The sequence below is a fragment of the Cupressus sempervirens genome, chromosome 4 (genome assembly GCF_028749045.1).
Source record: "Cupressus sempervirens isolate cs-2001-9-10 chromosome 4, ASM2874904v1, whole genome shotgun sequence".
Taxonomy (NCBI): Eukaryota; Viridiplantae; Streptophyta; class Pinopsida; order Cupressales; family Cupressaceae; genus Cupressus; species Cupressus sempervirens.
This window is the reverse complement of record NC_143121.1, coordinates 152,895,881-152,967,969: the sequence shown is the minus strand read 5'-3', so window position 1 is coordinate 152,967,969 and position 72,089 is coordinate 152,895,881. Positions and strand designations below refer to the sequence as shown.

Here is a 72,089-nt window from a genome sequence, read left to right as displayed (position 1 = left end):
ATCGCTGCTGGAATTCATACTCACATTTTCTCATATTTTTACATACATCTTGCATTCTTAGTTTACACTCATCTAGCTTAATAATGCATACATTTTTAGTTTAATGTCTTTTATTTCTTAGATTAATTGCTTGTACTTCATATAGGTTACTCGCACATTCATATAGCTTAAATTGTGTTCAGATCCTTCGTTCTTACAGGGTCTGGTTGCTTAAACACCTCAAATCTGAGGATATCTGACAAGCAATTCCCTTTAGATAGAAGTCAATAGGTCGCTTTGCAGGCTGATTTTCGGATGAACAATCCAATGTTCATTTCAGGATGAATCTGCATACAATGACCATGTTGAAGTGTGTGTGTTAGCAGAGGCCACATATTCATGCATAGTAACCTTTTGAGTTCAAGATAGAAGTATCATTGAATGATCTGAGATAGTCCATGGAAAAACCTTTAGGGAGGTGTGTTGGAGAATGTCGCATCCTAAAGAGTTTAGAGCCCTGTCAAGCCTAACTTGAATCATTTGTTTCCTTATTCTGGTATTAGACTGGGTAAAAGCAAAGCCTTGGAGTTGAATATCAATAAGATCATTTATTCTAAAACATCCTCCAAGTCCTACATGCTATCCAAAAAGTCCTCGAATCCCCTCAATTTTTTAGAAGGGTACAATGGGGTATTGAAGTCTCCTATACATAAATATTTTCCTTGTCTCATGGAATCTGCCACTATAGTTAGCTCATTAGAATTGACTATTTATCATACTTGTTAATTTGTGTCTTCATTTGTTATATTGTTGTTCATGTTATTATATTTTTAACCATATTAGTTACTTTTTTCTATTACTTCACATTGGTAATGAATACAAAAAATCATTACTTTATTAAAATGCATTTTAGTATTTTTTCAATATTTTATCAAAATAAACACAAAATTAGGTAAAATTATATAAAGTATATAACAAACAAAAAAATCTATTATGAAACTAAATAATTGTAATAAGAAACATGTACTTTTAATTTTTTAAAGTCTTATTAGTTAATTTAAAAATATTCCAAACATATATTAAATATGTGCATTGCAATTAATGATAATAATTATAGTGTTTTTTATTAAGAATAAAATTAGTTTTTACAAGAGATCCAAAACCCAAAAAGTCTTACAAAGTGACTTAAACAAGATAGTCCCAAAATTAAAAAGTCTCTACTACTTTAGACCCACCCACAAACCAAACTGACAGTATTTGGAAAAAAACCAACAACAAAGAACCAACTCTAACTAAAACCAAGCTAACAAAGAAGAACATAAAAAATGATAAAATGCACAGTTGAAAGAAACTAAACTAACTCTTACACCTTATCTTTCAGCTCATGTTGAATAGCTTTAGTTTTTTCAATGATCAATTTAATATTATTTTATTCAATCTATGAACCTTTCTTCTTCTTCTTCTTCTTAGTGTTGGAGCAGGTGTTATGTCCCCTTTTCAAATAATTAAAAATGATAACTTTGGCTAAGGTTGGCAAGCTCAAAAAGTGAAGTTTCGGGAAAATGGGCTAGTCTTTGGAAACCAATGGATTGATAAATGATTTTTTTAATTAAAATATGCATTATTGACCCCTATTGTTTGTTAGTTATGGTCATGCCTTCTTTTAAAGGGGTTTGAAGCATTTCGGGTGACTCATTCTAGAACTTGATTTTTGCTCATTGCTTTGTTGTTCTTTAGAGGCTTTGAAACCTGTGGAGAAGGAGACACAAGGAAGGAATTTTGAAAGTTTCTAGGAAGGTTGAGGAAGGGAGTTTGAGTCCATTCCATGTGCCAACTCATGCAGGGTTTGTATTTGTACTGAACAATGCAAATTTGTGAGTTTTCAGGTGTGTTTCTTGTAAGATTTTGCTGTTCCGGTTGAGTTTTTCATATCAGTTTGGTTTGCTACTATATTTTAGACCTTTAGATGTTAAAATAGAGCTAAAAATATATATTGGGTCATGATTTTACTTATGTGATAGATTATTAGTGTTTTTTGTTGTTTCTAAGCTATTTTGTGTTATTTTCGGGAGCCCGATGAGCATTGTGTTTGTCCTCTATTTGGGAGCTGTTGTGTAAACTCTATTCAGATCTAGAAATGTCATTTTTTATGCTTTTATGCTGGATTTTTTTTGTAAAAATGTCTGCTTTCAGATTTATTAATAATATGTGAAGCTGTGAAGTTTTTGGCACTATTTTGAGCATACCCAATTTGGGTTTTATTGAGAAATTTGTTGATCTTTTGAACTATTGGTTGTTTGATTTTAAAATCTGATTAGAGGCTTTAAATATCATATAAAATAAGAAAGGGGACATTACAGTGGTATCAGAGCTATGATCTTGCCAGCTTGAGGGTTTGTATGCCACTAAGTGAAAGAGAAAAGAGATATTTGCAGTGAGAAAAGAATAAAGAAATTTTGATCAAACCTCTAATTAAAAGTAAAAGTAAAAAATCCAAGGAAGGAACAAGTATGGCTGACCTAGATCACATGGAAAATAAATTCTTCTAGGATATCTAGAATACTCACAAGCAAATAGTAGATAGTTTGGCAGAAACTAGAGTGGTTTTGTGGATATTGATAGAAAAAGCTACAAGGAGATGTATCTACTAATGAGAAAGGGAGCAATTTAGAGGAGCCAAGAAATTTGAAACCCACATGCTCTAAATAAAATAAAAAACCATTTTCCTACCTATAGATGAGCCACCAATGCCAAATCTAGCCCTTAGTCCTATGGAAGAGGTTACAAGTAACTTGATTACATTAAGAGCTACTTACAATGGCTTAGATGATTACTTTCTCAGTTTGGTTCCTTTTAGAGAATATGTGGATATGATAAACACTTTGATGCCCAAAAAAGAGTACAAGAGGGAGCATGACATAAGTGGAAGAGAGCTCAAAAATAGAATAAGCAAGTTTAGAACACCTACTTTTGATGGAACAAATAAAATTTCAGCTAGATCATGGATACAAAAACTATAGACCTTCTTCACACTTAACCCCCATGAAGGAGAGTGATGTTGTTCAATTCACAAGTCTACACTTGAAAGATGCAGCCTATGATCAGTGGTAACATGGAATGACTACTCAAGGTCACAATCAGATAACTACATTTGATGATTTCAATCAAAGAGAAATATATAGATTTGACCTCAAGGATGATTAAGAGTATTTTAAAGAATTATCAAAGTTGAAGTAAATCAAAATAGTTAATGAGTATATAGAAGAGTTTCAAAAAGTGGCTATTATGGTACCTGATATGAGTGAAAAGAGGAAATTTGTTTTTTTTTTTCTTGAAGGTTTAGAAGATTTTATTAAGGGTTTGGTTAAGGCTTTCTCACCCTCAACCTTACAGGAAGCTATCAAGAGAAGCTTGCAACTTGAAACTTGTGTGCCTATGAAACCAATCACTAATCAAAAACCCACAAATCTCGGGCAACATAAGGAGAATTTTCAAAAAAAGACTTTTCCAGAACTACCACCAAATATTGTGATAAATGTAGAAACAAAGAAGGTAGATGAAGAGACTAGGAGTGAATTACAAAGGAAAAAGCATTGTTTCACCTATAGAGAACCATGGGTTTCATGACACAGATATTTGGGGAAAGGTCAAGTGTACTATATTGAAGTTGCTTCAAAATCTAATTTAGATTAGCATGAGGAATTTCATGACACCAAAGAAAAGGAAGAATAAGAGAAAGAAAAAGAAATCAACAATGATGGCACTTTAGCAACATTATCAAGAGTCCCAAGATACCATCCCTTTCAAATTTGAGGGGTACTAGCTCATTCATTTGTCTTGCAAATTCCTTTCTTCTTTTTAGGAATTGGAAAAGATGCTCCTTTGCTTCTTTGAGTTGAGCTATGGCCATCTCAACATCTAGCTTTTCATTTTCAATTGCCTTGTCAAGTCTGAATATCTCCATTTGTCCTTAGATCTTTGCTCAAGTTGCCAAACTTTTATCCCAAAAACCACAAAGCTCTGATACCAATTGTTGAAAATATTCAAGAGATGAAAAGTTACTGAGAGGGGAGGGATGAATTAGTAACTTTAAAACTTTCCTTTAAATTTACCACACATCCATCTATACTACTACATACATTAGTACCGAAAGATAAAACATTCATCACACAAAAGAACACAATATTTTAGTGACCAAGAAACCTTCCAATTAGAAAGTAAAACTGGTGTGGGGATGATACCCATAAAAAATCACTACTATAGTATAAAGTTGGCATGTTAAGGCTTACATTGACCACTTCTGGTGATCTACCCTGTATGGAGCACAAAGGACTGCTAGGTGCACCTTGTTAGATGATTTATGAACATACAATGAAGTATGCACTTGATTAAGAGATCTATATAAAGACTGTTATATCTACCCTATTAGAGGATTTAGAAACTAATTCACTTGTTAAGATGAAGAAGTGGATCTACTTACAACTAATTGCTAATAAGATCCTTTATGCACTAATCACCTTATGTGATGGATATAACTTTTCTACCTCTGTATTGACCTTGTATTCCTTGAACTATTGTTGATAATCCTTCACATGTACTTCTCAAAAATATTTTACATTACTTCTCTATTTAATTATACATATGATATCTTACAATACACCTTACATATATACCTTTCAAATTTACAAAATTGCAAGGTCGATCAAAATACAAGTGAACAAATACATTACAAAGTCAGCTCAACAATACCTAGCTCGATTTCACTGAACTAACTCGGTGACCTTTTGATACTTGGTGTCCACTACATTACTTGGCATTGTCATGCACTTGGTAGAAGTGAAGGCTCAGTCCATACTAATCACTTGATGCAGTTCTAAACTCAGTAACCACTAGTGACTCGGTAGATGTAGTGTAACTCAGTAGATACTGCACACTGAGTTTACCTTGCTTCACTTGGTAAAAACTACTTCTTCCAACGCTTGGTTTACATTGAATCTCCATGACACAAACTTATTGCTCGATAGATACTATGAAGCACGGTAGAGACTGAGAGTCTCGGTAGACACTTTTGGTCTTTGCATTGCCTATATTTACTCAGTAGCTTTAGGAATGCTCGATGTAAATTTCTTAACTACTAAGCTTACAAGGTAACCACCGAATGCTTGGTATAAACCATAGACTGGGTGATGAGATTGGTAACATTCAGAATCAAATAAGTGTTGTCACTAATGAAAAATACAACATAATGCCAATAGCCTGATGAGAAGACCTATGGGTGGCAATGTGGAATGGACTTAGAACATTGTTTTGTAGAAGCTTTATAAGCTTTGATGGAACAAACAAGGATGGTTTTGAGTTTTGTGATGGTGTATTGCCTTGAGCAGTCTAAGAAATTGGATGCTTTGTTTACCAGTGCCTCCAAGATTTTTGTTTGGCAAGTGAGAATTATGATAGGTGATAACCCCATCCACACTTTCATTATAGGCCCATAGGTCTTGGCCATGTCTGTGAAGGTTGCAAGGATATTTTCACCTTTTATTATCTGATAAAGCTTTTTCCCTCTTCATGCTTGATATTGATATGGCAGTAAGGCATGCAAAAATAGTGAAGTCCATATAAGAAGTAATATGAAAATTCCTTCTCTAATAGGGAAATGGAAGAAATGGAGGATTTCCACATAATGACTACTACCTAGGACATTATCCATGGTACAATCACAAGCTATTTTAGAACTGAGATTACTTTTATCCATCACATCTCAACTGCATATACAAGTTGAAATAAAATTTCAAATATTTGGGGACAAGGAAAAGCCTTCATCGACATCTCTTCTATTCCTCTCTAAGCTTTAGAGAGTCTTCCATTCCATCGTCACCTTAAATATGATATTCCTGCTTTATTTTACTTTTTATAAATGGACTTGCTTCGAATCAAATACATTTATCAATTTTTTTATTAAGTTTAGATTTAAAGAATAGTTCAACCTTAGAAATATTTATTCATTAATAACTTCCAACAATGTTGTTGTTATCATATGGGTGCAATTATTGATAGAGAAGTTTTGTTGTTATCAAAATGGAATAAAATTTAAAAATATTCACTTTGCACTCGTCAAAGTTATGGTTATATGGAAATATTATTATTTGTTTTAATGTTTTGTTTTGCATCTACCTACTAATTTTTTTTAATAAAAATATATTTATTATTCTAAGATACTATGTCTAAATAATTTCTATTTTTTTTAATGGAGGATTCAGACCTATGAGGCAACCTAGCAAGGCATGAAGCCTATGAGCTACCAACCAGTGAATGACATGGACTTTATGGGGACCCGACAGGGGCCCACTCATGCTTGAAACTTGTACGGCTTAGACCCAATGACTGAGGGGCATCCACACCGTCAAAATCACCCAGGACACGATCCTGACCTAATCCCTTATGATGTATGAGCCTTGCACTCCGGAAGACATGATCCCTAGTGGGTTCTTTGTTTAGGCATTAAACTTCACTAGTAGATCAAGGGCCCATTGACATCTAAATAGTTTCTACTAGAACTTGTATGCTTTTTATACATGTAACCATGAGTCAAAGATTTTTAAATTTTTTAAATATTCAAATAAAAAATTTAAATATTTCCTATTCTAAAATTTTTCATTTACAACTACAAGGAAAATTATTTAGTTTTAAAGAATTAACATAGTGCATGAAAAATAAAGGAGATCCTCATAAACATAGAATAAACACAGATAAATCGTATGCTATTATTTCTAATTTTAGAATCATTTGCTAAAATTATTTTATTTTTTAAATATATTGATTTAATTTAGATTGAATTATTTGGGATGAATAAAAATTATGGATAATTCTATTTTAATATCTTAATTGAATTTCTACCCAACAGTAGAGGATAAGTCCACTTTGTAGGAAGACATTCAATCTATCATCAAGTTTTTGCAAACATTTTTATCTTCAGTATCATGCTGGCTAAAAAAATCAAATGAAGTCCATTCACATAAGTAGCTTCTCTTACCCACAACCTCTCTTCAAAGGGATTTGATGATTCAGGATATCCTGTTGTTCAGGAATCTAGAACTCACCCACAATGTCTTGCAGGGTAAACTTTAAGAAAGCCACCTCCAAAAAAAGTTATAGTATATTGGTGAATCTTTCATTATTTAAAAAAAATAAAATTATTTCTATTGGTGAATTTCTCAAATTTTTATTCTAAATATGATTAATATTGGTGATTATTTTCCAATCATAATTTTTTTGTATAAAATATTAACGAATCTCAATAATAATAGGAAGTTAATTAATCACGATGAATATTAAAAATCAAAATTGAACATTTATTTACCTCGTGGAATATTTTGAGGATCGTTACTTATACTTTAAATCAATAGTGAAAACTAAATATTGCTGATATATCCCTAAAGTAACTAATAATTACGATAATTATTGGTTAGTTAAATACAATTTCTCCAATAATATATTATATTTATGTGACTCAAATCTAATCATGTAATGAATATTATGGTGAATATTTGAGTTTAATTTTTTCAATAAAATAAATTATTGAGTGATTTTAAATATTCTGGAACTAAATTTTATAAAACTATGGTGATTTAGGTTGTATAAAATCTTAAATTATTAGCCAAATCACTAGCCAAAAAATTCTAAAATTAGCCAATTTGCAAATATTAGCCACTAAAATATACCTTGGTGTCTTGAGCTGTCTACGATTAGCAATTTGAAGGACATCTTATGTGAGTTTCAAAAAGAAAGCTAAATAGATGAAACCTGAGGAAGCAAAACTTAAATTTGTGGCAAGTCACTTAACTATAACAATTATTGCTAAGTGTTTTGATGAAATAGTTGAAGAGGAAATTTTTCTTGGTTTTCATAATGGTGTTCAACCAAATCATATCTTCCTTCCAGAGAATGTAGACATCTTGACCAAAAATGCCCTAAACAACTACAAGTTACAAAGACTTATTTCAGATTCATTTGTTCTCAAATTGCCTACTTCACATCTTCAAATTTCCATTCCAAATGAGATCCAAAAAATGGAGTTTACTATTGCTGTAGATGCAATGCTTTAAGATAATTTAATCCTAGTAGCAAAACCTCTTATTGAATCTCAGATTGGTTGGTACAAGTCTTCAAATTCCAAATGCAAGGATCCTCTAACAATAGCTCATACAAAATTAAAATTTCATTGTGATGCCCCTAACTCTTTAATTGAAGATTTTCACAAGGTGGAGGCATTTGAAGAAACCCTTAATTTCCTTGAAGAGTTTAATAATTTCAATGAGGTTTCATTGGTTCAACTAGTGGATGTGGAGTCCTATAAACAAGTGAATTCTAAAATAGGCTTGGGTTTAGATTTTGACTTCTCTTGATGCAGGAGCATCCAGTGGTGTAGCTCAAGTAAATTGAAATACCATATAAAGCATATAAATTTAAAGAATGTAAACAAGTAAGCATTCAAACATGTATAACACAAGATATGATTACCAAGAAACCCTCCCATGAGAAGGTAAAATTGGGGTGGGGATGATACCAACAAATCATCACTATTATAGTAATAAAGTGTATCAATGAAGGTTACAATGTTTGGTCATGAAACATAATATACCCTACGAAAGGTTTGTACTATTAAAAGCTTACAAATACTATTAGGTCTTACCTTGTTAAATAATCTCAACACCCTATTAGATGTTTGCCTGATTAAATGACTTTAACTCACAATTAAGTAAGCACCTTGTGAGAGGATTTCAGTACAACCTGTTAGGACTACTCTATTAGGAAATTTAACTAATTCACCTGTTAGAATGTCTCAGCAATGATCCTACAATTAGAACTCTATTGCTTGATGTTAGACAACCTCTATATTGATGTGTACTTGATCTTTCTTGATTAGATGTCTCTCTACTACTCACTATTTCCTTCCTTTGTTCTCCTTTAACTTATTCTGCAATGTAATTTAGATCATAATACCTTGGTCACCATGAATGTCCTATTTTCATGTACAAACACTCATTTTCTTTGTCTGATCATCGATTAAAAGTTTAGGGTTTTTCCTCCTTAAGAAGACTTAGGCGACTTAGGGTTAGGTATGAATCAAGAATTGTGATTCACTCATATTACCTCTTAGGGCTTCCCTTTATTTGATTGGATGCTTATTAACAAGAGATTGTAAATTAATCATTAAGTCAACTAAAAAAATGTTTTATATACTAGATTATGTCAATACAAACAACTATGTCAAAATTGTGTTACTTGGCATCTGAGGTCCCTGGTGCTCGACACTAACTATGACTTAAATGTTGTCACTCAATGACTAAATGACTTAGCATGCACTACTTTCTCAAAAACTACATCACTTGACACATACTATCTGCTTGGCACCTGAATGACTTGGCACATGCGTGACTTGGCACTCACTATTTACTCGACATGCTCTAAATTATATGTTGTGCTTGACGTATGTTACTTGTTTAGCATAAACTAAGTAATTACTTAAGTGTATAGACAATCACATGTCAAAACCAATCTAAGATTAACAATATCCCCCTTTGACATGAGTGTCAAAACTACTTGGTCATACATTAATAATCTTGATCTTATGAGCATAACATAGATGTCTATTCAGGTTCTATACAAAATTTCAAAATATCAAAATTTTGCAACTTGACTTATAGCTCAAAATTTTATAACTCCCCCTGAGCTCTTTAATCTATTGTGTACTATACTCTATATAAAAATCTTTCTCCTACTGAGTAGATTTGTATCAATTGATACTCTTTCTCTAATCCTATTTGAACTAATTTTTGCATTTTGTTGTTCTCTTACTCCTTATTTCTTACCTCTACTTGGGTATAGATATCTCCTTTGTTCTGGTTGCTTGCTCCCCTATTTCTCTCACTCCCCCTTTTTGACACTGATGTAAATGGGTTATACACTAATGGTGTGTTTATCAAAAAAATAGTTATGGACCTCAAGTATAATTTTAAGACTTACATCCCAATTATCACAAGCTACTTCCAAAGACTTGATCTGGATGCCAAGCTTGGAAGCAAGGTGGACTAAGCCATCCAATGTAGAAATATCGGGGTCTTTTATCATAATTTTTTCTCTATATCCTAGCTCCTTGTGTAAAATCTCCATGTGAGGAGTCAATGTCATCTAGATGCTGATTAGTTCAGGCCAAATTTTGGCTTCATCTACTTGTAATGAGGCTAACTGACTCTGGGATTGCAAGAGGTTCCTAAAGTGTTTCTCACCTTGAGTTGGAGACTTGGGAAATGCTACACTAGATGACTACATATGGCTCTCCAAACTTCAAATGTGTTTCCTTACCTCTTGTGTGAAGAGGTAGGATTACATAGTTTGGTGTACAGAGAGAAAATGGTCTCTAGCACCTTCTTCACACTCTTTATCTTGGTTTCTAGCTCAACCTGTGTCATTACAATACCTCTAGGTATCTTCTCATTTACCTTGTTTTGAAACTTCTTTTCAAACCATTCTAATTTTTTGACATTAGTATCTAGGTCTGTGTCACTAACTCTTTCCACTATATTGGTCAATTATTTAATGATGGGCATTGTTTCATCTAGAGTAGGCAAAATAAATGAATATAAGAAAATATCTTCAATATTAATAAAATATTTTTTCTTCCTATGCTCCATTCTGAGAATTTCTTGATGTTTCTTCTTTGCTAGGGCCTCTTGTAATATACCCATCTACTCAATTATGATTGCTACCAAATCAAATTTAGGCAATACAATCTCTTCATATAGGCTAATATCTCCATAACTAATTACCTCCTTGACCTTAGATGAGCTAGTACTCAGCACTAAAAATTTTAATGGAGTTTTCTTTGTGCTCAACCTCTGAAGAGCTTGACTAGGAGTGCCAGATTCTAGTAATGTCACCTATTCTTGAATAGCTAGTAGCTCCTTTGGCTTGGGTATCAAACTAGTCTCTTCAATCTTGTCCATTGCATCTTGTGTAGTTCTCGGTGCACCTTCATCTTGTATTGAAGGTGTAGGTGCATCTACCTGACTGGTTTGCACTTGAGTCCCATCATTTTCTGCTAATTTTGTCTTGTCTTCTCCAATTGTCTCATCCTTATCTTTTTCATTTCCTTGGACATTCACTAAGACTAGAGTGTCATGCATATGTATACTGACAGTGAAACTTGTTGTCTCCTTCCTTTGATATATCACTAAAGGTTGTATAGATTGTACACTTGTGACTTGAGGAATCATTAAAGATGTTTCTTTTATTTTTACTTCATATCCTCCAGTTATTGTTTCTCCCTTCTGAATTTCATCTACACTCACCAGTATAGTGTTGTCACATTATTTCTCCTAGAGAGTGGATTGGACAAGTACCTTCCAAATAATCCTCTATAAGGGGATTGATGCTCTGAGCATTAGTATCAAAAACATCCTTTACTTTGACATTTTTAGTTTTTACACTTGTCACGTGTAGAGGGCTGGCACTCAACATTTTTCTGTCTTATGCACTATGTTCTATTTGTTGCCCTTCCTCACCTAGTGTCTGGTTATCAATATCCATATCTCCCTCAACTATGTCTTGTTCATTATCATCTTCTTCATCCTCTCCTACCTTAATAGGTGTCTAGTTAGCTTCTCTTGATATTGATAGTCCATATACATTAACTTCGACATTTGTTTGGACTTTTGTACAACATCCTCTAAGTTGTTTTATAATATTTTGAATGGCCTATATTTTGGCACAAATATTAGAACATACTTCGTAATGGCTTTAGATATTTCAGCCTTACTATGTTCTAGCATAACTCGAGCAAGGCATGTCTCCCTAATTTGTCTTTCAGTATTTAAACAATAATGTCATTTTTGCTCAACTCTATAATATAAACCTTTAGGTATGGAGTTAGCAAGTTCTAGAGGAGTCTTTTTGAATATAGCCATCATGGCATACATTGCCTCTTCAACTTGGTTCTTCTCAATCTTCCCAAGATTGTCAAACTCAATGTGAGAGATACCTGATAAATCAACATTGTTTCTAACATTCTCACATAAATTATCTAGATTTGAGGAGGGACTATGACTTACCATTTGAAATTTTCTATTGTCATCTGATTCAATCTTCTCTTCATTAGACTTAGCTTGTCCCACATACTTCCTCCTTGGCATCTTATGTGTTTCAACTTCCTTCTCTTTAGGATTGGCTACTTCTTTAGCATTTTGTATAGGGACAAGTACTAGCCCTTGTGGTAGGTGTTGTAGGTTTGGGCTGATTAACTTTTGCAACCTTCTTTTGTTTGCTCATTACTTGAGTCTTTGCCTTTCTTTTCTTCTTATTAGTAGTTATAGGTTCTTTAATTACTTCTTCTTCCTTGACACCTTCTAAAGTTTCTACTTCCTCCTCTTGATGATCTTCTCCCTTACCTTGTGTCAGTGCTAATGGTGCTTGAGCCTATATTTCCTATTCTTCTTCCTCTACTCCTTCACCAAATGTTTCTTTGAATTTCTTCACTTATATGCTCTTCTTTTTTATCACATAAGAAATTTTCAATTCCATAGTGATCTTTTATTTGACCAAGTCATAATTGCCAAATGTTGTTACTTCTTTTTCAACCTCTTCTATAGAGGCCTCATCAACATTTATTTCATAACCTAATGGCCTTAGCCATCTCACCCTAGGAATTTTTTCTTGTACATAAGTGATATCAGTATCAAATAAAAAACAAACATCATCAAAATGTTCCTCCACTACTAAGACTGGTATCCTTAATCTCTTCTTCATTGATTGCTCAAAGTTATCACCTAGTTGCTCAATAAATTCTCCTATTTGAACTAAAATAGGTCTGTTCACCTTCCATGCAACCTTTCCAAATGTAGGAAATGTATTTTTTACATAAAATAAAATAAATACAAGTATAGATCTGAATTTATATTATGCACTCAATAGCTCTCAAATTCTCAAAAAGTTGTTGCAACTAGAACTCGGCAAGATCATAAGTATGATCCTTCTTCAAAATTTTGTAATCCATATAAAGTTCAATGTAGGGTACATTACTTAATCTGATATATTTATAAAACTTGTGTTCTATGACCCTTACTACAAAATCTATCAGGGGATCTATGATAGTATCAGTTGTCATACCTCTTTTATTCCACACAACTCTTGTTCTGTGTTCAATTATTTCCTTTGATTCACTTCTTATGGTCTTTGGTCGATCTAGAGTTGAATACCTTGTTACCATATGAACAATATTCTTTATGATTTTTATTGGCTATTTTTCCATCCATGCCGAGTTATCATGAATTCTACTTAAAACAATCTCAATCTACTCTATTTTTAAGATGTTGGGGAAATCTAGGGCACGAGTCAACCATTTCTTCTCGACAATCTTGAATTCTTCCTTAAATGCTTCATTTTTTCATACTTTCCCATATACTTCTCTAATTTCCATGTCTCCTATGCTTCCAATCTTGCATGTGTAACAATTCCTAACATCCTAAATCATCAATACTTATGGTGCTATCATGGATAATGCACCAAAGGGATCCTATTTATAAGTTATATTAGGGATAGCAATAAAAGTAGATTATTTGATTTCATTCCTAATAAATTGAACATTTAAAACCTCTTTTCCCTATACATATTTTTCTTTAGAAGAACTAGATGCCATTTTGTGAAACTACGGTTTGTAAAATTTGAAACCGCATAGCTCGGCACATAGTAAAAACCTTATAAATCCTATTGAAATGGTGTCAAATAGCCATTTGAATCTCCTACAAACACTCAGATCAAATTCTATATATTTCCTTTATCTCTTCATTTTCTTCTTCAAATTCAAATAATGTTAAATGAACAAGAAATTTATCAAATAGCCCTTAAAATACTACATTTAATGTTAAGTGCTTACACAACCATAAGCTTGGTATCAATTGAATTTCTAGCTCACTCAACATCCACATGTCTTTCCATATTGTTGGAAACCACTATGATATTGAGATTAACTAACAAATTTTCTAGCTCGACATCCACTAACATTTTACTTAGCAACCATATGAAAATTTGCATGCTCAGTAGTGACATGAAAACTGCCAAAGTCTTAAATATTTATGCTTGATTCCTAACAAAACTTTGGATATTTATTCATGCATAAATAATATTTTCAAAACTCAATGCTTGGAACTGATGCATGGTATATCCTTTTAAATATCAATCCCACATACCTCTTGATTTCTTAATTTGATGAAGTGTAATCACCTCACCCATTGGGTGAAGTGATCCCATCTACACTTGATGTGCTACAATCTTCCTTTCTCTTTCATGTCTTGTTCATCTCATCTCTAAAATTATTGATATTTTCCTTTCCTTTACCTTTGTTGAAGTCACAACTTGGTTCCTTTGACCTTGTTGGACAATCTTCTTATGTGACCAGTGTTCAAACAACTAAAACATGTGATTTAACTTAATTACCTTTTGTAATCAATTTTGAAATGTGTTCAAATACAGTTCTGAGGAACATGTCCATACTCTTGATAGTAGTGAAAAATATACCTTGTATTATAATACCAATTATAAGATTTTCCATTGTTCTTTACCATTGTCTTCTTATTTGATGACTAGTTGGATTTGGATCTACACTCAAAGGCTCTATGTCCATACTTCTAAAAATTATAATAGTATCCTTCGAATCTTTGAGTGTGCATGATCTTGGTGCTAGATTCATTTTTCTGATGACCTTATTTGTTGCACTTATGGAAGTGACCAATATTCTTCTACTTAACATTCCAACTTATAGTCTTACACCTACAAACATTAGTAGTATGTCCTATCTTTCCACAATTATGACAATTAGGTTTAGAGTTCTTACCTTTGTTACTTCTTTCTTCAGCACTTTTGGATGATTCTACTTCTTTAGTGCTAGTGTATTAGTAAACTCATTTTCCCTTTTCATATTATTGCTCAACTGTTCATTCTACAACTTTGGTGTTATGATATCAATCTCTCTACTATTTATTTCATGATTAGCAATCATGACTTGATTCATTGTTTCCAATTGCATATGAGCAATCCTAGTTACTTTTGATGATTTCTCTTCCAGTCTACTGGTCAAAACTCTTTTTTCATCTTCAATCATGACTTTATCTTCCATAGATTTCTTTCTTTGTTTGGTCACCTCAGAGTAATATGGCTTCTGATTCTTGCTCTATCTCATGATTTTTGATCTCTTCAACTAGGGTTTTATTCTTCTCCATTAGATTTGTAGCTATTGCATCTAATTCTTTGGAGTTCCCATTTGCAAATAGTTTATTAATGTCCATCTCATGCTATTGTGTGTCATTCTCCTCAATAGAAATTTCCTTCCTTCCTCTCAATGATTTCTTTAGATCTTATCTCGCTTCATTAAACTAATGTAGAGTGATTTGCATCTCAATCTCCTAGTTCTCAATAATCTTTCCCAAGTTGTAGACTTCAATTTCCAAGATCTTTCCTCAAAGGTGCAAACCTTCACTTTCAGAGGACAAAGCTTTGATACCAATTGTTAGAATTATAATAGGGAAGGTAAACTTGGGGGGGGGGGGGAATCAGTGCTTAAAAATTCATACATGTATGACACAACATATGATTACCTAGAAACCCTCCAATGTAAAGGTAACACTAGGGTGGGGATGGCACCCACAAATATTCACTACTACAATAATAAAGTGTATCCAAAGAAGGTTACAATGTTTGGTCATGAAACATGATCTACCCTGTTAAAAGGTTACAAAGATGGTTAGGTCTTACCCCGTTAAAAAATTTCAACAACCTATTAGAAGTGTGCCTGATTAAAGGACTTCAACTCACTATTAAGTAAGCACCCTATTAGAGGATTTTAATAGAGCCTATTAAGACTACTCTATTAAGAGATTTAACTGATTCACCTCTTAGAATGTCTCAGCAATGATCCTGTGATCAGCACTCTATTGCTTGATGTTAGATCACCTCCATACTAATGTGTACTTGATGCTTCTTGATCAAATGTCTCTCTACTATTCACTATTTCCTTCCTTTGTTCTCCTTTAATTAAATCTGAAATGTAATTCAGATCATAATACCTTGGTCACCATGGATGTCTTGTTTTGAGTATGCAAAATCTCCTTTTCTCTCTCTCATCATTCATAAAATGTTTAGGGTTTTTCCTCATTAAGAAGACTTAGGTATGAATCAACAGTTGTGATTCACCCATATTGCCACTTAAACCTCCCCTTTATCTTATTGGATGCATGTAATACATAGGGATTCCCACTTGAGATTCATCCTTATCAAAAAAAGATTGTAAATAAATTATTAAGTAGGCTCAAAATTATTTTACATAGTAGCTTGTGCCTATACAAAAGACTATGTCAAAATTGTGTTACTTGGCATATAAAGTCCTTCGTGCTCGACACTAACTATGACTTCAATGTTGTCACTCAGCAATTGAACAACTTAGAATACACTACTTTCTCAACAACTAAATCACTCAGTATATACTATCTACTCAGCACTTGAAATACTTTACACATTAGTGACTTGACACTCACTTTTTAGTTAGCACACTCTAACTTATACGTTGTGCTTAGCATATGTTACTTGTTTAGCATGAACTAAGTAAATGACTTCAGTGTGTAGACACTCATTTGTCAAAACCAATCTGAGATTAACACTTAGTTTATTTGAAGATAGAAAATAATTTATGGAGGAAAAAGGGTAAAAATTTTGACAAAAGTGGATGAGGGTAAGAAAGTAGTTTTTGATAAGAAATATTTTCTCAAGGGTACTTGTTTAAAATGTGGTAAAGAAGAACACTGGTAGCTTTTGAATGTCCCTACAAAAGGATTGACAAGCAAAACTTGGTTTTACTCAAAGATAAAAAAGAGGAAGCATTTATTGTTTATTTGGCTTTGCCTAAAATTGGATGATCTCTTTGGATGAGAAGAACCTTGATAAAAGAAGGAACTTATTTAGAAATGAATGGAAGTCTCAAGGTAAATATGGAAAGGTTATTGTGTATGAAGGTAGTATAGGTAATATTGTACCTAAGGAAATGATTAGGAATCCAAGATTGCTGAGATCAAAATAGCATACTCCTTATGGTATCAATTAGTTTCAAGATGATCAACGAGTATAGGTTAGAAAAAAATGCTTGGTTAATTTTAGTATTAGAACTTTTAAGGATGAAGTTCTATGTGATGTGGTTAACATGAGTTTTTGTCATGTATTACATAGAAGATCATGGAATCTTGATAAAGGAGCTTTACATGATTGTATAAAGAATACTATTATAGTTGAAAATGATGGAAAAAAAAATTGTTTTGATTCCTTCAAAATATTGGGAAGGAGCAAAAGAAAAGAATCATATTTTTCAAGACTTTCAATTTTAGAATAGAAGAACCTATGGTTGATGTTATTTCTAACAAAGAACAATTTTATTTGAGAAAGCTATATGATCTTATAATTAAATGAATAGGTAAGAGAAATATTAATTCTAATTTGATTAAGGGATAAAATAGGTATTATTCATTTGATTCTAAAATTAGTAGCCATAGTTGATTTGAGATATTTGATGGAATAGTTGGTCATAGCAGCAAGTTTGAACTGATTTCTATGTTTATTAATGAAGAGGATCTTTTGGGTTAAGAATGAGCATGGAATTTATGTTCTAAATCCTTTCATATGTTCATAAGTCCTTATGGAACAACTTTTGTCACCTTGGGTGTTTAATACATGAGCATCCTTGGTCTGTTGGAAATCTTGCATCCCCCAAAAGATATTTGTTTGTTTCATAGTTTCCATTTTTTGGTCTAACAATTTGATTTGGTGATCACTTGATTTCCCTTTCTAGATTTTCTATTCTTGGCTTCTTATTGTGTAACTATCTTGGATAACTATCGTATGTTCAAAGAATATAATGTTACACCTGATTGGAGTTATGCTTCATCTTCATGGGTGTTGTTTTCCTATGTAATACCTCATATAATGTGTGGTATTTCTTTTTGTGAGGCTCTATATTTGAGAGTTATTTTATGAACTCTTATATATAGATTGTTGGATGAAATTTGGACCTGTATCTAATGCCTCTGAAGTTATCATAATTTATGTATTTGGTCATTGATTCCTTTAGGGTCTATCTTATATTGTATAGAATATTTCCTTTTGTTGGAGATTGTGAACTCAAAGATAATCATTATGTATTGATGGATAAATATGTAATGTAATTCAGTCTTATAGAGTAGCATGGATGATATAAAGGATTTGGTAATTTTGACCAATAAAAGTTCATATCTAGGATGTTGATAAAAGTAAGTGTCCAAAATCTAACACAAAATAATTATCATATAAAACATATTAATTAAATAGTCACAAAGTAAAATTTTAAGAAAAACTATGAAACGATTATAATTTTAACACTTTTTTTATCAAAGAAAATATATTGTTGGTTAAATACCATAATATTATATCTAAAGAAGATATCTACTAGAGACATAGATCTAGAACTTTGTGGTTATATGTTGGGGATAGAAACACCACATTTTTTCATATCACTACTTCTAAGCACAAATCAACAAATACAATCACCATTATTACTACTCTCAATGGTGTGAGATCTTTTGATAAAGAGATTTTTGAAGAAAAATATTTGGTTCTTTTCTTTCCTTCTATCTAAAGATATATTTTTTGTCTTTGGATGGTTAGAATAAGTTACTTTAGTCAATGCCCTTAATTTTGAATGACCAAAAGATAAGATGGTTGTGCCCATCCTGTCTATTGAGGAAAATAAGAAAGTAGTCTTTTCCTTTGAAGGAGTAAACTCCCTAGGGCTAGATGGGTTTCATATTATTTTCTTTCAAGTCTTGTAATAGGTGGTGGTGACTAAGATTTGTTGTGTCATAAAAGAATTCTTTGATTTAAGGAAATTTCTAAAGGAGATCAAGTCTTTTTTTATATCTTTTATTGCTAAGAATGTTGGTACTAGAACGATAAATGAAGTTGAACCTATCAATCTTTTTTAATTTAGTCTATAAAGTGTTTTCAAAATTTCTTACTTCAAGATTTGTTTCTTTCCTATCCTTTCTTGTATCCCTAGAACAAAATCACTTTGTCCCTGGCTATCAAATTTTGGATTCTATTATAAAAGTTCATGAACTTATTCTTCAACTTTATACTCAAAATTGAATCTCTCTAATGCCTATTACCTCATGGATTTAGATTTCCTATTCAAAATTCTTAGATCTCTTGGGCTCAAAAATAAATTTGTCAAACTTGTTAATCATTTTATTACTACTTCCATAGCTATGGTTATAGTCACTGGCTCTTCATCCTATTTCTTTAAGACTTCTAGGGGATTGAGACATGGATACCCTATTTCACTGGTCTTCTTTTCTTTAGTGGAAAAATATATAGGTTGACCTTACTAATGTAGGGTTTTTTCTAGCTTGACTGATGGTTTGAAAGGTTCTTTTGAGGATTTTGTCTACTTTCATGAAAGGTTTGTTGATGACATAGTTATAATGGGAGAATCTTTGGTTAAGGAAGCTAAATTGTGTAATGGCATATTGGAGACCTATAAATCTAATTCAGGTCAAGAAAATAATTGGGAAATGATCCCTCTATACCGCATAAAAACTCCTATGGAAATATGCGCAAAAAATTCTAGCATTTTGCAATGTCAAAATTTACTGGCTTCATAAATGGGATTGTCTCTCACCTAAAAACCCCTTAATCATTTTTGTCTTTGTATTGAAATTAAGGTCAAATTATCTATCAATTAGTGTCTTAACACTTAATCAATTTTATTACATTGCTACTGAGCTCCACATACAAAAAGTAGAGTCTACCAAGAATCACATTTTCTATCAAGCTTTAGAGGTAGAGTGTTGTGTAAGCTTAGTAGAGTCTACCAATCTCCAAAAGCTGAAATTAGTTTCTACTAAGCTTCATAGAGTCTACCATTATCATGAGTGAATAAATAATGTAAAAAATAGTGTTAACTGATCTTTGTAGTGGTAACCAAGCTTATGAGTGTCTACCAAGCTAGTGTGTTAACCAAGATGAAGGAAGGTAGTGTTGACCAAGTTATAGTGTCAACCAAGTCCATCAGTGTCTACCAAGTTCTCTAGTATTGACTTAGTCGTCAATTTCTAATTGAGTTCGTAAGCTATTCTTAGGTGATCAATATGGATCAAGCACTAGTGTCATCTAAGTGCGAGAGCTTGCCAAGTTGAAAATGTTTTCAAATGTCAGAATATCACCCTAGTGGTATTCAAAACTCAAGTAACAACATCAAGCTAACTTAGTGAATATTGTTTAAATTTGGTGTTGTAGTTGACTCTAGAAGGTACCTAATTGGATTGGTATATATGTAATACACTTTATCATAGCCAAATGAGTAACAAAGCAAGATAGAAGAAGCAAATGAATGTGAATCAAGAAGAAAATGTTACAAGTAGTAGAAGGGAAAGTGGGGTCTCATCCATTACATATAGGTGATCATATTGCATCAAAGGAATCACATACATAAAATCAAGTTACATAGAAGAGATCAACTATTGATTCATCCTAACAAGTGCATCAATCAAATCCTTTAATAGGTTTGAGTTAATAGTTTTTCTCCAAATCTCTTAACAGAGTTGATACTTCATTATATTGTATAAATCCTTCCACAAGGTAGACTTAACAATCCTAATTGCCCCTAACAAGGTAGATCACCAAAAAGGATCAATTGTAAGCCCTAAGAGACCATCTTTATGCTACATTCATAAAGCTTATGGGTATCATCCCCACCCTAGTATTACTTTCTATTTGGAAGCTTTTCGGGTCGCCAAATATTGTGTAAAAGTGTAATTTATGGAGATAGTAAATATTGGAATTGCATAATGCCTATTAAGTACTTTTAAAAGAATTCCCTTATTGTCCAATATTCTTGAGACCAATTAAAGATTATCTGAGTATTCCTTTTGAAAGGACATCTAGGAAGCTAAGGGAATTTCCAACTTAAAAGCTAGATGGAAAGTAGAAAATCATCTTTCTATATAATTTTGAAATGATTTTGCTTTTCGATAAGCCTCTCTATTCAGTGGTTCTATCTAATCATATTATAGAGAGATATCAAAATTCCTATGGATTCAAGGTTGGTAATTACTGGAGAGAAGGCCAACGGGTGAAATTGGAGGAACTAGTTCCTGAATTCAGAGACATCAATTTTGGTCTTAGTGTAGTGTCCATTAGAGTTAGCACTAGGGATTCTTTGACTTGGGATGGAAACCCTTCTTATTCTTTCTTGGTCTCACTAGTGGTTGAAGCTCTTCTCAACAGTCAATCTCTCCACCCTATTTGAGCATTTGTGTAGAATAAAAATGTCATTCCCAAAATCAATGTATTTTAGTGATTGATATTAGATGAAAAGATCTAAAACTTTGATAATATCATTGAAAGAGGTACATTTTCACCTAATAGATGCTTTTCATGTACATCTTGGGCCAAATAGGTGAATTCTATCTTTACCTCTTATTCATTTTCCTAAAATGTATGGATGGAGATCTTTAAAAAGTTGAACTTGTATTGGATAATGCCAAAATATAATAGGTATCTCTAGAAAATGTGAAAATCATTTAAAGTAAATATTGAGAAAAGTCTTTAGATGCCATCTTTTTCCTCGTGTAATCTAGAATCTATGGAAGGAAAGGAATAATAACATGATTATGGATTTGCCTCAACCTTATATAATTATTTTAGAGCATATTATAAGGTATCATAAAAAACAACAATGGTATGTTCAAGGATAAAATGGACTTTGAAGCTAGTGGTAATTCAAGTATAATGAAGGAGTTAAAAGAAGTGATCAAAAGTAAATGGGAAAATTCTAGATGGGATTGTCCTTCTCTAAGATGGATAAAAATGATTTTCAACAAAGCTTCCAAGGGAAATTGAGGTCCTACTAATTGTGGGGCCATTATAAGGGATGATCAAGAAAATATGATAAATGCTCCAATGTTTCTCCTTATCATTCAAACCAATCATTAGTGGATGAAATGGGCTTTATACAAGGGTTATAGTTGGATGGTGGTCTTTAGGTGAGGGCATTTGGATAGAGGGGGACTTGCAGAATATATTAAATATTTTTATCAAAATCATCAATCAATCCATGGTCTATTGAAAATATTATTAAGGAATATTTTTTTTTATCATAGTCAATATTGATAAAGAATATATTGTGCATTTACATAGAGAAGATAGAACCATTGCTGAATCACTAGCTAACATGGTGGTGAAAAAAGGAGTCATCATGTCTAGGAATCAAATAAATGAGGTGAATTATTGTGTTAAGTCTCTTATTAGCCATGATAAGACAATGAGAAAATGTGTTGTTTTTTTAATCATTTCCTTACAAAAAGGAAGTTCTTTGAAGAATGAAATTCAATTCTTTCAACAATTCTATGAGTTGTAATATTATAGTAATAAATACTCCTCATATTTTATGTGTTATTTTCATCTTCATTTTTCTTGGTAAATTTATTTAGTTTACTAGAAGAATTATGAGTTCAACTCTACAACTAAGAAAAGTGGAAGCGAATTTGAGAAGAAGGGAGCTTGGTAATTGTGATAAGTAGAGGAAGGAGAAGAAAGTTTGGGAAAAACTTGAGGAAGGGGGGCTAGTTCCCAACATGGAGAGAATGAAAATCGCTAAATAGAAGGTTATAGAAATGTTCTTGCAAGGATGGAATAATAGAAAGGTAAGTCTAGGTGGAAGAAAATTAGATCTTAATGTCAAAGCAATGGTGGAAATAATGAGTCCCAGTGCTAAAGATAAGCTCTTCTTCAAAGACATTAAGTATTTAGAGATGGCTATCAAAAAGTTTCTTAAAGAAACTGATGGTAAATTTTTTAAAGAAAAGGCTGGGACATATAATATGTCTTTTATTAAATTTCTATGGAGGTTAGTCATGACTGTAGTTACGGAGTATGTGTCACTTGATGGGAGATATGATAGGGAACACACCTATTTTTATACTTCTTAATTATTTTAGGTACAAAACGGGTTACTTTTCCCTTCTAACTACTTTTCTCTCCATCTAACAACATCAAAACCCTTATGACTAAATATGGTAAACCTATTATAGATAAGATTCTAATGAGAATTATTAATATTTATGTGAAGAGGTGTGTTCCCAACTGTATTCCAAGTAAGATCTCAGAACAAAATGGTAATTTCAAAGCTTTGTGGGAAAAAATGGGAAAAGTTAAAAGTATCTTACATGAATAAGAAATGGGGTCTCCTATTTATTCTAAAAGGGAGAAGGTCCAGGTTAACTATGTGAAGCTTATCTCAGTACTAGAAGAAGAGAGTGGGTATACAGAAGAAAAAGAAGGGTCCACCAGCCATGAGAAAGTAGGGGTAGAGGTGGAGAATTGAAAGGAAATTGAAAATTATGAGTCGATTGAAAGATATTTTAGTAGTTAAATTGACCCTAATACCCCCCATCCCCATGCTTGATTCATAAAGAGTCTAGTTCCCCTAGTGGTAATAAAGAGAAAGCTACTCAGGTCACTAAGGAGAAAGTGCATGGTGAAGGTTTGAAAGAAATCATTTGGATTATCGACTATGATGAATCTGTTAAGCATAAAATTTTAATCTTCCCATAGATGTTGAAGGCAGGGAGTGTAACGCCCTGCCAAGGGATCCAAAAGAATTAACCTAAGTTTTACTAAGTTTTCCAAACATTTTTTTTAAAGTGAGAAAGATAAATCATACACATCAATCATAAAGTAGCAGAAGCAATAACATACAATCAACTATAAGAATACATAATAGGATACATTCCTTAAGGATCCCAAGATGTTGAGTCACATTTAAATTTAATTAATACTAAGTCTAACAACTAACACATCCACATGAAGGAATAATTAAAAGTCCAAAGTCTATATAAATAATATGCATTTGTTCTGAATGCCTCTTAGCAAATGAAATTAAGAATGCTCAATCATCCACTATACATGTCATAGGGTGTGGAAAGCTAAAAGAATATACATATGTAGAAATAGAAATGCATCATCCTCCTCAGATCCATGATACAAAGTACAATAAAATAAATGAAATCATCCACCATACATGATATATCCATCCATCATAAAAGATATATACATCCATCATAAAATATAACCATCCATCATAATGATACATAGATAGAATGAAAGGAAATACAGATAAGAAAGCTCTAGCCATAATGACTATGGATGGATCTCAATGGTAAGAGTAAAAAGAACTACCATCCGATTGTATAGAACCTAAATGGCCTACTCCCACCGCTCTAATGAGATAGTCTCAAGTCCCAAACAAGATATCAAACCAACAATCAAAAGTACTTTCAAAGTCTGGGAATCTCTAAAGGTATTCTAACACAAGGGTTCCAAGATAGATCAACATCTATACCCATAGGCACACAAGACATGTAGGAAATTTGCTATGTAAGTGAGCAACTGTTATCACATGAATCACGCTAGAGGTACCCTAGCAGTCACTTGGGATCCTAGTCCCCTAGTGATCCCTATGTGGCCACTAGTATCCTCTCGTACTGATGAGGCATACTATGAATGCAAGGTCACTACTAAGCATTCTCTCTACTCCCATCCTAGTCTGTACTAGCACATGAGGCATGGGTGAGAACATACAAAGGCTTTTATTAGGTTCATTTTATTCCCATTTAGTGTAGTATTTTCACTTATTAAACAACTTACAATGGGCTACCCTGGGAACCACTTAGGGCCCTAGCCTCCATTTCAAGCCACTTCCTAACATTACATATAGATAACCTACCCTAGGCTCATAAAAGCACAAATCAATAATCATATAAAATCACCTCAATCCTATACAAGTGACTGGAAAGCATCAAAAGATAATTCACAACAATCACATCAGTTCTCTACAAGCAACTAGAAAGAATCCCAAAAATACTAATTGAAGACTCAAAATGGTTAAGTCAAATATCTCATAACAATCACCTCAGCTTCACACAAGAACATTGGAAAGCAATAATGAACAATAAATACAAACATATCATAGAGCATACCAACACATTACCATGATTGAGTTTTCAAAGATTGAGATCAAAACATTAGCATGACATCACAAACACATAATCCCTAAACCTCAGGTAACATCCTAATATTGGTCAAAGCTAGGTCAACCCAAAAACCCCAAAACACGGAGTACACATAGAAACAGAGTAGTCTAATAGTTTGGTTTGTTCTGAAAACATATTGTTGAGTTAGATGTAAGGTTTTAGTTTTTCATTTCAACATATATTCCAGGTAGATGAAATTTTAAGTATACCCAACAAATTGACCCATTTTAATTATTTGAATAAAATATAGATTTACCCCCATTATTTTTTTAAATCAATATCCTTAAAAAAATAATCTAAGGTTAATTTATTTAGTTAAATCTTTAAAAACAATCTTATTGATTTTTTTTTTTAAATAGAATAACTTACGAATCTATTAATTTATCTTCATTATCAATTAAATTAAATTAAATAATATTTAATTAAATCAATTAATAATTATCAACAAAACTATACATAAATGTTTATCAATTATTTATTAAATTTACCATTATTAATAAAAACTATTAATAAGTAATAAATTTAATACTTAATTATCTATTAAATTTTTATAGAAATTATTTAATAAAATTAATAATATTTATAAATTTAATAATTTAACATATATAAAAATAAGTTAATAAAATTATTAATAATTATAAATTGAATAATTAACATTAATAATTTTTTAAAAATAAAATTAATAATAATTATAAATTTAATGTTTAATATTTACTAAATAACACATATAATAATAAAAATAAATTAAATTAAAAAAAAATCTTATCTTTTTAACCATGCTTGCAATTATTAATTGCAAGTGGGTCTGCTACTAATAGCACCTACTGTTGAGACAGCAGGGTCTATCACGATAGTACCCCTTTTGACACGATAGTAGGGCTTGCCATGCGGCACCCTGGCTACTGTAAAAAGGTAAGGGGGGGGGGGGGGGGTGCTGGGGTAAAACTCCCTCCCAATTGAATTTTTATTAATATTTTTTTTAATTAATTTTTTAAAGTTTTTTTAATGATTATAAATTTTTTTATATAAAGTTTAAAAAAATACAAAACCCTTCTTTTTACAAATTTTAATATATTTTTTTACAATAAGTTTAAGCTTTAATCAAATAGAGGAAATACGACCAACGGGTCAAAATCTTGAATTGAAATCTTTGAATTTAACACAAAACCCTTTACTATTCAATTTCTAGAAAACCAACAAATTTGAAATATAAATTTCTATTTCGTTCAAACCCTCCTAGTTTAATTTTCCATTTTCAAATCTATTGAAAGAAGGTTTTAATGATACTATAATCTCCATGTATTCAGAAAAATTCTAACTAGCATTCTAATAAATTCAAAATATAATATTGAAAGATTCATCACAAGAAAAATTGAACAAACAATTCATAGTCACGATGAAGACAAGAAAGGAAAGAGGGTAATCAACTATGCGAAAAATCACAAGCATCTACCAGGATTGTGATGCTAATCGCTATGCTCAAGATGATTGTAGAGAAATCCCTCCTCTCAAGCCTTCTCTTTTCTGAAAAATTCTTTCCCTTGCCAAAATTCACTGTCCTTGAAAATGAACCGCCCAAATTGTGATATTGTGTTCTCTCCTAAAATTAGGGTACTAATTTTGCATTCACCTGAGAGAACTCCTTGCTCACAGACTTCAAATCTAGATTAAATTTTCTTAATCTTTCTTTTATCTTTTCCATGCATGTTTATTTAATTATTAAATTACTTTATTTAATTTTCACTTGACTTCTTTTTAATTAATTGATTAAATTTAATCTCATGCACGCATCATGCAATCATGAAAGTTGTAATAAATAAAATTTTTTTCCCACTTCTAATTTTTTTTTTTGAATTTTTAATTGATAAACTATTTATTAACTGATTTTCTTGGAGGATGGCGAGCGCAGACTAGGGCTTCACTAGGGCTTTCACGCCCTAGCCTGTTTGGAGTTGCAGACTGTGTTTTGCGGGAGCGTGCTCACAGGATTTTTAATAGTATTGTCTCCTGGCTAGCTTGGCATGGGGGTTTGGGTCGCAGTGTTTCAGCCCAGCCTATGGGTGACTCTTTTGTTGCCCATGCTACGATGCACTATGTCTTTGGTGGGAACTATGGTATTGGAAGGCTGTGGGGCTTTTGCCCCGACCGCTTCTTCATTGTTGTGTTTCTCAGCTCAGGGGTAAATGGGGGATTGGGTTATTCCTTCCTCCCAACCTCCTAGTGGTGATGCGGAGATGGGGGAACTATCTTCTATATTGCATGTGAAAAATAAGGGTTTGAATGAAAAATCTCAATCGAGGGAAGGCGATTCCCCTCCAAGTGGGGGGCTTAGAGTAAAGAAAATTAATGGATGTCCACATAGAGCTGAGGATCAGCCAATTTTGATTATCCAACCTGAACAAGTCTCAGAAGATGTGGAATATTGGAGCAATCATGACCTTATATGCAAGATTTTGGGTCTTCGCCTTTTGTTTCTAGTACTAGAATCCTGGGCTCACCGGATGTGGAACCCAAAAGGAGATATGGAGATTCTATTAGCAGCTAATAACTACTTTATGGTTATGTTTTCAAGCATGATAGAGAGGAATAAGGCATTTGAAGGAGGCGCTTATTTCTTAAATTAGGTGGGGCTCTTTATCAAGCCCTAGCATATGGGCTTCAACTTTGCTAAGGAAATACCCTCTCAAGTTTCGGTGTGGGTCCACTTACGAAGACTACCTCTGGAATTCTGGAGAGAAGATATTCTTCACTCAATCTTCCCGCTTCTTGGAAAACCTGTGGGTTCAGCTACATAGACACAAGATCGTAAGGTAATTTCTTTTGCTTGTATTTGTGTTGAAGTTGATTTAAATAATTCGTTGCTAGATTCTATAGAAATTTGCATGGGATCATCTTCTTGGATCCAACAGTTGGACTATGAGACCCTATAATTTAGATGCAGAATTTGCCATGAATATGGGCATTTATAGCATAAATGTCCCAAGAACAAGTCTCCTTTCTCAGCTGCTCTTGGACCCCCTAGGGAAGACAAGGGGAAAGTTGCTTCATCTATTGAACCTGTTGATAGTAAGGGATTTACTCAGGTCAAGCCTCGTAACAAAGGCAAAGGTAAGAAGAGAACCTAGATGGAGAGGCAAACTGATGATACCTTTAACAGGTTTGAAGCTCTTGGAGACTTAGTCCAAGAGGAAGGTACACCAGTTTAGCTTCTATCTGAAGCCAAAGCAGTGCAGGAGATTCATGTTGGGGATATATAGATAGAGGATCATATTCTTATTGTAGGGGAACAATAGGCTAGACAGCTGGATATTGACTTTCCTCCTCTTGGTTAGGATGTTGGAGATAATGGTGACTCATAGGGTGTGATGGGTCCAATCTTGGTAGCTCCTATCCCCAATATGTCCAAGGGGACCCTAGATTCTACAAAGGATATTAAGAATCCTCTTGCCTTAGGCATACAACAAAAGTCTTTCAAAAAAGGGCCTATTGACAAACCTTCAAAGAGTGGCAGGAAGACTGATCAAGAGAAGGTGAAGATAATCGGTGAAAATTTGGTTGAGTCTGGGTCGGTGAAACTCATTGATTCATATTTCTCTCACCCACATAAATGATCATGTTTTCATGGAATGTAAGGGGGTTGAAGAACATCCCTAGACAAAAGGTTGTTCACAGATTAATTGAGTCCTAGTCTTTGGATGTGATTTTTATATGGGAAACTAAGCTTACATTGGAGGGATTGGCGAACTGTGCTTCACATATCTAGCCCAAGGGCTCTTGGTAGGGAGTTGGTGCTTTGAATAGTTTAGGGCGGTGGGGGCGGTGGCTTGTTTCTGGGACACCAAAAAAGTTTCCTCCTTATGGTGGATTTCCAGTCAGTCCTCCATCTCTGTGGTGGCTTCTAGTTTTGAGACTGGAGAGAGGTTTCTTTTATCCAATATATATGGTCCCACTAATTTTCTAGATAAATCTTATTTATGGGCTCATATCAGATTCATTTGGTCCCTAGACCCTTTTCCCTAATGGATTATGGCTGGGGATTTTAATGTTGTAACTAGTCTGGAGGAAAAATGTGGTGGGCTAGCTAGGTTGGATCCATCTTCAAATTTACTCAGGGATATGATTCGCTTCTTGAATCTCATTGATGTGAAGTCTACCAACGGTATCATTACATGGTATAATCAGAGATGTGGGGGTGAGGCTATTTTAGAAAGGCTTGACAGATTTCTGGTTTCCTACTACTGGATGAACAATAGATGGACCACCAATTAAAAATTCTTAACTAGAGGGGCTCTGACCACTAGCCCATCAAGCTATCCATCACCTTGTACAGTGTCACCACATGTCCCTCTTTCAAATTTTAATTGATGTGGTTCAGAGACCTATCTTTACCTGACCTTATGGTGGACTAGTGGTATGAAGGGAAGCCAGCTCATGGAATAGCTATGTATACTTTTAGTAAGAGGCTCCAACCTGTGAAGTATAGGCTTAAGAGATGGAATGAAAATCATTTTGGGAACCTCTATGCTCAGAAGGTTTCGATTCAGAACAAGCTAGATGATATTACTTGTCAAATTAGAGGTCAGGGGTTGACTTCTGATTTGAGTAAAGCAGAGTCATCAGCTCTAAAGGGATTGGAGGAATGGGAGCTTCGAGAGGAGATTTTCTAGAAGTAAAAATCCCATATTGATTGGCTTTAGGAAGAGGATAGGAACACTACTTTCTTTCACAACTTGGTGAAGGCTTGGAGGCAGGGTAACTCTATCTCCTCTCTTATCTCTTTTGATGGCGACCAGATCTCAGGCTATGGAGAAATTGCTAGGGAAGCTGTCAATTTTTTTTATAATCTTTTTACTAGGGGAGTCCCTCCTATTGAGACTGAGGAGCATTCCATTTTGGATTGTATCCCCCTCTTGGTCACTGTAGAGATGAATGAGGCCCTCTTAAGCCCTATCCAGTTATCAGAATTGGAGAAAGTTGTTTTTAATATGAAAAAAGGCAAGGCCCCTAGTCCAGATGGCTTTCCAATTGAATTTTTCCAAGAATTCTGGGAAATAATAAAGTTTGATCTCCTTGAAGTGGTACAAGAATCTCATAGAAATAAATAGATGTTGAAGTCTTTGAATTCTACTTTCTTTGCTCTTATACCTAAGAAGGAAGAGGCTAATAGGTTGGACCAATTCAGGCCTATAGCATTATGTAATGTTGTCTATAAGATTATTACCAAGCTGATCACTGAGATGCTCAAACCACTCCTAGGTTCTTTGATTTCTACCAAACATGGTGGTTTTGTTGAAGGTAGATAGATACTGGATGGGGTTGTGATAACAATGGAGTCAATACACTCTATGGCGACATCCAAGGAGAAAGCTATGTTAATTAAACTCGATATGGCGAAAGCTTACGATCAGCTAAGTTGGGAGTTCTTATAGAAATGGAACCTTGTTAAGTGGGACTCTATGTGTAGGCTGAAGCATGCCGGGGGCCTTGGTTTTAGGTTGATGGCTCTTGTTGTCACTACTTTGGTTGCCAACCTGTATTACAGATGGTGTAAATGTCAGGATCATGATTGGGCCAAAATTCTAGCTCATAAGTATTTTTTGGGGGCCGATAGCCCTAATGTACCAAGGCTTATTCTAGCAAGTAAAGGTTCCTGTATTTGGGACACCCTTAAGAAGGGGGCTTAGCTGATTAAGGAGGGCCTCTTCTAGATTTGTAATAGGGGATCTGATGCCTTGTTTTGGCAAGATTCTTGGGACAACCATCCTCCCATTCTTTCTCGCTTCCCCCAGCTTCAGTCTCTTTGTCACATTTTTACTAACACTGGATGGTTTAAGGTGGAGCACTTTAAGATGGTCAAGCATCTGAGTCAGGTGGAGGTGACTTGTTAGAAGGACCCCCAGGAGAGGCCCATGGGTGGCTCTAATGAGGACCATGTCATTCTTACTAAAGCTTTGGAAAATAGGTTATGCAGCTCTCTCCGAGAGCAAGATGTCTTGGCTTGGAGTCCTAGCCCAAAAGGCAAGTTTACTATTGATCAAGGCTATGCTATGCTTGACAGGAACCTTCATGGTCCAAATGAGGTGATTTGGTGGAAGAGGGTTTGGTTTAATCTTTCGTGGCCAAAATGTAATTTCTTCTTATGGTTGTTGACTCAGAACAAGTGCCTCACTTGGGAGAATCTTTACAAATGCAGCTTTCAAGGACCTTCTATCTACTTCCTTTGTTCAAACAATGAGGAATTTCCCTTATTCGAGAGAAATATGGCATAGATGGTGGGAGGCTTGGAGGCATGGTTGTATTCATACATCCTCTTTAATTGGCTTTCAGGAGAGTTTGGGTAGATCTCCAGTGAAGACTTATTTCTTGTGGGCTGCCTAGTTAGTTGGGCCATCTCTGATTCTCTAGAACCTTTGGATGGAGTAGAATCACAAAATTTTCTATGCCTCCAAGTTAGAAAGTTTGCATCTTTGGAGGATTATTCTAAATAGACTCCAAGAGACCATTTTCGCTAAGTGTGATATGTCAGAAAGTGTTGATCCTAGTGATTATGATATTGTGCAAAGTTTGAATCTTGGAGATAGCATATGGGGTATCAATCTTGGAAGAAGACTCCATTGTGGCAAGCAACGGGTTTGTCGAGATGGGAAGTGGACTCCTCCCTAGGCTGGGACTTTGAAGATTAATACACATGGTTCTTCTCGTGGGAAGCCTGGTCATACTGGTATTGGGGGCATTGGCAAGGACAATGATGGGGGTATGGTTTTTATTTTCTCTATCTACAAGTGTCATCACTCTAATAATCTAATGGAGGCTCTTCCTATTAAGACTATAGTTGAGAGAGGTGTTTCCTTAGACTGGAAGAGGATCATCTATGAGTCTGATTCCCAGATTATTGTGGACATGCTGAATACTCAAAGCTTGGAGAATGTTAGCTAGAAATTAGTTGCTTTGGCTAGATAGACTTTAAGTCTTTGTAAGTCCTTGGACTCTTTCTCCTTCCATCATATCCCTAGAGAATGGAATAAAGTGGCTTATTGTTTGGCGAAGTGGGCCTTAGAGAATGTGGATTGTTGAGTAGTTTTTATTGGATGACATAAAGATGTAATGTTGATGTGGGCCATGGGCCATTGCTTTGTACTTTGATTTTGGTTGAATAAATTTTTACCCCATCTTTTCCAAAAAAAAAAAAAAAAACTATTTATTAACTTAAATAAAAACATTAGTTAGCATTTATTTAAAAATGAACTCTAAATATATTATTATTAAATAAAATAAATATGATCATGTTCTAAATTCATTCTTATAACTTTTATCTTCAAATTGAATTATTTTTATTTAATTAATTTCAAAATTAATTAAATATAATTAAATATTAAAATATCATAATAATTTTTTGTTAAATTAAATCATTAATGTAATCTTTTAATTAGAATTAATTAAGAGAAACTTCACCAAAGACATAAAACAAAATACAAAAACCCATCATAAATAAACACATACAAGATCAAACTAAAGGGTTATAATCATGAATTAATGGCATTCGATGCATTCAGAGGGTAAACAACTCAAGTACTTGTCCTAATTTTCTAAAACAAATATCTTAAAGGTTTAGGATTTGGACTTAAGAATTTATCTCCCCTCTCTTTCCATTGAGATAATGTGATAGGGTATGCTCATCCTAGCAATTTAGGGAAGTTGATACCTGGTACCTACAACCTGCATAAAATCAACACTTGTACAAACACAATATTCTAAGCTAAATAGACAACGGATGGAAGTGGTGCATCTTGTAGATCCTAAATAGCAGGTGACGACGACTCCCTTCCTTAACCACATCAGAAACACCATACATGAAGAAAACATACATGCACACCATACACATACAATATGGGATAAGTATTCATAAGAAAACACATATGATAATCCATCTAACTAATCATCATCAATAACTGAAAACATTGTAATAATAATCATGCATACATGAAGTATAGAGTACCAAGTAATCTCACCATATATCAACTAAATCTTAAATAATAACCGATAACCTCTAAACAATGCTACTAATCATCAAACATAAAACTGGCCTAAAAGAGTTCAGCAATGATAGCAAAAATGTAAACTAGGGGTAGGCACTACAAGGAGTTTGAGGGTCAGGAATAGAGTCACAAACCCAATGAAACAATAGATAAGGGCTTCTAGGAGGAAAAAGAATAAATAAAGGTAAGAACTTTGATGCTAAAGTTGTGTATGTGGAGGATCTTAAAGTTAAATTGACGAAGGGAGATATTAATGACTTGGCAATTGATCCTCTTCATAGTGTCCTACAAACAAAAAAAGAGATCTCCTTATACACTCTTAGGCTAGAAAAATATATGTTTCATTCCCTAAAAATGTTGAACCTTAAATGTAGATCCATGGAAGGTAAAATTAATGAGATGCAAAGGAAAGAGGGTGGGAGGGGGTTGAAAGGTTGAGCATATGGGAAATGTGGAGTTAATTGAGGATATTAAGAAAAAAATTGAAAAAAATGGAAAACTTGAACTAAGAGGCTATTTCCTACTGCTAGGGTCTTCTTGATGCCACCATTGATTGCATAAACAATTTTCTAGGAAAGGTGGATCAAGAAAAATAAGTAAAGATCATGGTTGACTAGAAGGAGACAACGAAGGAAATGGTGGAAGTTTTTCCTGGTATATGAACCTACTGCAATAGTAAAAAGAAGTAGAAGAAAGTTACACATATTGAATAAAAAGATATTAAAGAGGTCTTTGAAAAGATCAAAGCTATTCATCAATAACTGAAAGATAAGGTTTATGAGTTAGTATAGTCTCTTTCACCTATGTTTTTTATCATTTTTTTCCCCTTATTTGTCAGTTAGTTTTTAGTTAGACCTTGATTTTTGGTCCTAGTGTTTTTCAAGATACAATTGGTTTTGGTTATGGGTGGGCTTGATGTGATGGACACTATTTCATTTTAGAATTATCTTTTTAAAATCATTTTGCAAGAATTTTTAGGTTTTGGGTCCCTTGAAGAAAACCTATTTTATCCTTAATAAAAAATACTATAATTATTATCATTAATTACAATACAGATGATAATAATTACAATACACATATTTAAGATATGTTTAAAATATTTCTTAATTAACTAATAACATTTTAAATAATAAAAAGTATGTCTTTCTTATTACAATTATTTCTAGGTTCATGATATAATTTTTTGTTTGTTATATGCTTTATATTATTTTACTTAATTTTATGTTTATTTTGATAAAATATTTTTAAAAATCACTAAAATATATTTTAATAAAATAGTACTTTATATATTCATCACCAATGTGAAGTAATAGAAAAAATTAATTAACATGGTTAAAAGGATGATAACATGAACAACAATATAACAAATGAAGAGAAAAATAAATAAGTATAATAAATAGTTAATTGTAATAAGATAAGAATAAAAAATAAAAAATGAGGTAAATGAATAAAAGTAGAGGAAATAGGCTACAACACAATAATGAGTTGTCAACCTCTCACTTGGGGTGTCTTGGGTTCGAGTCTACTTGACCTCCAAAAATAATATTATTTAATTTCAGCAAAGAATAATAAACAATCTCAACTTTACCTCATTAGCCATCAAAAAAAGAGATAAAAGAACAAATATAACCATAGATATGAGATAACACATTTAGATTCCTTATATTAATTGCAACATACACTAATATTAGCTTTGAATTACAAAATAGAAGAGTACATTGAAAATAAATAATTATTATGGAGTGTCTATTGCATATATATTGAATCTTTCTATTTTTAGACAATTTAACTCAAAAATGGCTAGCTAAACCCTTAAATAATTCTATAATCTACTCTCAACCACATGAATGAATCTAGTGTTTTATTGTCTTCTGAGGTGGTGAGTTTGTTAAAACTATTTTTTATTGGTTGGATGAAGTACTATAATAAGCCCTATTTAAAGAATACAAAATTGTTTTCAAATTGTCATCTTATTAATCATGTTGCCTATAATATGTAATTGTATTTTAGTCAAGATAGAAACATTATCATTAGCATTTGGTTTTATCCTCAGTCATTATGTTTAGATAAATTATGTACTAATTGATAGCATCATAGCTATTCTAACACAAATATATGTTTCATGATGTTTTTTCCTATGGGATATATATGTTATTGTATGTAGATAGGACATAATCTTTTTTGATTTTTTTAAATCCATGTTTACATTCATTGATTTTTTTTAAATTAAATTTTCTATCAATTCATTTACCTTATAAATAATTATCACTAGTAAATAAATCTCTTACATTTTATGATAGACTTCACTAAAGAACAAAAATTAACAACCATCGATTTTTGTAGGAACATATGTATCTATATATATGGACACACACACACACACACAAAAGCACACACCCACACCCACAACCTATTATACATATACATATATAGACAATTATTTACCATATTCAAATTAATGAAAACCAACAAATCAGACCACTCTATTGAAATCTTCTTAAGAACACTTTTCATTTTGTACTGGTCCTATTTAATACTAAGATTCTTCTTATTTAAGAAGTGGATTTATGAAATAATTTTGAATAAAACATGATGCTTTCAAATGATGAAGGAAGAACTAGACCATCTCCAAATTCATCTAACCTCAAAGAAGAGAATTAATTCCACCATTTATAAGATATGGAACTATCAAGATCTTCTTAATTTTAAGAAACAACATAAATATCTTGAAAAGCAAAGTCAAGTAACCAAGTAGGATTTTAATGAACTTATCAATCAATGAAATTAGCAAATAATCAAACTTTATTAAAGTATGGCAATAATTAATTATTAGATCCTTCAAAGTTTTGATTCCATGTAACCAAGAAGTTTATGTTTGGAATGGGGGATTGAAATTCAGATTGGTGTTCTTCATTTGTTGCATAGTGATAACGATGATGATGACGTGCACAGGGGTGAAAGAGAAGCACGGAAGGATGACTGTGAACAGCTTCGAGAAGGGAGGAGATGGCGGAGGACCATCTGCTTGTGATGGTCACTTCCATTCCAACAAGGATCATTGGGTCGATCTTCTCCCTGCCACTTTTGATCACAATTGTTTCCGCAAGTTGAAGATCAGTGTACGAGGGAAGATCAATTGTTTCGCTCTCCCCCCTATCATAGACAAGTGCGCCAAGTCCTACAAGGACGATATCGTGCATACGTCTGAGAGTGTTTGGAATGCCCTAGGCGTGCATCGTGGTGATAAGGACTTCGGCCTCATGCCCATCACCTGGCACTTCATCTAATCACCCTCATCACTCATTCTCAATCCACTTCCCCACCTATTCTATAGACACAATGTATCTAATAATTTCTCTTGATCCTCTTTACCTTCTTCTCTTCTCTTCTATTCTCTTCTTTATATTTCAATAATTCTTCAATTTTATAACATAAATAAATGTTTTAAATTTACTAAAAATAAATAAAATTTTCTGTAAAAAAATTTATTTTTCTATATTATATATAAAAGTTAGTGACTTATGATTTTGTTAGTTTCTTTGGTTTAACATAAAATAAAATGTTATAAGATATTTGTGAATTAAAATGAGGTCTATCATTTAATCATTGAACAAATTTAGAAGAATTTATTATATTATTGAATTTTTTTAATATTTTAAATGTCAAAATATTTCAATAACTTTTTGATGAAACAATTAACATTCTTTGAATGTTGGTTGATCTAAATCATGTCTCCATGACATCCACATCGAATTTTTTAAAACTTGCACATGACTACTCTCATGAGGCTAGAAAAGCTCAAACTTGTGCACCCAACTTTGTAATTGAAAAAGAAATTGTTTACTTTTTATTTTAAGGGTTTCATGCAAAGTCTTATTTTATATTTCATGAGGCTTTTTTGTTTCATATTTTCTATCTATGCTTAGTAAGCTCTCTTGCTAGGCTATTATTTCTTAATTGTCTTTTGGCTATTGTTGTGTAATGCTAAATTTGTTTCCTTCTTGCGGTTTTAGGTTTCTTCTAAAATCTACTTGTCAATGGGATCTAGGTGCCTTCAAACCAATTTTCTCCCTCTAATAAACAAAGTAGTCTTTAAAAGTATTTCTTCGCCAAGTTTTCAAGCAAAAAAAATGAATGAATTAATTAATTTTTAACTCAATTAATAATATTTAAATCTTAAAAATATTTCTTGGACCCAAAATAAAATCTCAGTTATCACTTAGGATATGCAATATTCTTAAATAGAGATATTAACCTAGGATTCAATGTTTGATTGTGATAGTCCAATCTTAATTATTTCTCCAATCTCCAAAACTTTTAAACAAGAACATCACTAGTATGATTACTCCTCATAAGAATTCAATAAAAATGTAAACATTTCATACAACACACTTTCTCTCAAAACATGATAATTTCCACCATTATGAAAGGTCATTCGGATCTTATTAAAACTACAAGAAGATTTATTAAAACATATTTTCTTTTGCTTCTATTTTTACTCCTTAAGATTTTGTGCATTACCATGAGTAATTTTGGGTGACACCATTTGTCAACTTACCCCTAGTAAAACATAATAGTAAAACCAAATTTACAACAACAAAATATATCTTACTAGCCAACACCCCATAATGAAATAGCTATCAAACCCTGCTAGCTATTTTATTATAAATTCCTTTAGAAAAGTCCAAATCCACCAAAATTATAGTGTAGGAAGTAAAGGAGAAAGAAGTTCATATTAGGGTAAACTTCATGAAGTGACCCAACTTTGTTTTATATAGCTCCATTGTAGCATTAAACTAAAAGTGGAGGAGAATGTGAGGTAGCCCTATTGAGCATGGGAAAAACTAAATAGGTACTACAAAATAGTTGAAGGAGCTTGACAAAGGGTGGAGAGATGGAGCATGTGAACCTTATTATTGATGGCCCCATACATCCAATTCCATATAATTAACACATTATAAAATAAATATTGAAGCCATAAGTGCAGTGGTAAAGTTTAACTTTGTCATAATTTAGTGAGTTCTAGTGCTTATAAATCCAAAGTTAGTGGGATGTGATGTCAAAAGTGATGAAACTTACCAATGAATGTTATCTTTTAAAAATAGTCCAACCAACACATCTTGGCCAAGAACCCCCTTTGAAATAGAAGACGCACAAGAGAGACATTTAAAAGTCTTGGAAGAAGACCCCTCTAAGGGTTTGCAAAGCACATATACACATGAACTCTTGATAGGACATTTGATTAAGGCATCCACATTTTTAGTAGGAAGTAATATTTTTTAGGAAACGGGCACAAAATCCAAGCTGGACCACATGCATATAAGTAGGGGAATCATTACTCCCACTCGCCAAGGTTGGGAGTTAAATTTGGTGAGCCAGATGCCATGTCTAAGAGTCAACACACGATGATTAAACTAATCTTCTAAGATCACTCTAATCTTTTATTTTTGTTTGAAATTTTATTTGAAAAAAACTAGAAACATATACATATACGTAAAGAATAATAATCTTAATAATTAAATTACTAAAAGATTGAATTTCATAGTTAATGTTTCATATAAATTAAAAATTTGAAAATTGGATTGTCAATAGATTACGAAAAGGTCATGCTAAATTAAATTTATTTTCTAAAATTTAAATTACGATCACATGTATCCAAATGCCACAAACCGTGCTCAACAAATTTTCACTATGACTATATCAACCGGAAAACAGAAAAAATAGCACCACTGTCATGACGAACCAATGTAAGGTCGACTGGACGTAACCAAACATAGAAGTTCCACACGGAAAAAGGATTCACAAACCCGGTATGAACACGATTCCAAAAGACATTAATAGTCATCGCACCGGACAGAGACTTCAACCGTGTTTAGATTACAGCTACATGAAGAAAAACTGCAGAATGTATAACTAATACAAACAAAACAAAGTCCGGGAGTCTGTCTAACGGCAGGTTATGCGCACTTCCAGTGGATATTTCATTTCGATGACAAATGACGCAATACACCTGGTTAGGTCTGGGAGATTCCCTTCCTTCACACATGCCCACTCAAACTTAACCAATAAATTGGCAAGAGTGATGGGAACATGAACGTTAGCAAGATCCATTCCCACGCATACTCGTCTTCCTGCTCCAAACGGCAGATACGACATTCTCACCTTGTCAGAATCCATTTTGCCAAGGAACCTCTCTGGCATAAACTCTTCGGGGTCTTCCCATGCTCCAGGATCGTTGAAAACACTACTGAGATTAAAAATAACTGATGATTTCTCTGGTACGGTGATACCCATAATCTTACACTCCTCCACAGTTTGGTGAGTTACTGCAAGCGGCGCTATGGACTCTTTTCTCAGCGTCTCCTTCACAACAGCTTGCACGTATGACAGCTTCCTCAAATCCTCCAAACACAATAACATACCTTCTTTCCGTTCTGCAACTTGTCTTGTTTCCTCATAAGCCCTTTCTTGTATGTGAGGATAGGTTATGAGATAAGCGAGAGCCCATTCCAGAGCTGTGGAGGTGCTGTCTACTGCGAGAAGAAAGAGCTCGAACAAATTTACTGCTATTTCTTCATCGGACAACTTTAACTTGTGCTCTTCATCTTCATTTTCACCATTTTCTTCGCCCACACAAAGCAAGCAATTCAAATAGCAATCGGGGGCACTTTGCCCGAAGTATACACGATAACTACGAGCAAATTGAATTAGAGGCAACACCAACTGCAGAATAGAATCCCGAAGAATATTTCCACTTCTTTTCGGCTCTTCTTGACGAAGGAACAAAGTACCGAGTACAAGGACATGAATCTAGCAGCATTGTATCTCCATCATCTGCCAACCTAATATATTCAGCTATTAATTCATTCAGCCTCAAGAGGAAACTCTTGTCTTCGAAGTCAGCACCAAAGCACAGTCGAGCAAGAAAACTCAATGTCATCATTTTCAAGACATGCAAAGGCTTCACTACGTCGTCATTTGCCCCCATCTCGTTTTGTAATGTGTTGAAGAGATCAGAGATAGATGCTTGATGAGAAGAGCTCTGGCTGGCAATGTGGAATGGACTCAGAACGTTATTTCCGAGAAGCTTTCTGAGTTTAGTCCAACGATCATTGCAGGGAGAGAAAAGGATGGTTTTCAAGTTTGCGGTGGTGTATTGTGGAACGAAAACCGTTGGGTGATCTGAGAAATTGGGGGCTTGGTTTACCAGTGCCTCCCAGATTGCAGTTTGGCCGGTGAGAATTATGATGGGCGATAGCCCCTTCCAGACTGTCATTACAGGGCCATAGGTGTTGGCCATATCTGTGAACGTGGAAAGAATATTGTCGCCTTGTTAAATTGTGAAGGCCAACAGACACATGTGATTTCCCTCCATTATATTTTGTTTCTTTAGCTGATCATTTGTGATCTATAAATGCTGATGGCATGTATTGTAAACTTAATTCATTTTCTCATTAATATAATTCCTCTGCTTTCAGTGTGGACGTAGCCACGATTTGTGGTGAACCACGATAAACTCTGTGTTTATGCAATTTTCCTATTTTGTATTTTCTTTTCACATTCTTAGTTAATTTACAATTGGTATCAGAGCCGTAATCGATTTCAGTGATCAATTTCTGAAGTCATGGAGGAAACAAGAGTGCAGAAATTCTCAGGGAAGAATTTCAGTTTGTGGAAGGTACAGATGTGATCACTTTTTGTCAAGCATGATCTTGCAATAGCAATTGAAGGTAAAGCAAAGAAGCCTACCGCCATTTTAGATGAAGATTGGACTAAAACTGATAAGAAAGCAATGACAGAGATTTTTCTTTCACTATCTCTGAATGTGTTGTTCAATGTGAACAATGAAACATCAACAAAGGACATATGGGACAAACTTCATAGTATGTATCAAACGACATCTGCTGCAAACAAAATTTTTATCATGAAAAAGCTTTACAAATTGAAGATGAAGGAAGGAACAACGATGCCGAATCACATAAATGAGTTGAATACTCTTTTATGTCAAGCACACTCCATCGGTATGCCTCCAGATGACAAAAATAAGGCAGTCATCTTATTATGTCCTTTACTAGATAGCTAGGATGGTGTGGTCACAGCGATTAGCACTTTCATAACCGGCAAAAACAAGCTAGTCTATGATGAGGTAGACATGAGGAGAACTAACAAAGAGTCTTCATCTGGCAAAGTGCTAACAATGGTTAGTACGAAAAATAGAGGAAGAACTCAATATAGAGGTAGAAATAATAACAACAACCGAAGGTCAGAATTAGCTAGAAGGTCACAGTCCTGAGGTTGACAAAACGGTTGTTGATTTTTTGGAAAGGCTGGTCATGTTAAAAAGGACTGTAGAAAATATAAAAGAACTCAAGAAAAAGTTTTGGACAGCAGAGCAAACATCTTTCACAATCCTGGTGATGGTGTTTTCGTTCTTACAACAAGTGACACAACTTCGAATTCATGGGTAATTGACTTTGGGGCTTCATTTCATGCATCTTCTTGTAGTGAAGCCTTCACAAACTACAAGAAAGGTAAATTTGGGAATGTTTATTTGGGTGATAACAAGGCTTGTGAAAATCATAGGAAAGGGGGATATTTTGTTATCAATTAAAGGAGGCACTCAATTATTGCTTCAAGATGTTAGGTATGTTCCCAAATTAAAAAGAAATTTGATTTTTGTTAGTTAGTTATATGCTCAGGGTTTTCTTACACTCCTCATGAACACATGGAAAATTACCAAGGGTTCCATGATTATTGCCAAAGGGGATAAAGTTGGCAATCTATATGTTGTAGAAACTAATGATGAGGGGGGAGCTACAATGACTATTGCAGACAATGATGCCACACCTTGGCATCAAAGATTAGGCCACATGAGCAAGAAGGGGTTAGAGGTTATGCTTAATAGAGAGCAACTTTTAGGTCTCCAATCAGTAGATTTAGAATTCTGCGAACATTGTCTTCATGGGAGATAGAAACATGCCAATTTTTTGAAGCATAGTCATGACAAGAAGATGACACCATTGGAGTTGGTGCAATCAAATGTCTTCGGTCCAACAGAGGTAACCTCCCATGGAGGTGCAAATTTCTTTTTTTCCTTTCTTGATGATTGTACTAAAAAGGTTTGGGTTTATATGACATCTAGAAAGTCTGAAGTTTTCTCCAAATTTAAAATTTTTAAAGCTCTTGTTGAAAATCAGAGTGGGCACAAAATCAAATGTTTAAAATCAGATAATGGAGGTGAATTCTGTTCCTTGGAGTTTGATAACTTTTGTGCAGATCATGGTATTCGACAAGTGAAAGTTGTGCCATTTATCCCTCAAGAAAATGGGACAGTGGAAAGACTAAATCAAACTATACTTGAGAAAGTTCGATGTATGCAATCTAATGCCGATTTAGGCAAAGAATTATGGGTGGAAGCCTGCAATACAATAGTATACTTGATTAATCAAAGTCCTTCATCTTGTTTGGACTTTGGAATTCCAGAGGAGGAATGGCTGGGTAGAAGGATTTCCTACTCACATCTTTGAGTGTATGGGTGTCAAGCATTTGCTCATGTTCTTAAAGAAAAAAGAAGCAAGCTGGATTCAAAATCACAAGAATGTATCTTCTTGGGTTATGGTGAAGATCAGTATGGATTTCAATTATGGGATCCTATTGCAAAGAAGATTGTATGGATTCAAGATGTGGTATTTAATGAGACAAAATTTCCAGCTCTTCAATCAGCATCACAGGAAAGAATAGTTTTAGATTTTATTCCTATGTCCTATTTAAATGAGAATAACTCTTCATTCAATCCATAGTCACAGTCTATGGTGTCTACTCCTACCTCTATTTTAGCTCCATTTCCCAAAATTAGTAGTGATTTAGAGTCCTCTTCTCATACTTTTCCATCACCATAATAGATAGAGCATCTTCATCAGCTTGATAGAGGAAATGTTTTAAACAAGGATTTCACCCAACTTCTGTAGACTCCACACAAGTCAATCACAGTCTCCTTCCTAAATTAGAGCCGCTTCATACCTCTTCTCCCCTATGTAACATGGATTGTGATGGATATAATAGCCCTACTCACGATTTGGAATGTAGCAATTTGTTTGGAAGTGGAAATCTTCAGCCTACTAGTCACAATGATGACTGTATGAATCATGATGTGAGGGTCACTCATCCTCCTTTCATTCTTCTTGAAAATTGTGGTGTCCCATAAAAATTGCAATGAACAAACTTTCCACTCACTCTGCTCCACATGACAAGTTGATGCTTCTGCCCATGGTAATACAGAGCCATCCTTGGTCAATAAGACTTCTCTGCACACCTCTCACATATGTGGAGCATACACTCCGGCAATAGATCTCTTTGAATATGGTGCTAGAGATCATCAACGTCTATTTTCCTCTAGGCAGCCCTCCTCATTCATACCCGATGAATCCCATCATATTGGGAATTCCATTTCTTGTGATAGACCTCATCAGTCTGAGAATCACAGCAAGCAACATACAGAGCAGATTATTAGCTTTGGCAAACAAAACAATTGCGACTTGGAGGGTAACATACAACATGGACATTATAATGAGCTTGTTACGTATCCTCATAACATTGGTTTGACCATACCCAATCAAAGACTATCTCATGACATCCAACATAGGTTTGGTGTTGAAAATGTTTCATGTTCGGCAAAGCATAGTATAAACTATGACATGGGATCTATCACTCCTCACGCCAATGTCAATTGGGCCTCACAACTTCAACATACGGTAGACATAGATCACTTACCTTGCTCAAATATCAACTGATCAAACCAGACTATGAAGACAGTTAATTCACAAAAAAAATAGATGCATTTCTCCTCAGGGAAGTTCTCATGAGTTGTATAACAACACCAAATTAGGGTCTGCTGAAATACATCTTGATGCCACTTCTAATAAGAATGGTATTAACAGAATTAGGGAATAAGAAGAGAATGTTCCAGACTTGAGGCAATCAACAAGGCAAAGACGGATGCCTGTGAAGTATTTAGACTATGAGCTACTTTATTCTGAGGAGGTAGACCCTGAGATTTTAGTCTCTGATCAAGTAGAGCTGGCTAATTTCAGGTATGCCTGCGAAAGTAATGATAAAAATCAGTGGATGATTGCAATGGAAGAAGAGATGAACTCTCTTAAAACAAATAAAACATGGGACTTAGTTCCACTTCCACCCAACTAGAAAGCTTTGAAAAACCCTTGGGTATATAAGGTGAAAGAAGAAGATGGAGGAAGAAAGAGGTATGGCGCTCAACTAGTTGTCAAAGGATATGCTCAGAAAAAGGGCTTAGATTTTGAAGAGATTTTCTCACTTTTTGTTCAAATGACTACAATCTGGGCAATTTTGGGATTGGTAGCCATTTGGGATCTTGAGCTCGAACAGCTTGATGTCAAGACAACTTTTCTACATGGCGACATTAATGAAGAACTATACATGGAATAGCCTAAAGGCTTTGTTCAAAAGGGGAAAGAACATCTCTATTGTTGGCTAAAGCAAAGTTTGTATGGGCTCAAGCAAGCTCCAAGAGACTGGTATATTAAGTTTGATCGGTTCATGGTTGAACATAATTTCACTCGATGTGAATCAAATCCTTGCATCTACTATAAAAGACTTCCTAGTGGTGAGTTTGTTATTCTTTTATTTTATGTTGATGACATGCTAGTTGCCAGCACTTCTCAAATAATCAGCAAGCTAAAGAAAGAGTTAGCTTCTCGGTTTGCCATGAAAGATTTAGGGCCAGCCAAAAAGATTCTTGGGATGACTATCAGTAGAGATAGATAGAAAAAGGTGTTGACTTTGTCACAAAAATCATATATTGACAAAGTTGTAGAGTGGTTTGGCATGGCTGAAGCTAAACACGTTCCTATTCTTTTTGCTCCTCATTTCTATCTAAGTTCTGAATTGTGTCCCAAAACACAAGATGAAAAGGATTTTATGAATAATGTTCCTTATAGATCAGCGGTTGGTAGCTTAATGTATGCTATGGTTTCTACACATCTCGACATTGCTCATGTGATGGGAGTAGTTAGTAGATACATGAGCAATCCCGAGAAACCTCATTGGGAAGTAGTGAAATGGATATTGTGGTATCTCAAGGGTACTTTTGACTATGCATTGTGTTTTGGTAAAAATCATGCTCAGCTTCAAGGATTCAGTGACTCAGATCTTGCCGGAGATTGAGAAAAGTGTAGGCCTACTACCGGTTATGCTTTCACATTTGCCAAGGTTGCCATTAGTTGGGCGTCAAGACTGCAACATTGTGTTGCACTTTCTTCTGCTGAAGTTGAATACTTGGCTCTTTCCAAAGGGGCTAGAGAGATAATTTGGTTGCAACACTTATTCAGTGATTTACATTGGCAACAAGATGATTATGTTTTATTTTCAGATAGTCAGAGTGCAATTTTTATGGTTCACAATCATTCCTCTCAGTGACGCTCCAAACATATTGACAAGCATGCTCACTATGTTTGCTATGTGGTGGCAGAAGGAAAACTAAAGGTTGCCAAAATTGATACCAAGATCAATCTGGTGGACATGTTGATGAAGGTTGTTGCCAAGGAGAAGTTCGAATGTGCCAGAACTTCTCTTGGCCTTGTTAAATAGAAGTAAGTCAGTATGTAGAGCAGGGGAATGGATGATTAGCTAGTGTATCTGTTGTCTTTAGGTGGGAGATTGTTGAATTGTGAAGGCCAACAGACACATGTGTTTTCCCTCCATTATATTTTGTCTCTTCAGCTGATCATTTGTGATCTATAAATGCTGATGGTATGTATTGTAAATTTAATTCATTTTCTCATTAATATAATTCTTCTGCTCTCAGTGTGGACATAGCAACGATTTGTGGTGAACCACGATAAACTCTGTGTTTATATGTTTTTGCTGTTCTATATTTTCTTTTTGCATTTTTAGTTAACTTACATGCCTTTCATTATCTGATGAAGGTTGCCCAATAAGGGCAACCTGGGAGGACAAGGAGGCCATCTATCCCTCTTCATGCTTGATATTGATATCGATATGGCAACAACACATGCGAGAAATAGCAAAGTCGGAAAAAGTAATATGACAGTTCCTTCTCCAACGGAGAAGTGGAAGAAATGAAAAATTTGATCATAAGTACTACTACTACTCGGTATTTTGTCCATGCTACTACAATCACAGGTTGCTTCAGAGTTGCGAATGCTTCTCCTATAGGGGAATAAGGCTCTTAATCACAACTGAGCCTCCTATCTGAGCTAAAACAAAACTTCAGATTGTGAGAAGGAAGAACGACAAATTTGGCATCTTCCACGTCGCAATCCGCCAGTGCATCGACAGCACATTGCTCCAACTCCAGCAGCCACCCCGATGTGATAAGCAATTTAACTTTATATTATTGAATTTGAAATGAGCGTATCCACCAAAGCAGTACGATCATTGACTTTTTTAATATATAAAAAGTGTTAGATTAAAAGAACCTATGAAGCCATCGAAAGGGCTCCCACAAGATGGCTATTCCAATTAGAATGTACTTTTCAAAAAAAACAAAGTTTAGATTATATTTTGGAAAAAGGAAAACGGAAAAGAGTTACCCACATGATGGTTAATCTTATTTAATAAATTTGATACCTAATGATATCAACACTTCTTAATAATTTTAATAAAATAATTAAAATGATTATAGACTAAGTTTAAAAAAATATAATAATTGTCACTATATGTAAAAGAAAAATATTAATCATTAAACTTTTATCATGAATAATTAAATAAGAGTTAAAAACAAAACAAAAATAGACAATAACAATAGTCAATGAAAATCTGTATAAAGAAGTTCAAGAAACTATGAAAATTGATTAGATGGTAAGGATTCTCATTCTACAATATTTATGATATGTTAAACTAAGTATATTCGAACTCAAGACCTCCTTGATGATAGGCTCACAATTTACCATTCTATAATATTTCATTTATAGCTAGTTTTAGAAGTTCATTTCACAAAACAAGGGGAGCAAAATTAAATGTATGAGATATTTTTTAGAACAAGTTAAAAAGTGAATTTGGAAGAAGTAATATCAATTGGTCATTTATCTTTCTTTATGCTTGATATGGAAGCAACACATGCGAAAAATAGTGAAGTCATAAGAACTAATATACTAGTCCCACCTCCCATGGGGATGTGGAACAAATGAAGGTTTTCAAAATAATTAGCACAAAAATAGGCTAATTGAGAACTGGGATTGTTTCCTATCTCTCTTAGGGCCCATTTGGTTGTTGGAATAGGAATAGAAAAGTTGGAATATGTTTTCTATTTTTTGTTTGGTTCATCACTTGAAATAGTGAATAGGAATATGTATTCCCATTTTGCCTCTAAAATGAGCTTATACCCATTTCAAAAAATAGTTGTTATTGGAATAGTCATTCCTATTCCCAATATTACACGCCTATTCTCCATTCCTATGCCCACGACCAAACAAGCTCTTGGTTTCTACTTTTATCTATCACAACTAAACTACATATACAAGCTAAAACCAAATTTCAAATATTTATACAAGGCCATCTTTCCCTCTTGCTTCATATTGAAATGGAAAAAACACATGCAAGAAACAATGAAGCAAGAAGTAGTAACATGGAAGCCCATCCTTTGATGTGTAAGTGGAAGAAATGGAGGATTTCAACATAATTACAACTGCCCAACACTTTATGGATGCTATAATAACAAGCTATTTCAAAACTAGGACTGCTTTTTGTTTCTCTTAAAGTCTATGTTTAGCCATTATAACTCATCATAAACAAGCTAAAACCAAAATTGAATTTTTAGGGAACAAAGAAAAGCCATTATTGACATCTCCTTTTATTGCTCTTCGAATTCTAGAAAGTCTTCAATTTCATCATTGTTTGCAAGATTGAACTCTAAGGTTATAGTAAGTTGAAGCCTTAAATATGAGATTCCTTCTTTACTTTACTTTCTTGAAATGGACATGCTCCCAATCGAATACATTTCTTTATTTTTAGTAAGTTTAGACCTAAAGAATAGGTCAATAATATAAATGTTTATTCATCAATGATATCCAACCTTTGTGTTTTTCTTTATACTATGCAACTAGAGTTAGATCCATAGGTCTCTAGACATTTTCATTCACCACTTCCACTGGATCCCAACTAGTCAATGGATCTCCCATCTTCAACTTCAACATATAAAAGTGCATGTTAAAAAAGTTCTCCACATTAATCCTCCTTGACAAGATTTTCATCTTTAATATATCACAATGTAGAAAATGAAATACTCTACACAAATGCCAACTCAAACCATGATTACCTCCAAAACATTGTATCTAACAAATAGAACAAATGTTGGTCATGTTCTAATACGACTTGCAAGGAAGAGAAGGTAAGAAGAATCACTAACTACACTAATCTTGAGAAGATGACTATGGAAATTCCAAAGTAACTAGTACATGGTTTTTAAGAGATAATCAAGTGCTTAAACAAGATAAAACTAAATACCAAACATAATGTTTTATTATGAGGAAACCCCTGTGGGAGTAAACCTCAAATGTAAGCCCTAGACATAATGTATTATCAGATCAGTGGAGATTACAACACACTTTCAATGCAATTTCTCACAAGAGTATCACCTCAACTCAATTTAGGATGAACTTCATGAGCACCCTTTTAGAACCAGTTTCTTGAACACAAAACACAATATTCAAACTCTTCCGCAAACCTTCCTTTTATAGGCTTCCCAAAACCTAGAAACCACTCATGGTATATACTATATCATGTGAAAAATATCCTTGACGTTTGTTTCACATGCATAACCTATGTTGCCCAAGATTGGCATGAATCATATTAGAAACAATGTCTCACATCCAAACTCTCATCCCTTATTTTTTACCCTCATAAGTGTCATAACAATAATATATAATAAAGATGACCCTCAACTATTAGACTGTGGATGTTGATATGGAGGTCATCTATATTCCCTCTTGCTTGATATCGATACTGATATGGCAACAACACATGCGAGAAATAACAAACTCAAAAGAAGTAATATGGAAGTCCCTTCTCCAATGGTGAAGTGGAAGAGATTGATGATTTCAACATAATGACTACTGCTACCCAAAATATTATCCATGCTACAATAACAGGCTGTTTTAAAACTGGAATTGTTTTTTTTGCCTCTCGCAGGGTCTAGTTTTATCTATCACAACTCAACTACATATACAAGATGAGAACAAATTTCAAATATTTGGGGACAAGGAAAAGCCTTCATCGACATCTCTTCTGTCGCTCTTTGAGCTCTAGAAATTCTTCCATTCTATCGTCGCCTTAAAAATGACATTCTCCTTTATTTTACTATCTATAAATGAATGTTCTCCTTGCAAAAACTTTTATCATTTTTTAGTAAGTTTAGACCTAAAGAATAGTTCAATCTTAAAAATATTTATTCATTACTAACTTTCAACATTTTTTGTTGTTATCATAGGGGTGCAATTATTGACATAAAAGTTTTGTTGTTATCAAAAAGTAACAAAATTTCAAAATATTCACTTTTCTCTCGTCGAAGTTATGGTTAGATGGAAATATTATTCTTTGTTTTAATGTTTTGTTTTACATCTATGTGCTCAATATTCTATTATTATTTTAAGATGTTATGTCTAAATAATGTTAATCATAATAAGTCTTACAACTCTTTAAAAAAATTTCTTGTAGTCAATGGAAAAAACTAATGTCAATTTTATTGTCTAAATTTAAACTTCTTCTTATATACTAAAATTTGTTTTCTAATTTTTTTGATATATTGACTTGTTCTAATGTTTCATTCTTTTCAAATGAACTCATTTCTTCATCCATGTCCATTAAATTCTTCTTTGACCATTTGTTCAAGGCATATAAGACCACAAGACAAAAAAATAAAGTTAAAATATATTTCTTTTTCTTCTTTTTAATTATAAATCTCTATCAAAATCTTAATTTTTGAATGCTATTTCTATATGGAAAGATCTTACCAAGAGTAGTTTAACATTATATTCATCACATAGTTATGACTTGCATGTGCTTCACCATATGTAATACATTATTAAATGAAATGTTGTTTGGAGACTTGCTTGAGATGGTCTTATTTTTTCACTCTAATTTATCTCAAGTTAATAACTATGCAATTATATTTAGTCTATCAACACTTCTATCTCATGTTTCTATTACATTGATTTAAACATATCTATATATGATTGGTACTAAGATTGTACAACCCATAGGATTTATAAAATTTTCTTGTTCTTCAATCTTAAATACATGAATAAGATACATATCTAGAAAAAATCATAGTGAATATCATTTTCCATGTTGTAAAATATTTCTTATGAACTTATATCTTTAGAACTCATTTTAGTGTATTTGTTTAGAATAATACATGATTCTTTTTTCTTTCACTTTGTTCTTCTTGTGGAATTATTTCCTTAACACTCTTTTAGGATATGTTTTCTCATTTGATTTCTATTTGTTTACACCTCATCTCAAAATGTCCATTATTCTATGGGGTGTACCTTATAATAAATTGTGTCTATTAAATATTTATGAAATGATGCATTAATCACTTTATGTTTCAATGGTTTCTTTGAAATGTCTAAATACTCTAAATGCATGATATTTTCTCTTAACAAAACAAATCCATGCTTTCTTATTGAAATCATCAATAATTGTTAGAAATCAAAAACACTATCCTAGTAATTCAAAGAAGGAACTCATATGAACTAGTTCTTTGATTGATAGATTCCCTAACATTGGGTTCCTTGAATTAATTCACTAGGATATTCCAAAACGCATGTAAAAAATAAATTTCTTGTCATAATAGTCTAAAATTTTACATCTTAATATAAATCTTACCTATAAATATCTAAATTTGAGGCTAATAAAGAAGTAGTATGATTGCGAATGAGTGGATAATTATAGCCTAAAATAGATGTTATTAAATTAAATTGAATTGATAAAAAATAGATATCATCATCTAAAATTATCAATTGAAAGTTAGCTTTGAGAGTAGCAATGGGCAATAATTCTCTACAATAAAAGAGATTGTTCTAGATTTTTTAGAGGAAATGTGGACTTCATAATTTTCAAAGAAGCTTCTAGAAAATGTTCTTCCTTTTGTATTAATGGACAAATTTATGGATGGTTCCATCTTCTTTTCTTAGTTCTTTGAGGGTTTCTATATCGACATGGATCATTTTCCTCTTAAGGAACAATCATAGTTTGGTTATCAATTATTTGGATAAAAAACTAAAGATAAAAAATTCCTCTATTTTAAATAAAGTTTCCTTTGGATCTCTAGTTTCCCACTAAACTATTGAATAATAACTTCTATAAACCTAGAATTTTTTCTTAAGAGGAGTATGATGTAGGAAAATCCTTGGGTTGTTGGTAATCTTGCATTCTAAAAAGATATTTTCTCATTTTATATTTTCCATTTATTTGTCTAAATTTTTTATTTTTCCATCACCTAATTTTCCTCTCTAGATTTATTTAGCTTGGACTCTTATTATGGACCTATCTTGGATCACTACCCTATAATTATAGGATATAGTGTTATAGCTGGTTGGAGTTATGATTTGTCTTATGGGGTGTTGATTTCCTACGTGGTTCTTCATCCAATGCATGGAATTTTCTTTCTTAAGTTTCTATATTTGAGAGTTAGCTTATACACTCTTATATATATAATTCAATTATGTGTGGACCTATATATAAGCTTTTCAAAGTTATTATAATGTATAATGTATTTGGTCATTAATTCATTGAGAGCTAGTCTTATATTATCTAACATGTATCCTTTTATAGGAGATTTTGAACTCAAAGCCAAAATGTGTCTCTCGATGGTCATATGTCTAATGTAAGTCTTTTACAGAAGCATGGAAGATAGAGAAGAAGTTGGTAGCTAAGTCTCAAAGTATCAGAGTTTTTCTGCAATCTAGAATGTACTAGCCATATCTAAGAAGATATTATAGCCTATCATGTATGTGGTTCATTTAATATAATTCAAGATCTACTATTACTAAAGGAGTTTTTTTTTCAATTGTATCTTTTTGTACTTCAATTGTATCTTATTGATTAGGGATTTCTCATCTCATTTGAGGAAACACTAGCCTTCTATTGTTGAAAATGGTATTAGAGAGAAGGTGGAGATCATTGGTGACTTGTCCAAGTATTGTTAAGCTTGGTGGATTTGTTAAAGCTTCTTTTTTGTAAGGTGGGAAACTATGGTTATAGCTCACAATTAGAGAGAACTTGCACAATTTGTTTTTTGAAACCTATTAAAAAGCTTTTGACTTCTTGTTGGTGGATAAATTGTCAATGATTAAGGTATTTGCACCTTGATTTAATTCAATATGCCATGTAAAAGGATGAATCCTAGAAGGTTGGAGAATATATTTAAATAACTTAAGGTAGAGATGAGGAGTGAAATGTGTAATGTCTTGAATGGTTTGACAAGAAATCATAAAATAGAAGACGACTATGTTGAAATTGTTGAATATCTTAAATGTTTGAAGTTGAGATCCAAGTAGAAGAAGAAAGACTATTAAGAGATATGGGACAAGTTGGAAAGAGTCATAGAATCGAGGTATCAAATTATTTTGGTTCTTTAGATCCTAAGGAATTAAAATATTGGATTAATGAGCTTGGGGATTACTTTTAGCTTGAGAATATTGTAGAATAATAGAGAACTAGGTTACTATAGACTATATCAAAAGGTAATGTTACCGTGTAGTGGAGAGATTTACAAAAAGATAGAGAAGATAGTAATGATGCTAAGATTAGTAGATCGAAACCCATAGTTTCAATATTGAAGGTTAAATTCATTCCTAAAGATTATGAACTTGAATTTTTTAAGAAGTTGTAGAACTTGAGATAGAACTATATGTTAATGAAGGAATATATTGAAGAAATTTACAAGGTACAAATCAGATTTGAACATCATGAATGTTATAAGGAAAAGGTTTTAAAGTATGCTAATGGTTTGATATTTAACATTTAGGATTAATGAAGTAGTTTAGTTGAAGATGCTTATCAATGTAAATTGAAGATAGAAGGTAAGTTAGGGAGGAAATAGGGTAGATAGTTGACAAAAGTGGGTAAAGGTAGTAAAGTAGTTTTTAAAAAGAAATTTGTGTTCAAGCTGTTGGTTTATAATTTGACAAAATTTTAACAACCTCTTAAATGATCAGAAAACTAAGAGTTAGCAAGGAACCATAATAGGTATTTTGAGGCACACAGTAAGATGACCAACTGAAAGGACTTTGTGATGTCTTCTCTACTTTCAACTCTATAGAATTATGGTGGATATACCTAGGAATTTATTCTTTAACTCTCTAAAACTCAAAATCTAAATATGAATTCCCTTATAGTAGATGATCTGCCCTTAATTATGGGAGCATAAATGGTAAAAGCACAAACTTGTGTCACCTTTTATAAATAAATGGGATATCAGAATGTGACAGTTCAATAATAATGACAAAAAAGTGGTATTTGTGTTTAAAATATGAAGATGAAGTAAACTGACAAAATGTGTAGAATTGGATGAATTTATGCCTATAATTTTTATAATTTTTTTGAGTAAGAATTTATTCATATTATTTTATTTTGAAGTCCCTTTTTTATTTGTAAAAAATATAGGGTGCAGTTCCCGTCAAACAAGTATATGCAAATCATCTTTTTTTGGTCTGATTTGAAAATATCTTATAGATGACATGTATAGCTAGTGAAAAATAAAATAAAAATAAAAATTTGATGTACATTTTCTTTGTTATAAGTACTCAAGTTCAACCTTATCAAAATCCAACAATTTTTTCCTCTTGTCAAAACTTCGCTATCAAATCTATACCTTCTTGAAAAAAAACTACATATTTGTGAAGAGGATTCTCTCATCTAGAGATAGATATAATTTTTTAGTTTTTTGATATGATTTACTATTTTTCTTTCCTTTTTTGAGGGAGCATCTTCTGAAATGTTGAAATATCAACTTATAATATTTTGAGATTATAACATATTATAACTAATCAAAACACACAAAAATTTATATAATGATGATATTGAATCCGAGATCTATAAAAGGGTATTTTTAGTTTTTGAAAATAATTGAGTTTTGATAGAAAAATGAGATTTGACCAAAATAGGTTTTGGTATCATAAATGGGTGACATAGATCTATGCTTTTACCCTAAAAGATATGATAAACAACTATCTTATCAAGCCCTAAAACTTCCTCAATCAAGTACAAGATGATGTTTCACAACTTCAACAACAGAATAATAAAATGACTGATTTATAAAATATTATACCATATAAGATATTCCAAACTAGATCAACTTTAAAGGATGACCAGTGCCTTATCTATTAACTGATTGACTCATAAGAATTTAACATCTACTTTCGAGTCTATTTTAACACTTTTTGAGAAGAATATCAATTTTCATCTCCAGATCTACTTCTTATCAAAACCTTCAATGAAAACCATAAAATTATTCCAATTTACATTCCAAATTTACACATCCCATTAGATTACTACCAAAACTAAACTCAAATATAATGATGAACAAATTACAACCGAAATTTAAGGAAATTTTCTTATTAAATTTCGTAGAATAAAATGGAAATAAAAGAAGAGACAAGATCTAGAATGAAAATTCAACTTTCTGCATTTTTTATTAAATTCTTCTGAACATATATAATCAAATGTCAATTCCTATCAAAACAAAACTCAATTAGATCAATAAATATTAACTTTATTCATTCTATCTTTGGGACAAACTTATATAGTATACATGGACTGATTAAGAAACTGAACAAAACTTTGACCAAACTAGAAATTCTTATACCCTCACTCCACCTATTGGATTTATACTTTTATAAAATAAGGATTTCCAAAAGCTTAAAATGGGAGGAAACATGTTCAAAAACTAGATACAACAATACTTTTTCAGATAAGATTTAAAAAATTAGAAAAAGAATAGTTGTCAATCTATATGTTCAAGATCGATGTCCTAATTTTTAATGAGAGCATACCCAGAGCAGTTGAACTACAGAGACAAGGTATCTCTATCAAATAGTTATTCTCCCTCTTCATGTTCTTTGACTTTTCCTTGCATGCTCAGTCGTTATCTCTAGATGGAATTGCCTTCATGTTAGCTATAACTTTCCAGATAGTAATATCTAATTCTTCATCTAGCTAGATGGCTCTTCTAACTATATTTTCATCTCATTTAGGCATTTATTCCATTTTTCATTAGTTAATTCTTTAATCCCTGCAACTATTTGATTCATATCTCCCTCTAGCTTGTGCAAAATATCAACAATGTCAAAAATTATTACTATGTTAGTTTCACCATTTCTATAAAAAATAAATATTTCATGCTTCAAAATGTTGTCAAAAGAATATGACCACTCCTATCATTCCCTTATCTTACTATCATCATCAATAATTTTCTATATGAAGCCAAGTGTCCCATTGGCAATGGTCATCATTTTATTATTTATCAATTGTAGCTTACCAGAGAAGAATGTATTTAATTATTTTACCATGTTTATCATTTTCCTAGGGGAAATGATGGTTTCTTTGAGTAACTTCTTCTATGAAAAAATTGGGACCAACCTACCAAAAAATAGAATGTAGGGGCCCCATTTAGTAAACAACATAGAAAGAATGGACAAGGCCTCAGGGCACATACTCTACTCCCCGCAATGTAATGTAGTTACTATGAAGATTCTCAAAAGCCTATTTGAGTACATTTATTTTGTGTGAGAGCATTCTCTCCATAGTCCAGACTTCTACTTCTTTTCCTACTTCTAGCTCATCCACCTCCATTGGTTGATCCATACCCGCATTTGATGTATTGACATATGTTTGGGTCTCCTAATCCTTTACCTTTATGATATGTCTTGTTACATTCTTTAGAATTTTTTCCTCATTTTTTAGGGAAGCCACCTTCTGCTCTAGTACATAACTCTTCTTCATTTCTTTTTCATACTTTTTCCTTATTTGAGTGGATATGTTGTATATTTGAAACAAATGTTCTTCCGTCATATAAATTTTACTCTTCCCCATGGATGAAATAATGTTCATAATATTGTGAATCTAGTCACTTGATGTTGTAGTGATATTCCATAATATCACATTACCTTGGGGTAACTCTTTAACTTAAATTAATGTTGGCTTGTTAGATTTAGAGACCATGCTCAATACTTCTATTATCCTTGTAACAACATTGAATCTAGACCCCTGCACTTCTCCAACAATGTTAGTCTCCTCAAATGAGATAGATTTGCTTTGCCCTCTTATTTGATCTAGCATGAAAGATGAGCTTAATTCCCATCCAAGGAAGAGAAATACCCCAATTCTCTCCACCATATCTCTAGCCTTATCAACATTGAGAGTCTCATTGTTTGGATCACATTCTTGCAACTTTTCCCGAGTCTAGCCACTTTCTCTTCGAAGTCTCCTAGATGCAACTATAGAGTGAGTTCACTCTGTTTCATCTTAAACAAGAAAGATTTGAAATCCTTAGAATTCATGAAGTCACCATCCTTCATAAATTCTTGAGAACAGATTATTCTTTTATCTAGCATCCTTGCCTCAACCTCTAGTTTATTTGGGATTTGTTAACTTTGGCTTGCTTGCATTATTAGGAAATTATACCTAATATGATCAAAGTACTTGTCTCCCCTAGGCATAATTTACACTACTTTCTCCCTCTCCCTATCTGGGATATCTGACAACTTATGTTTCTTCCTACCACCTTGGGCCCAGGCTAAACTCTCTAGTTGATCCTCTTCATCATCAGTTTCAATGATGTCATCATGTTGTGGAGATTTGGGTGTTTTTCTATCTCTTATTTTAGAAGATATAGGAGACATTACACTTTCAAAATTGCTGATGTACAAGTATTGAATCTGTCTACATACCTCTCCTCGTGATAGAAACCTTTAGAGGAGGGATCTATTCTTTTCATCTCCTCTTCTACTACCATTATTTATAAATCTATTTCAATATTCTTTCTTTGCATACCTTTGTCTCTAGGGAATTCATGATCACATCCTCTTCCCAATAAGCCTTGCTATTGGGTAGGTTGAACTTCCTCATCTACCTTAAGGCATGCCTAACAAGGTCATTAGGGTCATAAGTTCTAGCAGGGGTTGTAGGCAATAATAATACTCTAATGAATTCATCTAGCTCTTCAATAGCATCCTTGCCTATAACAAAATACCCTACCTTGGCATTTCTATATATAACAAAACCTTTTTTTATTGTATGTCCTAGATATTCTTGGTTCATCATTACTAATTACCAAAAGAATTATATGTTCCCCATTCTCCCTGCAATGTGCCTAAGAAAAAGATGAGGGGATTGGAAGACATCCATAAACCCTTATTATAGAAAACTTCTCAAACATAAAAATACTTCCCCAATCATGTCCTAACCTCCTATCCTCATTATGGCTTGTATAAGATCTAATCAAAATTCTAACAACCCTAGGAGTCTTCTTAGTAATCTCATCTCTAACATATCAAAAATTGGAAAAACAAAATCATTATAGAAAGCTAGAGAATTGGAATAAGGATAAAACATTTTCCATAACCTAGTGCATAGTTGTACTGGTAAACTTTCTCCATTCTCCTCTATCCCTTTAATAAAATTAGGACTAGTGTGCCTTATATTCTTATAAAGAATGATACACATCAACAATGATTAATGGTGGAATTTGAAGTTCACCATCTCTCCCCTATAAGAAGCAGTTGTCTCATTATGCATAATATTTATAATATGGGTCACAAAATCACCTACATTATGGTTCAAGTCATGTATATCTGGGGCCATTATATATAATTTTATAGAAGAATTCATCGTACCATCCAATCCTATCACTAGTCAATTCCAAAAATAGTATACTAGAAATATCTACTAAAAAATTTCATGGGCATGATGTTTCCTACCTTTTTAGGGAGCTCGTCCTTTTCCTTTTTGGACTTAGGGATGTGTCTTTGCATAACTCTTCCAGTAAAGAAAATCTTTCGAGTCTTGAAAGATTCATCCATCTTCTCTTTCTCAATGATCCTTGTCATTGCTCCTCCAAGGTCAAAAAAATCAATAAATGTTTCCTTGTCTAGTTTGAAAAGTAGACTCATATCCTTCCTATTAAGTCCATGAGTTGTAGGATTGTAGGTTTTATTAGAGCCTTCACCAAATCTATGTCAACAATCACCTCCTACATAATTAGCTTTTCCATGTTCCTATTCCAAGGATTGGAGATTGGTGGGTCACTGAATCTATTATTGTAGAAATACTAGAATAACTCATTCTCATTAGTCTCTAGAACTATTGCATCTCTGCAAAAAATATATACGTATTTGGAAAGATGTGGATTAACTATTTGGGCATTTGAGGAGCCTAGTAGAAAGTAAACCCATTATTTAACATAGAGAATATATATCTTTGTCTTGGCTTTCTTAGTGCATTGAGTAATTTCTTCTACGTTGATCTATACTATCAAATTGCCCTATTCTTGTGCAATCTTTTTTATTTTTATTGCTTCAAACACTTCTTCTACAACTCAATTCTATTGAAACAACTTGCTGCTCAATTATCTCCTTGCCTCTAAAGCTCTGCGAATACTATAATTGGAATTGGGTTAAATCACCCTTTAATAGTAGTTAAGCTTATAAATAGCATTAATGGTGTCTTTGAGTCAGCATGCATCAAATTTTTTGAAAACCCAAAAAAATTATAATCTAACATTACGTTGCTCGTACTACCAGTGTTCAAATCTCTTTTTATGATTTTTTCAGGCAGTACCTCTTTTTCCACAATTATGAGGTTACAATAGTTCTTTTACTATTTATGTTTTATGTTTGTGACCATGAGAACACTAGGCACTATGAGCTATTCATGGCTTCACGAGGCTTATATTCTAACCCTTTTTTTTACTTGTAACTGTGCAAGACCCTTGATCTCTAATTCATTCTCTAATTTATGCTTAATACTTTAGCCTTGTGAAAGAGAGAAACCTTCTAAAAAATTGCATTGTTACTTCATAGCTTTCCTTTTGCTTTATGCTTTTGGTTGCACAACTAACGGAAAACTATTATCATATCTAGTTTCTACTTCATATTCTATGGTAATAGAATCCATGAATTGTTGGATTAAGAGATCACAGAAACCTTAACATCTCTTGACCGCATCACATGATCAAATGACTTGAAGTAATACCTTATGACTTGTGAAGCAGTGAACATCTTTAGTCATGACATCATTGCTTTATTTTCACATTGACATTTTAAGCTTGCAATCATGTGAAACATGTTAAATTTGAGAAGTCACGTGGTCCTTGATCCTATTTCTCTTTATCACTTTAACCATGCAACCAAGTGATGACCAAACTATTGTAAGCTCTTAACTATTTAACTGATTCATACCTTCTATTTCACTTTAAGATCCCAATTGCATGACCATATAATTAGACTTCTTATGCACCATACTAATAGCTTTACCAGTTTGCAGGTAACCAACTAATTGCATTCTTTAGCCATGGGACTGCAAAATCAAATCTAATCACTAGGCCACAAATTCACTTTATTCTATATCTTCTAATTGCATGATTGTGTGGTCAAAGCTTACTTGATAAGATCTTAACCTTTTCACCAGTTCATGGTTTCTATTTTTTTTATAACATAAGCCATGTGAATGAGCAACCAAACAAACTTCATAACATGCTATTTGTTTGTTTTCATTACAAAATTCTTATTTAACTATAGCCTAATCCATGTGACTACACAATCAAAGAGATTATCGGGTTGCTCCATCATGTTAACTATTTAAACTTTTAGGTTGCAAAGTTGGGAGTACCCTCCTTAACCTTAGTGGCACCATCACAACATAAATCTTTATGTTATACAAAAATGCTACCTTCAAATGCCTCCTTGTATCTTATCTTCAAAGTGTCACTAGGGTAGCATCAGAGTGTGAGTGTCTTTTCACATGGTCATTGCCTAAAATTCTAACATCATACTTAACTATGTAGAGCTATGAAAGCTCATCACATAATTGCATCACACCTTCACTATCTAAATTAACCATTTCTAACTAATTATGGCAACCAAGAGAACACTAAACATTTGACTACATCACACCATCGCACCATAAAAGGGTTAAAGTCTTAATAATGCAATGATAGAGTGATAATCTTGGACATAATGTTGCACCTTAAAATTTTGAAAGTATTTTAAAAGTATGAAACACTATATCAAACAAGGAGGTTTTAAAATGTGAAGAAATGCATACGAGTTAAGACCAAGGTCTTTTTCACAAAAAATTATGTAATAGAAAATATGTAATCTCTTTTTTAAAATTGGATTTTCACAACAAATTCTTAGGATTCAAACAAGGTGAAAATATAGGCCAATAATGTGTTTTTCTAGGGATAATTGATAGCTATCATCCATATAAGGATTCAAAATATTTGGGTTAAATAACCCTCATACTTTTCACAATGACAACTTTTTAGAAAGCTACACACACACACACACACACACACACACACACACACACAGAGAGAGAGAGAGAGAGAGAGAGAGAGAGAGAGAGAGAGAGAGAGAGAGAGAGAGAGAGAGAGAGAGAGAGAGAGAGAGAGAGAGAGAGAGAGAGAGAGAGAGAAAACATATATACAAGGAATTATAAATGTACAAGAGCCTAAACTACTATTCATAGAAAAAAAAGTACCTTCAATAGAAGTACTTATTTAGGAGTTGTCCATGAACTGGAAATTATAGAATATTTCCTGATAATTCTTTAGCAAGATAGAAATATTCTCCCCATTTTTCATGAATCAGATATGTGCCTAGAAAAATTGGGTCAAACTTTCCATGTTTGCAATTTTTTTCTATCATAGTATTCTACATCAGGATCAAATCTTTAGGTTCAAACTTCCTAACAATTGTCCTCTTATCATATAAATATTTCTCCTACAATGGCAGGTTAGCATTCTTGCTAGGGGCTTCTCTCCTATGCTCACTTAATCCCATCCGTTGATCTATCCTTTCTTGCATGTCATCTATCATATCCTCATCATACATTTAGATGTTGTTTTATAAACTAATCAGGTTATTTTGGGGCATTATTTCTTGAATTCCATACATGAAATCAAAAGTTGAAACATCTATTAATTTCTTAATTGTCACTTTGTTAGCCCAAACTAGTAGATATACCTTGGAATCCCATGCCTTCTTGTTATCATCCAATGTTCTTTTGATGATTTTCAAACAACATTTGTTTGTAGATTCAACTTGGACATTTCCTTGTGCATGATATGGAGATGAAGTTGATCTGGTGATGTCATATTCATCAGAAAATTTTATAAACTCTTTTGATCTGAAGCACATGGCATTATCAGTTACAATCCTTTCAAGACATCCAAATTTGGTGACTATATTGTTCAACAAAAAAATATTGACCACTTTGCTAATAGCTTATCTTGTAGGAATGGCTTCTAACCATTTTGTGAAATAGTTAGTTGCTACTAAAACCCATGAATATTCAATACTTGACTTATATGCTATTTCCCCTATGAAGTCCATTTTGCACTCTTGGAAAGACACTTGAACTTCTACTAACATTAAAGGGGTATTTCCAAAAAATATACATAATCGAATCCAGAAACAAATCATGTATGTCAAAAATAGATTGTGGAATGCTGAGAAAATTAATATTCTATGTTTCATGGCATGTGTAACATTTATCAACATGTATTTTTTCTCGATGATTCTTGGAGTTTTTTTTATGCTTAGCAATCTAGCATGCTCATTAGTGTTCTTGCAGATTTTCTTAACCGACTTGGTGCATTTATTTTGTGTCAAGTGTGATCATGATGTGGATTAATTTGGAGATACATGTTGACTTATTTGGGCCTTAGATCTTTATCCTAGGTGCCTTTATTGGGTGTTGTAAGATGACCAAGGTGTTTCATATTTAATATATACTATAGGCTGACCTGTGGCACAAATATGTCTTTAATGTAAGGGTTTATTTAATTTGTAACTTCTAGGTTGACTTGTGGTTTAGTTGCATATAAGTATAGGGTCTTATGGAGTCTTGAATCATTATTAATTTAGTAAGGAGGAAGCAAGGAGTAGTTGAGAAAAGTGAAATTTGTGAGAAGAGCTAGTAGCTGAGGCTTGGGAAACAACATGGTTGCTTGGTCACTTATGAGCACAAGTTTAGATTCTTCTTTTAGTTCTATATAGATTATGGATCTAGAATAGCTAAGAGTTTGATTTTGTGAGAAATTGTAGACTATTTTTGTAACTTCTTTATATTTGGTCGTAATTGGGAAGATCTTACAATCAAGCATGAAAATATGATGATTCTATTAGCATTCTTGTGGATCTAAATCTCCATGTTATTGTGTTATTCTACTATGTGGTTAATTATTTGGGGCTAGGACATCTCCTTTGGGGATTCTCCTACTTTGCACTACATCAAGCATGCTTTGAATGTTCCCTAGACAACACTCTCAATAGTCTTTCCTCATCTTGATCTTTCTCAAGGTTTGACAACATTGCTTCATCATCACTCACATCATCAAGATGTGCTCTTATCCTCTAGGTTGTATCCACACAATCTAATCTGCCTACAATCTATCTCAACATGTCTGATATGGTATTATCAACATTTCCTCTACCTCTAACCATTTTGACAAATAGGGTCTTGCAATATCATAACCCTCTACCAGTTATAGGTCAAATTTGCATATCTTCCACCCTATAACCAAAATTAATTAGGGTTCTATGCTATCCAATCTACTCAAGGATGAGACTCAAGCTCTAATACTATATTTTTTGGAATGAGTATGTGGGAAACAAAATACTAAGAGAGGGGGGGGGGGGGGGGGGGGGGGCTTGTGATTTAGGATATTAAACTTTTGATTTCAAAACCAATTTCACAAATTCATATCCAAATCATCTCAAATATTAGGTGTACCATTTAAAACTATAATGTTGAAATAGTAATGAAATAAATTACATCCATACAAAGTCTAACACATGACTCAATAATTTGGTAACCTAGAAACACTTCAAGATGAAGGTAAAACAAGGGTGGGAATGAAACCCACAAATCTTCATTTTTGTAACAATAAAGTTAATATGTTACGATTACAATATTTGTTCATAAGATATGATCTACCCGATGAGGGGTCTACCCTATTAAAATCTTAAGAAACTACTAGGTATCACCTTGTTAAAGTATTTTACACTCATAATGAAGTAAGGACTCTATTAGTAGGTTTACATAGATCTATTAAGACCACTCTATTAAGAGATTTACCCCATCTCAATTAAAAATAACTAATTCAGTGCCTAACCCTCAATTTTCTCTACAAGATGATCTTGGGTTTCCTCTTTGTTATATCTCTAATATGATCTCCTAATTTGATAACTATATTCAATCCTTAACTACTTTGATTACTCTCTACTTGATATCTATTTGAAACTTTGCTTTTACTCCTTCAAATGTGAAAATACTCTCTATGCATCTCAACTCCTCAAAAAAACTAAATCTATGGTTATAATCCTTGTTAAATAGATTTTCTATGAAGTTTCTATCCCATTTTATGATTGGTTGAATTGCACACCTTAGGATCATTTCCTTATGTAATTATGTGTGATCAACTCCTTGTTTGACTCTACAAATATTAAATATCATAGAAAAGTGAGCCAAAATAGTTTACATATGAAATGTCCCTTTACTGATTTTGTATGATATTTCATGACTCTAATCATATTTTCAAAATCAAACAACTAATGTCACAAAGATCCACCAAATTTCTCAAGAAACCCCAAATCGGGTATGCCGAAAATAGTGCCAAAAGCTTCACAGCTTCACCTATTATTAATAAATCTGAAGTGGTAATTTTTACAAAAATTTGAGCAGAATAATAGCCTATAAAATGAGATTTCTAGATCTGTATAACATGCACACAATAGCTCCCAAACAGAGGACAAAAACAATGCTCATCGGGCTCCCCAAAATAGCACAAAATAGCCTAGAATCACCACAAAAACTTAATAATCTATCATAGAAGTATAATAATATTCAAATAAATATATTCAACTCTATTTTAACATTAAAAAGCCTAATATAAAGTAGCAACCCAAACTGATATGAAATACTCAACCGGAAACACCAAACTCTTACAAAAAATACACCCGAAAACTCACAAATCTGCACTGTTCAGCACAAAGGAAAACTTTGCATGAGCATGCAAATGGAATGGCTTCAAACTCCCATCCTTAGCCTTCTTAGAAACCTTCAAACTCCCATTCTTGGGTCTCCTTGGAAACCTGCAAACTCCCGTTCTTGGGTCTCCTTCTCCACAGGTTTGGCAGCCTCTAAAGAATAACAAAGAAATGAGCAAAAATCAAGTTCTGGAATGGGCCCAAAATGCCTCCAAACCCCTTAAAAGAGGGAATAACCAAAACTCACATCCAAGAGGAGTTAATAAAACATATTTTAATAATAATTTTCATTTACTAGTCCATTAGCTTCCAAAGATTATCCCCTTTTTCTGAAACTTCACCTTTTTTGGGCCTGCCTGCCTTAGAAAAGATTGTTATTTTTAATTATTTGAAAATGGGACATGGCAAGTCCTCCCCTTCCAAATATTTCTTGTCCTCAAGAAATGACTGAACAATAAACCAATCAATCCACCTGGATCCCAAATGTAGTCATGAACTATACTACTGCCAATTAACACAAGCTCCTACAATATCCTCTGCAATATGACCAAGAGGAATCCATAATCAAAGTGATAATTACAGCTCAACCAAACTCCAAAATCACCATTGCCACAGTCAAAAACCCACGAGACAAAAACTCTTAGAACATCTAAACTCAAGTAAAGTGGACAAATCAAATTGCCAACATAGTAAATACCATCAACACATCCCACTGGCCTATACAGAATGTACAATCCAACTCTGCAACAATGGTGAACGCTCTCGAATGAAATTGCACCAAGTATGGAGAATCCACACACTATACAACTCTTACAGTCAACACAACTCTACAGATCACTGACCACTATCTCATAATGATAACTCCCATGCACCCCTGATGGTGAAAAGCCATCACAAGATAAATAGCAAGAAATGGAACCCAAACCAAGTTTGTCTGCCATCAACTCCTGAGCACAATGATCAAATGCTAACTGATGTACATACCCTGTAATATAATGTTGATAAAAAAAACCAACCTCACTCAATAGCTCACCATGAACAAGTAATACAACCCACTGTGACTGATCACTAGCTAAGTCAGCAGATGTCATAGCCAAAGGAGTAGAATCAGTAGCAACACCCACTGAAGCATCACTCCCAAACTCCTGCTCTAAGTCACATATTATCAAGCTATCAATTTCAAAACCTATCACCATGTCATGCCCATCACAACTCTCATCTTGAGGCATCAAACTGTCCCGTAAATGATGATAAGCACTAGGAACCAAAGTACATCTCTGTATCATCATCTCATCAACATGGTCATCAAAGGTAGATTGATGAGCATACCTCACAGTGTAATGCCGATAGAATGCACCAATCTCAGTCAATGGCTCAGACTGTAATCTAGATGTAACTAACTATAATCGATCACTAACCAAGTTGGAACTGACTACTACCTCTGAAGACATCGCCAAGGGATTAGTATTACTAACAAGAACCATGCCAACTATCAACTCACCAACATCACACATGGTCTTTGATACAACATCTCTAGTCTTCGTGCCATTAGTACTAAAGGTCACCACCATGTTAGACATACCATAGCAATCTGCTGTAGCACCCAACTCAACTAAACCTGACTCTAGTGGGGATGAACTTGATATGCCAATGTTAATATCAAGGATGGATGCATCCCCATCTCCATTATCTTTGACAATCTTGACCATGGACATCCTCGGATCATCAGACACCACCGCTTGTGACTGTACAAAATTTGGTAAAGACTGTAGTTGCTCTAACTCCATGGTCACCTTAGCCAAATGAAATTATGACTCCTTGAAAGCCAACTGTGTACTCTCAAGAATCTCAGAAGTCACCTCAAGCTGCTGAGTAAGCTCACTCACCTCATCTTCCTCGGCCAACAATGCATCATATGCTATACTGCCCCACTCCATAAGATAATCTCTATTAGCTACCAACTGCATATAATCCTGTCTCAAAATCTGGATAGCCTCCCATAAAGAGTAGAACTCTGTCAAGGAAAGATAACTACCTCCTTGCTCATCACTAGTAAGAGAACCCCATCCATAAATTGATAACAACTGATGAGCAACATCAAAATGCTGGCAAGTGATAGCAATGTCTCGGTCAGTAACTCTCAACTGATTAGACAGATGATGGCACTGGCTTGACTGTCTCCTACAAACCTCCTCTGATGCACTGTCTAAAGGAGTATCCTCAAAGTTACTAGTCTCTAGAGTATTACCATCCATATCCTGTGAATCAACTCTAAAGCTCATATCAACATACAGAGTATCAAAAATTGTAGCACTACTATCCAACTCCTCTATACCCAAGGAAACTAAATCTTCAAAATTGCCCACTGTATCCTCCTGGATGTCATCAATGCCAATATGATCCTGGGACTCATCTATACACACTACCGACTATGAAAGATCATCAACACATTCCAGCAAGTATGGTCGACTGGATATATGAACAAAGCCCAACACCGGTGTATAAAAACTAATACCAACATCGGATAAGCTCCTGGCACAAGAAAAGACAACACCATGCAATCTGCTAATCAAATCCATGATAGCACCCAAACAATCACTGCTACCAAAAAGTGTTAAAGATTTCCAGTCAACTTAATCCCAAATGCCAATATAAAAATCTTGAGTCCATATCCGTAAACTATAATCAGCTGGTAACTCAAGAAAACTCCTCACCTGAGTAATATGACCAATACCAACTAATTCCACATACCTGTCTGACATTGTCCCTATATCCTGGATGTGAATGCAAGATGAACTCACAACATTATCAATGTCCACATATGATCTACCATTCACAAAAAGCTGAGTATTAGGAGTGAAAGATGAAACTAAACTCAATTCCATGCCATGCTTATCCCCATGTCTCTCCCAGTCTTGTAATGCCAATGGAGTATTCATTAAAGAAGATTGAGTGTCCTCAAGCTCGTGAGAAAGCTTGTCAACTTCCTCCTCCTTCCTCCTCAAGGCATATGAATAGTCTCCAAAAAGGCTAAGAAGATGGTCATGATCTGATAGAAGATGTAAATAACTCAACTTCATCGTTCCCATTCCTTCCCTAATCACTTGTAAGTCAACACAAGGAGACTTTTCCTGAACTCCCTTATGTCTACCCTGTAACTGAATCATCTGAATGTGATCCTCTATCATATCCCATATCCTGTCATGATGAGATAATGAAGTCAAAATACTATCTTTGTTCACCTTCAGCTGGCTGGACAACTCATGTGAAGTACTACCTACCTCAACCTCATGTGATGAAGCATCTAACTGTGCCTGGTACTCTTTCTCAGCAAAGTCATGAATGCTCAATGTATGCTCATCTCTACTAGGTATCTCACCATCATTCACAACAAAATCCTCATAATCATCATCTAAACCCACTACCTCTTGTGGTAGAGTAGAATCTGAGACCTGTGCATGGCTATAAGCTAGTTTCTCAAACTCCTCATGCAAGTTCTTGGTAATTGTGTCATCTACCCTGTGAGAAAATCTGCCAAATAGAAATCCAGTCAACTTATCCACCTTAGCTAGGTTGGACAATATGTCATTCATCATACGGTGGTGCTCAACCAACTGTTCAGACATGTCATGGCTTATTTTCATAAGTTTATCTTGAATGTCTAAATAACCATCCTTTCTATTGTTCTGACTTTGGATATCAATTGTCCAAGATCGTGTCCTCTGAGACTCTGTACTATACCTATCCATTCTGGATAAAGTAGAGTGTAACCCCAATAGATTATAACTTCTTCAAACACCAAGAACTAACATGCAAATGATTAGAAGTAGCATGCAATCATAGATTTTGACATGCAGCTGATTAGAAGCAACATGCAACCACCAAGAACTAACATGCAAATGATTAGAAGTAGAATGCAACCACAAATTTTGACATCCAGCTGATTGGAAGCAACATGAAACCATAAATTATGACATGCAATATTTGGGTAGTTATCAAAATTGACATGCAAGATCTGGGTAGTTGTCAAAACTGACATGCAAGATCTGGGTAGTTGTCAAAACTGTCATGCAAGATCTGTGTAGTTGTCAAAACTGTCATGCAAGATCTGGGTAGTTGTCAAAACTGACATGCAAACTTCTACAAACCCTCAGGCTGGCAAGATCATAGTTCTGATACCACTGAAATGTCCCTTTACTAATTTTATATGATATTTCATGCCTCTAATTAGATTTTTAAAATCAAACAACTAATGTCACAAAGATCCACCAAATTGCTCAAGAAACCCCAAATCGGGTATGCCAAAAATAGTGCCAAAAGCTTCACAGCTTCACCTATTATTAATAAATCTGAAGTGGTAATTTTTACATAAATTTTAGAAGAATAATAGCCTATAAAATGATATTTCCATATCTTTATAATATGCACAAAATAGCTCCCAAACGAAGGACAAAAACAATGCTCATTAGGCTCCCGAAAATAGCACAAAATAGCCCGGAATCACCACAAAAACTTAATAATCTATCATAGAAGTATAATCATATTCAAATACATATATTCAGCTCTATTTTAACATTCAAAAGTCTGATATACAGCAGAAACCCAAACTGATATGAAATACTCAACCGGAAACACCAAACTCTTACAAAAAATACACCCGAAAACTCACAAATCTGCACTGTTCAGGACAAAGGAAAACTCTGCATGAGCATGCACATGGAATGGCTTCAGATTCCCATCCTTAGCCTTCCTAGAAACCTAAAAAAATCCCATTCTTGGGTCTTCCTGGAAACCTGCAAACTCCCATTCTTGGGTCTCCTTCTCCACAGGTTTGGTAGCCTCTGAAGAATAACAAAGAAATGAGCAAAAATCAAGTTCTGGAATGGGCCCAAAATGCCTCCAAACCCATTAAAAGAGGGCATAACCCAAAATCACGTCCAAGAGGATTTAATAAAATATATTTTTTAATAATTTTCATTTATTAGTCCATTAGCTTCCAAAGATTATCCCCTTTTTCTGAAACTTCACCTTTATTGGGCCTGCCTGCCTTAGAAAAGACTATTATTTTTAATTATTTGAAAAGAGGACATGACAACATATGTGTTTCTACCATTACAAACATATATATCAAAACTAAACTACTCGACACTTGAATTCTCTAATGCTCAGTCATGTATAAACCTTTATGTCCTGATGTTGTTAATCATGGAACTTGATATCTTATCAATAAGCTCAGTCTCAACTATATTTCTCATCTCGTTCATCTTCTCTATCACTACTAAGTACTCGATAATTACTATCCTTATTGATATAAGCATTGTATGCTTGACCTTTACTAGATGCTTGAGTCATAGTGATGACCTTGTAATCTAGCCTAGTAAATTACTAGGTGTTTGAACACTAATAGACAACACAGGCTTAGAGATCAATAATCTCCCCCTTTGACATTAGTGGCAAAAAAAAATTTTCATGAAATCATTTCTTTCAAAAATTTCTCCACTTTCAAAAATTTCTCCCTTTGAAATCTAATATCTAATCGTTGATATGCATACTAGCTTGTCTTATTCTTTCATATCTCCTTTTATTTCATCTCCCCCTTTCACATCTATCTCATTATTTCATTATTTCATTCCGACTTATTTTTGTCACTACTAGAAATTGGGGATTTTGGGGGTTACTAAAAATTATTAAAGAATTGTTGATGACTTGCCACAATATTGAGTACATAGCTTTTACTCAATCTTTCCTGTACTTGGTCCAAAATTTGAAACTAAATCTCTAGCTCAACAACTAGACCAATGAATTATGCAATGTGTTAAAAAATTGTCTCTTTTTTTGAAAATGTCCTTGGTAATAGAGATTACCTTTGGAATGATCTCTATATGTGGTAATAATTGAAGTTGAATCAACATCAACTTGTGCATTATCTCTATGTCTCGAGCTATGAGCTTGGCTAATCTCTTTTTACTAAATGCAAGTTTACTATAACAGTATGAGCTTGAACTTGTGTTCTTTCCCAATGTGATAACATTATCTATAATGTCTTCATGAAAGAATTCTAATGAGTGTGTAGTATCTTCTGTAAAGAAATTTTTATCACACAATTTTAAATATAAAGAATTGATGGTTTTCAAAATTGTTTCTAGCTATGTGATAGATGTCGAAAGCTCAACTTGTCAATGTACGAGTTCCTTTGAGACTTTCTATAATAATTTATGCTCAATTCTTCTCTCTGACCATTGTAATAACTTTTCATTTGTATCTATGTCATTTGTCTATATTTTTTCAACTACATAAACTAGCTAGTCCAAAATTGTATTCTAATTGTTCACATCTCTGGTTTGAAATGTATCTATAAAGATATCCTTAATAGTATGTAGTAATTTTCTTCTCTTCTACTCTCTTCTCATCTATTCTTCTTTTTTCCTTATTACTTAACACGATTTGCAATTCTTGCATCTGCTCTAGTGTAAGATTATTCAAATCATACTTTGCTAATGTAATTTCTTCATCAAGATTCAGTGACTCGTTAACTTCCTCCTCTGTATGAGTCACATCATCATATTATGAGGGTGTATCACTAGTTAGTGATAGTTTTAGTTGTTTCCCCTTTTCACTTGATCTCAAATATTGTTGTTGCACTAGTGTTGAAATAACCTATTGCATAGGTGTCACATTTGTAGGTTGTACAACATTTGCACTCAACAATTGAATAAGAGATTGAGTAGTCTCTTTCTCTTTCAATTTTACTTCATCCTCTACCAATTTAGTGCATGAATGTTTATCAAAATTTTCTTCCATTTGAAATATTAACATACAAGTTAATGGTGTATATGCAATTAAAGCCTTACCAAGTTGCTCAACACTTGTAGCCTCTGTAACTAATGTGATAGTAACATCATTAGTCTTATTGACTTCAAGCTTTGCATATTCAACTAGCTATAACAAAAAAAATTTAGTACAAAGTTTTCTTGAGTCTTTCATTAAGCCTCAAATTTCCTGTTCAGTCAATATATTCAGATTAAGTGGAGGGGTGTCAGTGTCATCTTCAATTGTGGCAGTCTCTTTCTATTTGCACTTATTGACAATTTTCTAAATCTCCTCTATTAGCTTGGCCACTTCTTACTTATATTCATCTTCAAATTCAATAGCATCTTGGGCTTCCCTCACTTATACAAATGGAGTAAGGAAATCAAATGCATCTTTCCATATTCTAATGGTGTCTTGCTCAATTTCATGAGCTTTATTCTTTGAAAATTTATATTCCCTATCCCTCAACATAAACTTCTTGATAAAATCTTTAAGGGCTATAAACATACAAGTCTTGCCTAAATATTGCATGGCTTGTGCTAATATTGTCTCTCTTAACTTATTTTCAGTGAACAATGCCCATTTCCACTTAGCATCCACTCTTTTGTACAATCCCTCTTGAAATCTAGTTTCTAATTCTAGGGGTGTGTGCCTAAACTTGATCATCATGCCAATCATTGTACCTTCAAGCTTAGCTTGATCATCATTGCTCAAGGAATCATACTACATGTCTTTAAATCCTAAAATACTTTATGATTCTATCAATTTTGCACATACCTGATCCATAGTCATTAGAGGGAATCTCTTTACTATTTGAAGTTAGCTAGTCTCACTAG

At 33.5% G+C, this 72,089-nt stretch overlaps 1 protein-coding gene and 1 pseudogene across 1 annotated transcript; one reads left to right on the top strand and one right to left on the bottom strand.

Annotated features, from left to right (window-relative positions):
* Positions 1 to 36,105: 36,105 nt before the first annotated feature.
* Positions 36,106 to 36,459, top strand: LOC149560424 (putative ripening-related protein 6). The gene has a single exon (XM_089827609.1). It carries the CDS (start codon positions 36,106 to 36,108, stop codon positions 36,457 to 36,459), a length of 354 nt encoding a protein of 117 aa, XP_089683735.1.
* A 2,659-nt stretch (positions 36,460 to 39,118) lies between these two features.
* On the bottom strand, positions 39,119 to 46,335 carry LOC149560423 ((S)-canadine synthase CYP719A21-like; annotated as a pseudogene).
* Positions 46,336 to 72,089: the final 25,754 nt, after the last annotated feature.

Bases quoted from the DNA above. Each gene is read 5' to 3' on its own strand.
- LOC149560424 (XM_089827609.1), top strand. From the start codon at position 36,106: ATGATGATGACGTGCACAGGGGTGAAAGAGAAGCACGGAAGGATGACT.